The sequence below is a fragment of the Leptodactylus fuscus genome, chromosome 6 (genome assembly GCF_031893055.1).
Source record: "Leptodactylus fuscus isolate aLepFus1 chromosome 6, aLepFus1.hap2, whole genome shotgun sequence".
Lineage (NCBI taxonomy): Eukaryota > Metazoa > Chordata > Amphibia > Anura > Leptodactylidae > Leptodactylus > Leptodactylus fuscus.
In genome coordinates, this window is record NC_134270.1 from 123284451 (window position 1) to 123356539 (window position 72089).

At 40.7% G+C, this 72089-nt stretch overlaps 5 protein-coding genes across 5 annotated transcripts in view; all 5 read left to right on the forward strand.

The window, feature by feature from the left end:
• Positions 1-17051: 17051 nt before the first annotated feature.
• LOC142209363 (keratin, type I cytoskeletal 19-like) lies at positions 17052-22377 on the forward strand. The gene is made up of 8 exons (XM_075278334.1): positions 17052-17507; positions 18489-18571; positions 18749-18905; positions 18999-19160; positions 19560-19685; positions 20146-20366; positions 21383-21411; positions 22255-22377. Exons 1-8 carry the CDS (start codon positions 17082-17084, stop codon positions 22332-22334), a joined length of 1284 nt encoding a protein of 427 aa, XP_075134435.1. The 5' UTR covers positions 17052-17081; the 3' UTR covers positions 22335-22377.
• Positions 22378-27534: 5157 nt separating this feature from the next.
• On the forward strand, positions 27535-31482 carry LOC142209355 (keratin, type I cytoskeletal 19-like). Its single transcript, XM_075278323.1, has 8 exons — positions 27535-28076; positions 28270-28352; positions 28644-28800; positions 29258-29419; positions 30003-30128; positions 30421-30641; positions 31146-31171; positions 31289-31482. Exons 1-8 carry the CDS (start codon positions 27591-27593, stop codon positions 31384-31386), a joined length of 1359 nt encoding a protein of 452 aa, XP_075134424.1. The 5' UTR covers positions 27535-27590; the 3' UTR covers positions 31387-31482.
• A 1918-nt stretch (positions 31483-33400) lies between these two features.
• LOC142210043 (keratin, type I cytoskeletal 19-like) lies at positions 33401-45379 on the forward strand. The gene is made up of 8 exons (XM_075279073.1): positions 33401-33862; positions 34739-34821; positions 36753-36909; positions 38800-38961; positions 39638-39763; positions 40774-41005; positions 44424-44528; positions 45294-45379. The coding sequence occupies exons 1-8, from the start codon at positions 33401-33403 to the stop codon at positions 45377-45379; spliced, it is 1413 nt and encodes a 470-aa protein (XP_075135174.1).
• A 12279-nt stretch (positions 45380-57658) lies between these two features.
• LOC142210044 (keratin, type I cytoskeletal 19-like) lies at positions 57659-65216 on the forward strand. The gene is made up of 8 exons (XM_075279074.1): positions 57659-58150; positions 60329-60411; positions 60726-60882; positions 61075-61236; positions 62305-62430; positions 63128-63360; positions 64646-64671; positions 65155-65216. The coding sequence occupies exons 1-8, from the start codon at positions 57659-57661 to the stop codon at positions 65214-65216; spliced, it is 1341 nt and encodes a 446-aa protein (XP_075135175.1).
• Positions 65217-71681: 6465 nt separating this feature from the next.
• Positions 71682-72089, forward strand: part of LOC142209372 (keratin, type I cytoskeletal 19-like) — a 5044-nt gene continuing 4636 nt past the window's right edge. Inside the window, exon 1 of the mRNA XM_075278346.1 lies at positions 71682-72089. This exon is cut by the window's right edge and continues 69 nt beyond it. Within this exon, the coding sequence (XP_075134447.1) occupies positions 71682-72089 (408 nt within the window).

The window sequence follows — 72089 nt, forward strand, 5'->3', positions numbered from 1 at the left end:
GAAAATAAGGAGTAATCCGGGGCAGATGTCTGCCTGAAATTCCTCTTTACTTTCTGACATCTGAACAGGTTCTGTCTACTTGCATGGAATGGACTGTACGACTATAGACCTAATGCCTCAACAAAAAAACCCCCAGGTTGATTTTTGCTGTATTGCACATGAGTTGCTCAAAATTGGTCCAAGGGCCAACACAAACCTAGAGCCGTCCCTGGGGCCCATTTCCACTGAGACCTAGGGAAGGGGATGTGGAAAACTGAGGCACCTCCATTACTTTACTGTCTGTGTGTGACATCGCTGTGTGCATTCTCTTAGCACTGCGTGTTTATTGTCCCTGTACTATGACAACACCTTTTTATATGTGTACTGTAAAACCAGTATATGCATATTTCCTAACTGTCACAGCGACTACTGAGGAATGGGATGAGGTGAGTTTTAGTATTTTATTATTTGTGCATTTTTGTGCGGGTGCACCAGGTGGGAACATTATATATACTGGGGGGGAGCACATTAAGGGGAACATTTTACTGTGGAGTCCATGTCTAAGGGGACACATTAAGGAAGACATTATACACTGAGCATCCTTAGTAAGGGGGGGGAACGGACATAATACTGTGTTGTCCACAATAAGGGGAACATATTGTAGGGGCCACATTGAGGGGACATTATACTGTGGGGATACTTTACATTTTATTATGGGGGTCATATTAAGGAGGAATTATACTGTATAGTCCACAACAATGGGAACATACTGTAGGTGCCACATTGACAGGACGTTATATTCTGACTGTCAAATTAAGAGGGGATATTATACAATAGGGAGAAGAGGGCTGTATACTATGTGGCGCCCACAAGGGGGCATGAAGGGGTATTGGGGCTACTAAAGGGGCCTTTGACAATGCTGCTCCAAGTATCCAGCTTATCCCAGAAGAAACAATGGCAACCAGCTGAATGGTAAAAAAGTGGTAAGTAAAGAATGGCGTCCAGCTGCAAACATCCATCCCAGGCTTGTCTGATGGTCGCCATAGACCGATGCAATACTGGCTATATCGGATGATAAGTTTATAAGCACTGCCCATGAAATACTGTACTATGCAGTTGATGGATTGTCAGCAGTTAGTCTGACTAAAGATCATGACCAATTAATGTCCGTGTCCATTAAACATTTCTGTTCCATACAGGATATTATTTGCCCCAAATCCTATTTACTTTAGTTATTAAAGTATATAATGAATCTAATAAACTTTAACATTTGAAAAACGAAAGCAAATGCAAAAAGAAAGTCTGAGATGCTTTGTTTACTCTTGCCTCTAGAGGGCTCAGATGTATCAATACAAGGCAGTGTATGTACAGTATATAAGAGAGATTTTACAAAGGGTCATATAAAATGACCTTTAGGCTGAGACAAACCTAGGAGTGTCTACAAAAGGAATGGGAAACATACAGAAGCAACCAACTCCTGGTTTAGCTCAACATGGTTTCCACAACATGGGGCCTTAGCCTAAAGGGGTATTCCCATCTCATCGGATCCCATCTATACTGCTAGCTTACGTAAATTCAAGAGTTTACCTAAATATATTGCTGCTTTGTTTTCCTGCTTTGTGAAATGATTCCTCAGCTCATATATATAGGCCAGAATATACCAGAATAGAGTGACCAGGAATAGAGTGAAAGACTGTCCACCAAAACAAAACCCACCCCAAAAAGCTAGTGGCGCAGATTAAATATTAGACCCCCATTACCTCTAATTAAATCTACTTCTGCATTTGTGGGACAGGTCTCAGGGCAATTGACCTACAGCGGGGCAGATAAACTAATGGAAATGCTTCAGAATTCTGGTGTAGTTTGTGCCAAAAAAACAATGTCCATGCTTTACACCTCATTTTCTAAGTGGTTTAGACATTTTCTAACATGTTTGGAGCTTTGTGTGGCAAGTGGGCGGAGTGTGCCGAAAGGGAGCAGGACGAAACAGTTCAACAGTCCATCAGATTTTATCAATCAGATACTTTGACAAATGTGGTGCAGTTTATGACTGTTTAGTCAAGTTTCCATTGTCTAACTTACACAATATTAATAAATCTGTCCCAACTGTGTGTGTCCTTCTTGTAATCCAGTCCTAGGTCACTTTACCTCTGTATAGTGCCTTAATAAATTCCCTAAACTCTCTTATAATTTAGAAGCACACGCTGGAATGGTACGGGCTCAGAGCAGGGTATGGGTGCAATACAGAGCAATGTCGTGACTACAGGGATGGATCAACTTCTCTGATATTCTATCTGATCTCATTTGATGGTTGGCAATGTTTTTATCTTAAATTTATGACCCCCGTCTTCTGGTGAGCTGGGGTAAGATGATTTATGATACATAGCCTTCCACTCTCAGAAAGGAGAAAATTAACCCTTTCATTGCAAAAATGATAACTGGTTAGTAGCACCTAACCAAAAAAGAATTCTGTGGGTGAGGCTGTGGCACAAAATGTGGCATGATTACAATGTAAGGGGCATCGCCAAGTGATGGGAATGATGGGAAGTTTATGTGTGCAGGTATGTTGTGAACACGTCTTCATGCCAGTCTGGGCCCAAAGAAGAAAATGAAAGTGTATGGACGTGACGTGACTGATGTTTCTGAGATAAAGTTGGGCTGGGGGGCTTAAGCTTAGATTTTGCACCAGGGCCCATAAATCTATAGTTATACCCCTGATGGTGTGAATTTTTAAAACACAGACTCATAATATAGTACTGCACATGAGTCCTTATAGTGTGAATGGACTGTCATAAATAGATAAAACATCAAAAACTTCTTACCTCAAAACCCCAGTTTAGTTTTACTCACAAGATCTGACCTTTTATTTGAGTTTACAGGTAAGATATGGTATGTTTTCACAGAATTTCATGAGTACGTTCCCGAGAGACAAGTATAATCTTGCCGTAAAGTATGATTGCCAGGGGTCACAAAGAGGCCTCATCTGTCACTCTGATGCTTGACCCATTGGTAACACGGGAACCAGCTATACATGTTCTCCATAGGCTGGTTGGGCTGGTGTATACAGTATATACATGAATAGCTTCCTGTCATTACAGTATATAGAGTATTTACAAAAAATGCTGACCTTTGATTTGACTTTGCACATTAACAAATGGTATGTGTTTCGTAGAATGTCAACTATAAGTACCTGAGAGGCAAGTACAATCCTGCAACTCATCTATCTGAGGTTATGTGTCATACTGATGGCTGACCCATCGGTCAGACTCTGAACAAGAATTACCAGCACTATTCCTTGTAGCTAAGGATTGTGTATTCTGATAGGTTCCGGAGCAAAGAGTATTCAAATATGTACGTGCTCATTCTTAAGATCATTTATTCCTCAGATCATTCTTAACATTCTATCTATCTCTGACTATTTGTTTTCAACTCAGAGGATGCAATAAATCTATCACCATCCTCATACCATATCTGGCCGCTGTATTCTTGTTCTAACAAACACGCCCCCTCCATTGAGTCAAGTCCAGATGTAGAGGCGGTCCATATATACGTAGCAGGGCTGTTTTGCAGTGGCAAGCCCTGATAGGATGACAGCCGGACCTGTGACTCCGCCCAGGTGGCGGTCTCCTAACCAAGCGCTTGGGTACATGAAGCACTGTTGAGCCGGCCGCGAACATGGTCATTCTGATACCGAGCGGGCCATCGGAGCGGTGGCACTAGACGGTGGCCGCCTGATGTCCTGCACTTAGGTAGCAAATTGATAGCCACATTAGAACCATAATGATCCTGATATACCCCTGATGAGCCAATGTGAAGTTGGCGAAACGCGTAGGGAAAGGGTTAATGTATAGATACAAGGCTAACAATCGATATAACATTAGCTGGGGGATGTATATATAGAGAACTAGTGCCACTGAGGAATTAAGACTATTGCGCTGATAAGGATGGCAATTGAACAGGAGACAGCTGAGTAACAGCACGGTGATGGAGTGTAGTTATCAGCTTGATACAGTGACTCCACGGTCCTATTAGCCTAAGCAACAACAACAGTCTATCAAAGCTTTAACAGTGGGCACTAAACTCTCCCTTTTGTTGTTGTTTTGTAATTAAGATGTCCTAGTCCTGCCGGTTTGTACATAGGCAGCGCATGCACTATAGGTGTTGTGATTAGGGGGATAGTGAGCCATCAATCTGCATTAGCTCCCTTCTTCACCTTAAAATACCTACCTTTTATCTGTCAGTTATAGACAGGATATGCAGGGTGAATGATGACTTGGTAACGTAAAATTGTAGTCATCTAAAAACATTGTTTTCTCTGTACCGCAAAGCAAAAAATCAAACAGGACAAGCGTTTTTACATAATATTTATTGGTTTGGCACACAGGGTTATGTACCCTTAGTAAACTATTACATTTTTAACAGTTCACATTGGTTTAGTTGTTCCTTATATGAATATTTGCAATTAGGTTTTGTAAACTAGACATATCCTTTAATATTTGATACCGACTACTTTTTTTTTGTTCTTTGTACACTATAAAATGGGGTCTTAGGGTCCTTATCTGCATGTTCTGTTACATTGCTGAATATACTCATCAATACTGTTGTCTTCTGGTGGAAATCATTGAACAGATCTAGTTGGGCAGCATTATTATGTTGAGGTCCCCATACACATTAGACTGGCCATTGACCAGCCCACTGACAAATGATGTTGACCTGTTTTTTTTTTGTTCTTAGAAAAGATAAGCCGCCACCAGAGGAATGTGCCAGTGGTTTGGCCTTCTCTCTGCATTCAGTATATATGCACATTTGGCTGAATCAAGCATACATATGTATGGGGTTCAGGAGAAAAGAGCTTTTGGTTGACAGCTATTGAAGGTGTATAAGAACTGTCCACCTTCGCCAAACCTGTATAAACAATCCATAAGTCATAGCTTAAATCATATCTGATAGAGCCACCAATGCTGTTTTCCTTTAGTTTTTTATAGTACAAGGTGTTGTAAGATACTCCTTGTAAACTGCTATCTATTTTGCCTTAAGTAGCTGATCAAAATGTAACCTTACCAGTCATAATGGACAATCTATATTGTTGTGCACTGTGTGAAATATATCCCAACATGGCTGCCCATGGGAAGTAAGCTATAGACTCCGATGATACTAGCAGTCCCTTACTTTGCCTATTCCTATACAGTCTGAAAAATGAATAAAGAGCAGCTTAGCCCTTTATTACTATCACTGCTCTGTTACCATCCCTCTATTAGTTAGTAAAGCTCCACGATGGGCTGTAGACTACAGTATCATGGAGTCAAATAAGATCTTTTACAGACTCCAGTGCAAGTAGCAGAGAGTGGCGGTGCCAGGGTGTGTAAGCGCCCCAGTGATGACAGCAAAGATAACATGTTATTCATGTAAGCTTCGGTTTACATTGTGACATTGTCTGCTTTTTCTCCTTTCTATCTGTCAACAGCGGATAAATGCAGCGTTTAAAGGTTTTGCTTCACCAACATGCTATGCAAATATTTACCCAGAATACAATGGCTCCATCCCCTGTCATCTCAGCTTCTACTAATGCAGTGTTATCAGCAAAGGCGACCATGAGTCTTCTGAAGGAGCAGATACAAGAGCATTAAGGTTAATTTTAAGAATTCCTTAGAAAAAATGTGCAGTAAATCACAGAAACAGGCATTTCATCCATAAGATCACACTCATTCTCAATCCTATTCATTAGTCCTCTATACGGGACCACTCACACATGTGACCCCTTAGCAACATGATTATATTACACAGAACTCTGTGGGCTAACCAAATACTATAGGTGTCAAACATGGCAGTGCTCTTGGGATTTAGTTGTTAGAAGGGGTTCTAATGTAGGGGTGCCAAAAGTGTTTGACATGAACCAAAAGTGTTGTTATTATAGTCTGGGTGTTAAGGAATTGCCAGATGACAAGTCCCCAATAGCTGCTGGAGAACCCTGGAGGAAGGGGCACAAGAGACAGTGAGCCCTAAGCTGAAGCCCCCCACTGTCCCTTCCTCTTGCCAGACCCTATCCTTTGTAATAGGTGGCAACTTGAAGATGATCCCTTCCTATATATGTGACACACAAAACGCAGACAAGACAAACAACAACAAAGGGAGGTCAGCTAGCCAGGGTTCGGTAACAGTAGAGCAATGCAGTGCCAAATGGAAGTCCAAAAGAATAGTCAATAGGGAAAGCCAAGGTTAGGATAAGAATACGAGTAAAATAACAGCAAGAGGAAGCCACCAAACACAAGGCAATAACAGGCACCAGTGTGAATGTGAGCCAAGACTAATTAGGGGAGGATGAAAACGCCCAGACCTGACAGGAAGGCAGGCTGTCAATCACAGGGCAAGACCAAATTTAACTACTTCGTGGACAGAGGCAGACAAGGGCAGAAGACGGGTGTGGTGCAAATTCAATTACAGAACTAGAGCCATGTTCACACAGTGCAACCAAAAAAATCTAAGCAAGGAACTAAACTGCACATGTCTCCTGCACCGCAGCATGTGAGCAGAGGGTGGCGCAGTGACCTGAACAGGCACAAATGTTACACTGGGGTTTCGTCAGACCCCAGAGTGTAATAAGTGGAGTGCCAGGAGAGGTGAATAAAAATACTCAGGTTAGCTCACCTCTCCTGGGAATCCTGACGGTTTCCAGTATGACCCAGCTTCATGCCCTTGGCGCATTCCCCCTGGGTCCAATCACAGGCCTCAGAGTATGACATTAGCCAGAGGGCAGAAGAGGTCTGGGAAGAATGGATTGCTGGACGCCTAGGAGAGGTGAGGCAAACTGAGTATAACTACTGTTTGTTTTTACTCCCCTCCACTGGACCTCTGCTTATTATACAGGTTTCTGAGGAGTCCCCAAACTATAATAGTTTTTCATGAATGAAAAAGAACTGGGGTATGTGAACTTTTGAACAGGGTCATTTTGATGTTTTTGGTTGTTATTACGATTACGAGAATAAATGGCTTCAACCAACCACAGACCATGAGTGGAGAAAACGTTTTTGCATTATCATTCATATTCTGTGAAAAAAAAGGCTAAAAAAAAACAAAAAAATCTGGTGGGATATGTAAACTTTTGGTACTATTCCGTTATCGGGCCAGCAGCAGCGCAGTTCAGCAGCAGCTTTCGGGACAGCAGTTCAGCAGCGGGAATTACAATGACATCCGAGGACTGCTGGCCCGATGCTTGTGCCCAGTAACCAGTACATCGATGACCCCCCTCCCCCATCCTTCTCCTCCTGCCAGTGCTGCCCCCCAGCTCTCCTTACATCTTCCCCGTACCCTCTCCCCGCCACACGACTAGGCCTCACCTCAGCGCTAGTACCGAGACCGAAAGGAAAGACACCGGGGCTCAATCCAGGCCCTGACAAGAAACACGCCGACTATAGGAACGGTGAGCTACAGCGAGCCGGAGGGACAAACTTTCTGCAGCGTCCGGCGGCTATCTAGTAGCATTCATTGCTCAAGATTTACGGTGAGGCCTATTACAGGGAGAGGGTACGGGGCAGATGTAAGAAGAGCTGGGGGGCAGCACTGGAAGGAAGAGGAGGATGAGGGCATCGATCGATGTACTGCCTACTACACACAAGCACGGCCTCTATCATCGGGCCAGCATCGGCTTAGTCATGTGGCGGGGAGAGGGTACGGGGTAGATGTAAGGAGAGCTGGGGGGCAGCACTGGAAGGAGGAGGAGATGGAGGGGGGGTCATTGATGTACTGGCTACTGGGCACAAGCATCGGGCCAGCAGTCCTCGGATGTCATTGTAATTCCCGCTGCTGAACTGAACTGCTGTCCCGAAAGCTGGTGCTGAAATGCGCTGCTGCTGGCCCGATAACGGAATAGTACCAAACTTTTTAGCACAACTGTACATACTGTCATGTACATATACACAACATACAATTATACAAGTCTTAAGATCCTTTCACTTTTTTCAGATTTTGTTTTGATAAGGCCTTGTGCTAAATTAAAAAAAAAAGTTTTCTACATCAATCTGTACTCAGCACCCGATGAGAATCTGAAAACAGAATTTGGAAAAAAGTGTTCAGACCCTTCGCTATGACACTTGAAACTTAGCTCCGGGGGCTTCTCATTCCTCTTGATCACCTTTGGTTTCTACACCTTTATTGGAATCCACCTTTAGATGACTGGACATGATTTGGAAAGACACAACCCTGTCTATATAAGGTCTCACAGCTGACAATGCATATCAGAACCAACACAAGCCATGAGGAGGAAAGAACGACCTGCAGAGCTCATACGCAGGATTGTGGGGAGGAACAATATCTGGAGAAGGGTGCATAAACATTTTGCTGCACCTAAAGTCCCCAAGATCTTCCATAATTCTTAAATGGATGATATTTGAGTAACCAGGACACTTCCTAGATCTAGCCGCCACACCAAACTAAGTAATCAGGGAACAAAGCCCTTAGTAAGAGAGACGACCAACAACCCAGTGGTCACTCTAACACAGCTCTAAAGCTCCTTTATGGAGATAGGAGAAACCTTCGGAAGGCAAACCATCACTGCAGCACTCCACCAATCTGTGCTTTATGGCAGAGTGGCCAGAAAGAAGCCTCTTCCCAGTAAAATACACATGAATACCTGTCTAGGATTTTAAAAAAATGGACCCAAAGGACTTTCAGACTATGAAAAACAAGATTCTCTGGTCTCATAAAAATAAATTTGACTTTTTGGCCTTTTGGTAATTCTAAGTGTCATGTCTGGAGGAAAGTATCATGTCAGGCACTGCTCATCAACTGCCCAATACCACCCCTACAGAGAAGCTTGATGGTGGCAGCATCATGTTGTGGGGGTGCTTTTCAGCGATTGGGGCAGGATACTAGTCAGTTTTGAGGGTAAGCTGTATGGAGCAAAGTACTGAGATATTCTAACTGAAAACATGATCCAGAGTACTCTGGACCTCAGGCTGGGCCAAAGATTCTCCTACCAAAAAGACAATGACCTTAAGGACACTGCCAAGACAACACAGGAGTGGCTTAGGGTTGGTTCACACTAGCGCTTGTATTCCGGCCGCAAGGAGTCCGCATGGAGACCCCCACAGATGTAATACCAACGCTAATGCAAGCGCTGTGCTGTTAAGCACACGTAGCCCATAGACTATAATGGGCTCCGAATGCTTGCCGCGCACTGCCCACACAATTCATTCATGCGGGCAGTGCGTGGCAAGCACACGGAGCCCATTATAGTCTATGGGCTCTGTGTGCTTAACTGCACAGCGCTTGCATTAGCGTTGGTATTCCGTCCGGGGAGGGGGGTCTCCATGCGGACTGCTTGCGGATAGAATACAAGCGCTAGTGTGAACCAACTCTTAGAGACAAGTTTGTAAATGTCCTTGAGTGACTCAATTGAACATTTTTGGAGAGACCTGAAAATCATTGTCCACCGACAGTCCCCACCCAACCTCATGGAGCTTGAAAGGATCTGCAGAGAAGAATGGCAGAAATCCTCATATCCAGGTGTGCAAACCTTGTAACATCATACCCAAGAAGGCTGGAGGTTGTAATCGCTGCCAAAGTTGCTGCTACTAAGTACTTGAGTAAAGGGTCTGAATACGAATGTCAATATTACAGTTTGTCCTTTCTCAATAAATTAGCAAAGATTTCTAACATCCTGTTTTCACTTTGTCAGTACGGGGCATTGAGCGCTCAATAACAGGGAAACCTTGAATGAAAAGAAAACTGACCAAGTCAAAACTTAACATGTGAAAAAAGTGAAGGATCTGAAGAATTTCTGAATGTATTGTAGACACATGTATAAACACACATACAGACATATAAACATAGACACAGGAAATACAGTATATACATACATACATACAAATTCTCAAAGAGAATACAGTATATACAGTATACGCATGTGGCATACTCCCCAACATTTATGTAGGTATAATATAGGGATGTTTAAAGTGATTATGCAGGACTTAAAAAATATGGCTGATTTCTACTTCTTAAGAAGTGACATCATTGTTGTTGGTCACATGGCCATGCTGCAACTCAATCTCATTAATTTCAATAGGAGGGATATGTGGCATTGTCATGTGATCAATGGATGTGATGTCACTTCCTGAGAAAAAGATAGCAGCTATGCTTTGGAGTCCTGCCCAGCCCCTTTAACTCATGCCCACATAACATACCCCCGAAACCAGATGAGGTCCCCATCATTCAGGCAGAGTGTAGCACCTTGTACAGCTAACATGTCGCACACCCCTAAGGCCTGTGCTGGTTGATACACTGTGCCGTCCTTATTTTTGACACTGGAGAATGGAGATATTTGTTAATTAGAAATGTTGTAAAGCTTAGGAACACAAAGCTGCTTCTTCCAAAAACAACTCCACACCTGGCTATGGGTTGTGTCTGATATTGCAACTCAACTTCATTGAAGTCAATGGAGAGAGGTTTTCCATTTTCCATTTTTGTAATCCTATAAACCCCTTTAACCTTCAATAAAGAGGTAGGGTTTGCAAAAAGTTATGAGGAAAGATGGAGTTGGTAGCACTCACCTTTTCAACTAACACACATTGTGTAACCTTATTTTATGTATTTTCTATGACAATTTCTCTTATAATTTGTGTTCTAGCAATGGATTGAGCAACTTGCTAGTTTTGCTTTGAAAAGTACTTGAATAAAGTGGCCTTTTAGGCCTGAAAGCACTCATGCTCCATTAACTCTGTTGGCACATCTCTGTAAAGCAGCATGAGGTGTCAGATGGACAGAGATGAAAGTCATATGAATTTCACCGGTTCCTCTTCAAGTACCTTTGTCACCATCCAAAAATGTCTTTCATTATCGAGCAGTTATTTCTGTTCATTTATAGTCTCACATGCCATGGCATGGTCAGCAGGCCCAAATCTCAGGATGCCGAATCATGGTCAACTTTGATTGGTCATTTGTCAACTTAGGAGAGAAGAGAGAAGGCCTGGAGTCCAAGCCAGATATGCAAGTGAATGGCAACCTGCAGCTTGCTATGTAGTATATGTACATGCCAGCTGTAAATGGTTCCAACTTGTAGTAGAACCCTGTTTAGTCTAAAATAAAGGTAATGAAAAATTATCTAAATGCATTTATAGTCCTTAAAGAATACAAGTAACATCAGAATGTGATACACGTCTAGGCCTTGCTTCTTTATACTGTTTCCTTAAATAATTTCAACCATGATTATGATATAACATAAACTAATTCATGTAGTTATGGTGCAGCTGATGCATAAGATGATATTTACGCCATATTACAAAGTCTTATACCTTCGTAATACATCCTGCTTATAAGCAAGGGCATAACTTGAGGTGGTCAGAGGGTGCAGTCACATAGGGACCCAAGAGTCTTAAGGGGCCCATAAGCACTGGCATCAGTAATGAGATTGCTGCTTCCATCTGGCCCATAAACCAAGAAGACCCACAGATTACCCGAACCACACTAAGGTGGATTAAACTCCTTAGCACCCATAACCATCACTATCAAGAATTCACTGTAGGGATGAGGTAGGGGCCCTGGACAAAAGATTGCTCCGGGGCCCACAAAACTTTAGTTATGCCACTGCTTGTAAGGAGTAGTAATATAGTTTGTAGGTCCCTTCACAAAATACCATATACTATATGGTGCTATTCAAAAAGTAGAGGAAGTACTTTCTGGAAATAACAAAAAGTACAAATAAGGCTACATGCACGGTCCAATAAAAAAAGGCTGTATATAGAAGATATTGAGAGTTTCTATGTTTCCTAAATCATATAAAATTGAGGAAGCTGATTCTAGGGATCCTGGAGATGCCCTGATATTTGTAGGTATTGAGAAAGCTGACTATAGATAATGCTCAGCCAAACCAAATATACAGTATGTGTCTATAGTGGACTAAGAAGCTATAGTTGCCATTCAAATGTACATTCAGCTGACCCAATCTTATGTATATGGCCAGCCTAAGCCATGTTCCTGTATATATCTGCCATACAGAATTATTTTGTCCCGTACAATTCATGCGGTGAACACTAAAAGTGCATTGCAGATATTATATGAGGTAACAGGAGTTCATTCTGAATAACACACCTTCTAACTAGAAACTGAATATCAGAGTTTAGCCTTGAGAGCGAGGTTGAACTTTCTCCTGTGTGTTGAGCTGTTAGGACCTGTTCTTCTGCTTTTGTGGGTATTCATCTAGAACAAGGTATTGAATCAGCAGCCATCAATCACTGACAATACAGTATCTCTTATGTTTGGTGCTGGATTTGCTTCTTATTCTACTTTTGGAACCTAACTCCATAGAATGCTTACTCATCAAGCGTGATAAGATCCTCTGCCAAACCACTAAGCTTTGAACAAAGGAACTCTCTCTTCTGTAACCTGTGCTGGCCTTGCTGAAAGCTAAGTACGCTTCGAAGAGTCCAAGATATATATACTGTACAGTAGCAATGAAAAGCTTCAAATACCATTCAAGAGGAACCGACAGATGACCCTAATGCACCTTTGTACAGTTGAAGATGGTTATTTTTCCAATTGGCACCAAATTTTGAAGGGGGTCTGTAGCCTGCACTATTGCCCAAAAACAACAATCATGGTCACAGGGGAGGCAACCCAGTGGCATAGCTGAAGTCTTGTGGGCCCCGATGCAAACTTTAACCAGGGGCCCCTACCCAAACCCTACAGCTAGAGATGGACAGAATGGCAGCAATCCAGTTGTTAGAACCCCTGCAGACAGACTGCTTTACGGACAGATATAGGACCTTCCCCAAGTTTTGCCCTAGGCTCATGACCCCTATATGGATCCATGATAATACGCAGGCATTTGTATGGGACCATAGAAAATAATGGGTAAGCGTGCTAGCTGCGAAAACCTCTGACAATGCACACGATCATGTTCATGGAGCCTTCGGCTGATTAAACTTCTTTGATTTCGTTCCTGATATCATTTGATGGCTGGCAGTCTGTGCATCGTAAATTTATTACCCTGCCCTCTGGTGTACTACATTGAGACTCAGCGCAGTAAAGAAGATTTATGATACATGGCTTTTCATTGTCAGAAAGGAGAAAATTAACTTTTACATGGCTAAAACAACTGAAGTTTGTCAGAAGCATATAGTCAGTGGAAGGGATTCTAGGGGGAGGCAGTGGAACAAAAAAGGGCATGAGTGCTATGGGGGCACTGCCACTGGTAATGAGTAGGAGTGATGGGAAGATTCTGCGCACAGATATGTTGTGAAGAAATATTTATGGCAGTCACAAGCATAACTTGCTCCAATTCCAAATATGCTCCTGGGCCCCCACTTGCAATGTACTATCTATAATACTTGTTTCTTCTTATGCTGTAGAGAGACCTGTGGCTCTAGGACCCTGTAGTGATCGGTTCCTCTGCACCCCCTGTAGTCTACACCCCTGATGGCGGTCTGGGCCCATATAGGGAAGGAAAAGTAAATGAAAAATGTACAGATGAGAGTAGCTGAGTTGCGAGGAGATGGCCTGAGAGCCCTTAGTTATGCCTGTTCTCTAACAGAGAGCAGTACTGTCAATCATGTCCAACCCCTGTAATCCAACCATTGTCAGGAATAAAGGGCTCCCTAAATACCTTCTTGGACAGAGAGTGGATATGTCATTCTAATCCAACCTTCGTGAGACTGTAGGGACTTAAGCACCAATCCAAAGACCACAGACGCCAAAAAGAGACAACAACTACATTGTTGGGAGGAGAGTGGCCACAGCTATTAACACTTTTACCCTGTGACAGAATACACCTTTTAGCCCTCAAATATTTAAATATCGTCATCTTGCTTGGATTTCCTTTGCTGCCGATCGCTAGGGAGTAACGGGCAAATAGCATATCCACCATATCTCCTTTTGGACAAAGCAAAGGACAATCCTATGCAGTCCTTCTCTATAGATAATGCAGTTTGAGATACTTTGCATTACTATATTAGAATATAAGCCATGCACAGAGCAATAGAGTTTGCAGATAATCCTTTCAAAAGCAAACATTTGTTGATTCAACAAGGTGCAGAGCTAAGAGAACTGTGTCTAGTGTTTTTATTTTATACTCAGCTGACGATGCATTGTATTGAATTTGTAAATGTTGGAAGGCACATTAACCATGCAAGCACAATACTGTATTGAGTGTTTATGGTTAGTATATACAGTCATTGACAAAAATAACGTACCAAGAAGTTGTTGGTACTGAATGAAACCTTCTATGTGTGAATGTAATGATGATCTATGTAAGTGATTGCAAAATTACATTTATTGGAGAAAACTGTACAATTGAAAGGAGACTCTAGTGCACCACTGGGCCGACTCTCTAAGTTGGATACGAGAGAGATACAATTGGGCATGGGGGGCATACACATTTTGTGTGGTATCCTGTGGTGCATTTGACCACAGATGTTGTAACTGGGCCTGAAGATCCTGCACATAGGTCACCAAAACTCTCGTTTAGTTGGTCTAATTTGGTGAAAAATCTGACAACCAAGCACGGCAAGGAAGTATTGCAATGAGATTGATATATTTCTAGGAAAACTTTGCAGCGTGTGGGTGAGCATTATCCTTCTGAAAAATGCTAGTTGAGTACTCTACGATGAGTGGCAACATATGTGGGATGTCCTGCACATATCTCTGAGCTGTTAGTGTTCCTTGTATCACTATTAGAGATGTTGTCTTCCCAAATCACCACACCACCAGCTGGGATAGTGTGTCAATCCACAGCAAAGGCAGGATTGAGGCGCTTGCCATTAGGCTTCCATTTTTCAATTTGACCATTGTCAGATCCAAAGCAAAGACTGGGGTTGTCAATAAAGATGATATGGTTCTAGGTCTTGTCCAGTTTGCTTGTTGATGACTCCACTGCAAACAAAAGCAACTGTGACTGTCAATAGCAGGACATATAATGGGCACTGAGACACTGCCTCAGCCATATGGGGCCTGTTTGCTAGGTGTGCATGCTCTCATATAACTGCTGTTCCCAGCACCTACCAGCTAGATCAGATGGAGGGCACTAAGTCAAAACAACCATCTCACTTATCTTAGTTTCATGGTGTTGGCAATCTTCTTATAGCCTAGGATGCCTAGGACGTATGTATGTAGAGCAATAATTTTTTTTCAGATTCTCAGAGAGTTCCTTGCTATGAGTTGCCATTTTGAACTTCCAGTGACCAGTAAGAGAGTGTGCGAGCGATAACACTAAATTTAAGACATCTGCTCCCTATTAACATCTTAGACCATGTAACGCTGAGTCACATGACATTGGGGAGGGAAAATGGTTAATTGGGCACAATTTGTCCATTTTCACTTAGGAGTGTTCTTACTTTTGTTGCCAGCAGTTTAGACATCAATGAATGGATGCTGAGTGATTTTGATGGAAGGAACACCAAATTTACACTGTTATACAATCTGTATACAGACAACTTTACATTGTATCATAGTGTCATATCTTCAGTGTTGTAGCATGAAAATATATAATGAAATAATTACAAAAATATGAGGGGTGCACTCACTTTTGTGAGATACTGTATATATAACACTCATTGACAACAAAATAGCACACCCAGATAGAAATGTCAATTTGTGGCAAGTCTTCATCTGCAGTTATATCTCAGGCAGATGTCTAGATATATAATGATCTATCGCCTATCTATCTATCTATCTATCTATCTATCTATCTCATATCTATCTATCTATATAATATGTTTCTGTTTACTTGTGAAATTCGTGACAAGGAAAATCGGTGATAACACTGTAAAAGGCAAATAATGTGCATATGGCTCTGAACTGTTGTGGTATTTGTTACATATCTAGATGAGCTTGGGCCATGACTACTCATTAGAATAAAGGGGCTCAGATGGTTTCTTGAGCACACATACTGTACTTCAAGGTCCTAAGAAGACAGTGGTTTCTTTTCTAATGACTGATTTGAGTTCCAGCCCATCAACCCCCATCAATAACATTTTCTTGTAGGTGTCAGAAGATGAAGGTCAAATGATACAACATTAGGTCAAAGGTTATCAGCAAAGTATTTTTGTGTCCATTAGAATTATTTAGTTATTGACTGTTTTTTTCTTCCTTTTCATAGTAAACCATAATGACCACCAGGAAATAAAAATACCGTTAAAGTGTTTTAATGCATGTTGGGTAAATCCATGTGTAGCAGACTTTTTGTGTTACAAAAGGATTTTTCTGTAACTCTACGCAGTGCATTGTAGAAGAATTAAAAAATCTATATTGTACTGCCTAAATATGGATTTTGGACAAATATTTAATATAATTTCCCTATAGTTAGATTATAAAATTCACTGCCTCAAAATTGAATGTCACTTTAAATAATAATCACTGTAACCTGATAGATACTATAACATAATGTGTTCCTAGGTGTGTATATATTAAAATATTCTATACATCAGTAGCAGGGGTTGATAGCCTAGAGGGGACATCACATTAAACTCCTTCAAACACCCTGAAACTTCATTCTCCTTAGATAAAGTGACTCGATGAGATGAAAGCTAGGACACTAGTATACATACAGTATCATATGATAATAAACATTATTACATATACATTTCAGATGATAAAATGATTGTGTATCTTTCTGTCTGGTCCAAAAGGGTGACCGTTTATTGAAGATTTTTTGAGAGTATGTCCATTTTGTTTTCATTTGTGTCCAGGGTCAAAAATGTTGTACTTGATAATCATAAAATTGCCTTTTTTTGCTTCAATATCTCCCTTGTTTGAAAAGTACAAGCTTATTTACACAAGGCAGTGGGAACCTGTGTTTGCTTTTTGACAAATAATGAAACGTAACCTGATGTTGAGCTCATAGCCGTAGGCAGAGTTCTGAGTACTGTCTTTGTTCTCGGTGAAAACAAGAGAATGAAACTCTGATACGCATCTGCAATAGAGGAATCTGATAAGTAAAGATTGGAAAGGTATCAGGGTGGCATGGGTCCAAGTAGGAGTCCACATCAAACATGGACACAACTTCACCATGGCAACGACAGATGAGGACAGCATAAAGAGTGCCTGAATGAACTCTTCGAACCTATTCCAACAGGTGTCTTCAAAGTCCACACAGCACTCCATCCCTCATTGCCACCATGAGTTATAGCTATGCCCACAGCAGCAGCTCCAGGGGAGGTAGTGGCATCTCCTCCCGGCTTTCTGGAGTTTATGGAGGGTCAAATATTCATGGTGGGTATGGTGGCACGGGAATCTCTCAATCGTTTAAGGTGTCTTCTGGATTTGGTGGTGGAGCATCCTATGGTGGTGCAGGTGGATCTAGTTTTGGTGGAGCCCATGCTTCTCACAGTGGAGATGGATTGCTATCTGGGAATGAAAAGTACACCATGCAAAACCTGAATGACCGTCTGTCTAATTATCTGGATAAAGTGCGCTCATTGGAAACGGCCAATACTGACCTTGAACAAAAAATCCATGATTGGTACGAGAAACAAGGGTCAGTCACCGTACGAGAACAAAACTATTCCCCCTACTATACAACAATTGAGGAGCTGCGGGAGAAGGTAACTAAAAATGACTACAATGTTATTTCAATTTATTTGTCAATGTGGGGACATATGAAAGTGCATGTCTGTTACTACTGACCATGGTAATTTTTAGAAAATTTCAATATTATTAACTTACAGGTTTAGTGTATAGAAATAGTGATTTATTATGGGATGGATTGGGTACAATCGGTAGTTACACTTGAAAGCCAATACATTTGATTTATTATAAGTAAGTAGTATATTATGGATATGGCCATCCTTTAGTGAATCTAGACTGTTGATATGTTTGAGATTCTGCAATCCATATCTGGTGCATACACAAAGCATGAACAAGGGGTGGGCAGCAGAGGGAGTTGCCATTGAATGGTAAGTCTAAAGCTCACAGACAATAAGTAAAGAGATCTATCTGATCATTACATCCTGCACTTCTTCTGGTTTTCCCATTAATACAGAACAAATAGGTCATGTAGTGTATGGTTACTGGTACATAATACTGGTACATAATAAAATTACAAAAGTCAAAGATGATTTATTGTCACCGGTCCAGCTTCAGAAAAACTCTGGTGGTTGACCCCTATCATCAAGGAAAACTGCCACTGACCATACATTCTTCATGCAGCAGGTCCAAATGAATGGTCAGCTATGGTACATTAGACTAAGAGCTACTCTTTGAGCATTTCTCCAATCTGGCTCCTTGAGGTCAGTCCTACTCTTTGAGCATTTCTCCAATCTGGCTCCTTGAGGTCAGTCCTAACTGTGGGATTCCACTCTTTTATTGTACATATGACCTGAGAGGACATATAGAAAATTGGTGTCAACATGAAACTACCATATATAGCAGCATAAAGTAAAATGTTTTTAAGATGACCCCCTCCACTTCCCCCCCCCCCAAAAAAAAAAAAATAGGCAATATGACTTTCCATCTGATCTTCTAAAAGAGTTGGTTCTCCAAGTTTGTTCTGAACATGAATAGAAATTTACCGTTTGTCTTTACAGATCCATAATGCGACCATGGAAAATAACCAGGTTTTACTGGCAATTGACAATGCACGTCTTGCCGCTGATGATTTTAAACTCAAGTAAGTTTCCATGTCTTATAATACTGAAGTGTGATTTCCAAGCCATCAGAACTATATTACATCCTTACATTTTAGACCAACCATCAGATGCCAAAGAGTATTCATTATCTCATGGGCAAGATCTTGCCACTGTTATGATTGTCCAGGCATCCATTTTTTTTTTTTTGTCAATTTCAGGCATGAGAATGAGCAATCCCTCCGAATGGGTGTTGAATCTGATACCCATGGCTTGCGTAAAGTGTTGGATGAATTAACCCTAACCAGATCTGACCTAGAGCTGCAGATTGAAAACCTAAAGGAAGAGCTGGCTTACCTGAAAAAGAACCATGAGGAGGTAAGACTTTCATTTTGTAAATGTTACTTTAGACTTAGTCCTACTCAACTAAGACTTTTAGCAGCTTGATTTTTCTTGTGACTGTCTCTTCAGGAGATGTCTGAGAAGGGCCAACAGGTGAGAGGAACGGTAAACGTAGAGATGGATGCAGCTCCGGGGACTGACCTGACCAAAACATTGACTGAGATGAGAGATCAATATGAGTACATTGCTGAGAGGAACAGGAGGGATGCGGAGGCCTGGTTCGTGACTCAGGTATCTACTTCTATCTATTTATCTATCTATCTATGAGCCTTTCATGCAGCTGCATTTGGGATGAGAAATAATGTCAATGGGTTGGCCACACTTACTGGCGTGACTGCAGTTCCTGTGAACTGAACATAAAGCATCATGGCTACTTAAGATGTTGTAATCTTTACAACTACCTCAGCTCTACTGCCCTGCACTCAAATGATGTTGTGAGCCCAGGAAAGTAGAACCATGGAGGTTCAGAAATTTACAGAATCATAAATCAGTATGATACTGTAAATACACAAGAGTCACAGTCGGGCCACTAAATATGACTCTATTTCATGGCCCAAATACAGTTGTGTGAAGGCCCATTTCTTTGTTTTTTTCTCTACAAACTAATATGATTTAATATTCCAATTTTAGAGTGAATCCCTTCACAAGGAAATGGCTACTAGTACAGAACAAGTACAATCCAGCAAAACTGAAATTGTTGAGCTGAGACGCACTTTGCAGGGGTTAGAGATTGAGCTGCAGTCTCAGCACAGCATGGTAAGTCTATAAAGCCTTAGATTGGCCACAGGGAACAGGTGAAGCCCCTAGTGGGCTCTTTTGCCAGGACATGTGAAGCTCCCGATGAGCCCCTATGCATGAGCGCCACATGAGATGGGTATAGATAACTTTAATATTAAGGTGACCACTTAGTCCCAATGGTTTATTTAAGGTCTAATTTCTCTACTGAAGAACAAGAAAACTGGCTGCAGTGCCAACAAGAACAAAAAAACCATATGAACGTTTGCCAAATCGATTACAACTAAACTTTAACTTGAGTTAACATCCATCACATGACATGTCTCGAGGATCAGCCCTTTGGACTCCATGTTCATCTGAGGAAGGGCTGGTCCCTGACACACAGCTTTGGGTACTGAATCTGTGGTTAGTGTTGTGGTATACCTATCTAGTTCTTCACAAATCTGATTATCTTCACAAATGTTCCCTTTCCTCCTATCAGAAAGCAGGAATGGAGGCCTCCATTTCAGAGACCGAGGCTCGGTATGCCAACCTGTTGCATCAAATCCAGAATGTAATTGGTAGTGTCGAGAGTCAACTGGGTGATCTTCGGTCTGACCTTGAGCGCCAGAATATGGAGTACAAGACCCTCTTAGACATCAAGGCTCATTTGGAGGCTGAGATTACAACATATCGTAAATTGTTGGAAGAGCATGACCAAAGGTGATTGCTACAAATTTCTAAATTTCTGATGGTGCTAACATACATGAACGATACGTAAAAAACTTCTCCTTTTTAGCTATGATTATTTTATTAAACTTAGTACGCTGGCCAAATGTTTTTGAACATGTTGTCATATCTTGTCATCTTTTCAACATATCTTTGGATGAGTTTTTTACATTCATCTTCTGAAACCAAGAAATATGGATTTGCAGGTCATGCTGCCCTTTAAAATGCTCCATGAGCTTTACCAATCTTATCTGAGGACAGACGTGTGACCTACAGTGTGATGGGTCATTCATGAGAGTGGAAACTCTTCATGATTAGAAATTTTTTACACAGGTTTCCTTATAGAAGAAATTCTGGGATCGTATGTATGTGCCATAAATGGATACATCAGATTAACTCTTTAATATCATATACCCATAAAGCCATACAGGGGTAGATATGGCATTCTTGGGGTCCCAGATAAAGTTATGTTTGCCCCTACTAATACTGTACCCTTAGTGGATCCATACAGTAAGCTACCCACTTAGTACCCCCCCATACTCAGTGTAATGCACCATTAATGTTCTCATACAGTATATTGTCACATAACCTGCAACGGCCTGTTGCTGCCATGCTGGAGAAGCCCCAGGAGCTGCTGCACATTTTGTCTAGATACTGACAGTGCCAAGACAGCATGTGCAGGAGCCCAATGAGCTAAAGAGGAGAAACGAGGAGATGTGAATATTTATTAATATTGGCTGTTATCTATTGAAATAATCCAATAGGTAAAAAAAACGCTGCTCGGTATGTGTTTGGGGAGGGGGGAGGGGGGCTCTCATCTCTGGGGCCCCATACAATAGCTTGTGTTGCATGGTGGATAACACCTCATTGAAGCCATACGTGGATGTTGCTTGCTTGTAGGTAAAGATATGATGTTTGGTGAACTCGTGGAACTTACTGTATAAATATAATGCATATGCAAACAGTACATAACAATTTGCAGAACTGATATGTCTTCCTTCTACTTACAGTATTGGTGGATCTCACAAGGAAAGTGCAGGTAAGCAGGTAATTTTATACACCAAAGTAAACAAATTAAACTAAAGGCACCCAATACACATAACAGAAAATTTGCTAAAAAGGGAAGTTTGACAATGTATTGTATATGAGGGCCTTTCAACTCACCCCAACAGATAATGTTGGAGAAACAAAGTCTTTGGTACGTGGAATAATATACCCTCTGTTCCCCATGGAGCCTCTGCTAGAGGTGCCACATGAAACATGCATGTGCATGCTATAGGTGGGAAAAGCGGTTGACAAACACCTGTTGAGGTTGTATCGCACCTTTATGCAAGCAGGAGTTTTGTCTCCGTATTTTTCGGGCGGAAACCAGGCAGAAACTCAGTGGACACCATTATGGTCTATGGGGTCCACGGGTTTTAGCGGGTAACTGCTTTTTAAGCGGATTGGGTTTCCTATTTTTCAGGTCCACAAGCAGACGTGAAGAATGGAAACCCAAATGCAGATGTGAACCTAGCATGAATAAACCTAATCGCAGTACCTTGTAGAGGAGATTCTATAGTTTCCAAATGTGTATCTATAATTCACCTGTAGAGCCCCATTTTCAGAAAAATCACCTTTTTACTCATATGTAAATGAGGCTGGAAGTGCGGGAATCTAGAACTGAGACCAAAATCTCATTTGCAAATAGCTATAACAGTAACTTACATAAAAACAGGGCTCCAAAGCAGAGTAACAGAGGAATAAATGCAGACTGCAGAAACACCTCTACAAGGCAGTCTGATAAGGTTTCTAACCAATTTGCCACTGACTGACTCCCCTTAAGGTCATGCGAACAGACAAGTATGCTATGGTACTAATTTTCTCTTATCTGTATTCTCAGGGTCAACTACAAGCACTACAACCACCACTAAGGTCCAGACTGTTGTGAAATCCGAGACTTCTTCCGCTGACAAGAAGTAATGTACATGAAGACATCTCCTATATTGCAAATGAATAAATGAGTCATAAATGTTAACCAAAAATATTTGCAATAATAAAACTATACAGTCATAGATTAAACAATATGGTTTCCTTTTGGTTATAGTTACTGTCTAACTACAAATCCATTAATTTGAGGAATATCCATTGAAATGAAAGTATATATGTATGAGTATGCCTATTTTATGCATAGAGCATATGGAGAAAATTCCTCAGATCATCTGAAAGCAAATGTTTCCATTCCTGGACATCTTACAAGTAGCAATTATAGGGCCACTTATCGTAAACCATTCCTCTCATAATTGGTCCATGTAAATATGGAATCACCCAACAAACAGGAAAGATCCTTGTTTGCAGGGTGATTGTAGTGTTCATGTAGGCATCACAAGGTACACAGGGCAGTGTGCTGCCAACAAATAAAATGTGCAATGTGCTGCCACAAAGTACCAACGTTCACCTGTGCCTAGATATAAAAAAGTAGTACTGAGCAATAATTCCCAATTATCGCCTACACACCACACGAAGGCCTATTTACAATATGTGTACAATATTTTTGCAGTGGGTTGACCTGTGTATTAAAACAGGTTAGACCAGATTTTGGGTCACTGGCACTGGAAAAATACTTGTCCTAGGTAAGAGTCCATTACCGGGGATGAGACAAATATTTTTATTTTCCCTTCATCTGCTATATTCAAGGTACAAATTTCCTTATTTTGGATAGAAAGAGGTGTTCACAGTCAAAAAAGTGTCAATAGACTATTTGGGTGCTGCCACATGGGGTTCCTTATTTGGTTATATCTGCTTTCAGTGCTGGGGCTGCTGGTACTGATTAATTACAGCTATAATTAATAGCAGCATGGCAAGAGCAAAACCGCATGGTGGGTAATGAGATATAGCTCGAATTAATATGTCTCATTTACTTAGAAGTGAACACCACCGGCCCCAGCACTGAATGCAGCTATAGCCCTGTACATTCCAAGTAACGGAGTTTAGAATCCTCTTCTGGAGACCAAGGAGTAATAATTTGGCTGTATAAAGAGTCTTTATCTGTATTTATAGTTCTGCTATTATTGTATGCTTACCTCGGCCCCCAGCAGTACAAGCTGTCATTAAACTCACTGACCTCTACTGCCTTGTTCCAGTCTGAGAAGCAAAGCGAACAAGTGAGCTGTAAAAAAACAGGAATTTTCAGCTTGTTTGTGCTCTATGTCACAAAAAACACCTAAAAATAATGCTAAAAATGCGAATATTAAAAAAGTGTTTATACGGTAAGATAGCACTGCTTTACATAAAAAATCATTATGTCATGATACATTCTGTTTAAGGGTATATGCCAATCTCACATTGACATATCAGATTGAAAATACTCTGAGCATTGGTTTGAAAGCAGTTTCCCGCTCCAATAACAGACATAACCTTGGAATTGCACCTGTTTCAGAGACAAGGTCTATGTCTTGGTCTATGTCTATCTGTAATTTCCCCATTTGGTGGGACTATTCAAGGATTATCTTATGTTGCCTTTAGTTCAACCTGAAAAGTTTAGATACATAATATCCGCTCCATCTTATACCCATTGCTCTTACCTTTAAAAGTAGATGGACTTTTTCACAAGATCAGATTGGCTTGCCAGAAAAATGCCACAGAATCATCTGGTGGCCCAAATTGTGACAAAATAAAGGGCACCTAATACAATGGGACTTTAAAGTTCTAGTAGACTACACCATATGGAGTTGACTTGGAGATGATCACACTAAGGTCTCTTTCTTATGAGTTGAGTAATAAATAACCTATGATACTTTATTGATGATATGCCCTAATGAAGAAGATGTCCACATTTTCGGAAATGGAAGGAGCACCCATAAAATCATATTCCCTTGCAGGCCAGAGAAACTTCATCCTAACTTTTAATCAGAAGATACAATGGTATAACATGCTACACAGATTTAGCATTTTGGTGGCATGAACAGCATTGCATGCTACCTTGTTCTTGCCTCATCTGAGTGTAGTGCTATGTCCTAAGGAAGAGGATGACCACATGGACCACACAAGGTGCAACCATAAAATCATATTCCCTTATGGGCCTGAAATCTTCATTCCAATTCTCTCCTAGCCTCAAGTAGAAGATACAACAGTACAACGTCCTATACCAGTCCTTGCCAAATCTGGAGGTACTGCTGACAGAACCTTCAAAGGCAGCACAGTCATAGTCGTATCTGCTGTTCTTTATATCTCTTGCCATAGTTTTGATAGCTTCATGGCAAAGACCCCATCTACAGCATTGGAAGCACTTGCCTATACAGTATACATTTCAGCTTTAGTCATACTGTTCTCCTACTGTACATGAATATACAAGAAAGTCATTAAAAAACCCCTCCAAGCAATAATTACAGAAATATTTCCTTCAGTTCACGTTCCATATAATTGGGGCAGTATGGCCTTCTAACCGACCTTCAAACTTCCCTCCGGCCCTTTGGCATGCAGCAAACTATGGCATGCAGCAGAAGGTGCAAGTTCCGGATTACTGTCCCCAGGCAGCTTATAATATACTGGCAGGTGAAAAAAGATAGATAGAGTATATCAGCCTTTGGGAATGAGAGAACTTGTAGTAAAGCCGAAATAAGATATCCAATAACCGCAAGGTATAAACCTACATTCTTACTGTGCAAGGTCAAACTTGGTGTAGAACTTAACTATTTTAGTGCTGCAGTGGTCTTTACCCTTTATGCTGTAATATGTAGAGGTGTAGCCCCCTTATTAAGCTGACTGAGAAGATCTGGTGTTGTTTCCTTTACAGGAAGGAAGATGCAGTGCATGGCATTCATGTCAATCAATGGGGTCCCAGTGGATTACATTGTTGTTATTGGCCTCGAGGGCAGAATCCAGTGCAGAGAAGTGATTGGGCCCCATTCTAAGGCTATAAAAAAATCTGCAGAAACTCTTACATTACACAAAAACAGACCATAGTGACTTGTGCTAAAAATCATGGGCATGTTATATTAAACCTTTGGCCCACTGGGGCATCCTCTGGTTCTCTGGTGGGCCAGTACAATGCTGCAAGTGTTGGTACTGCTTTCTGGATATTCAAACTACTGTTAGAAGTCCATTATTATAGAGTCCGTAAAAAAACCCCAAAAACCTAAACACTGATGTTAGTGTTTCCGTTTTTTTAACTGGTCTATTTAATGGATACAGTAGTGTGAATGCCCCCTTAGAGAACATTGATGTTCCCCATATATTTACACCAGCATTTTGGTGTAAATAAATGGGGGGGGGGGCATTATCTTTTAATTAGCTGCTACTTATTGTATTATTATTGTTAGTATTATAGTAAGAGGTATTGGCCAAAAACTCACTGACTTATCCACAGTCTTGTCCAAGCCAGCCTACGCTCCCACCTCTAAGCAGTGCTGCACTTATGTCATGGCACTGAAGAGTGTTGGTTCTTCAGCATTGGCTACAGCATGCCCTGGAGGTGGCAGTGGAACCGGCCTGGACAGTGGATAGATGAGTAAGTTATTGGCCACTACCTATTACAGTGTACTACAACAGGCAGCATCCTTACATATACTGAGGGGCTCAAACAAGGAGGACAATATACTGTATGTGTGCACAGGGGTAAAATAAAAGGGGTATCATATACTGTGTATGTGTGTGTGTGTGTGGGGGGATATAAAAAGGGGGTTATATTCTGTGTGTGGACCAAAAGAAGGGGTCATATACTTAGGGAGTGGGGGTCAAAAAAGGGGGTCATATATTCTGGGGGCCATAAAAAAAGGGTACTATAGTGTGGGTGGGTGAAAGGGGGTCGTCATATACTGTGGAGGGGGGCCATAAGAAAGGGGTCATACTCTGTGGGGGAGCAGAAGAAGCAGGGTCATGTACTGTGGGAGCCAGAAAAAAGGGGTCATATACTGTGGGGGCTAATTAAAGGTAGATATGTACTGTGTCTGGGGGGGGTCAGAAAAAGGGGTCCTGTACCTTGTGGGGGGGAGGGGGTAAAAAAAAGGTGGTCATATACCATGTGAGGGCCAAAATACAGGGGTTGTTCACTGTATGGGGGCCAAATAAGGGGATTTTTAAATCTGCAAATAGGGGCATGTCCTACAATCTTAATTAGGGTGTCTCAATTATTCAAAGAAAATCGAGTTGGGTACATTTTTCTTGGGGGGGGGGGGCTCTTTCTATAGTTTGCCTCAGGCAGCAGAGAGGCTAGGTTCACAATCTTTCTTATTTTAAAAGAGAAAGAAAAATAATGTATTGCAAGGGGGTCATGGCAAAAGATTTGCCATATTTAAATTCAATATGCCTAATCTCTTACATTGATCTTCTCCATGTAAATATTAGCTTGTCGGCCAATTCTAACCGTCTATAGTTAGATAAAATGACCGATTTTTGTGTCATGAAAAGTCACAAGGAAGAGGTTTACATCTTTTTATATGTAATTTGCGAAAACAATTGCTGAGAATTGAGTTTTTATGCAAATTTCATGCAATGGTCCATGGTGGCACTGAAGTGGGAGATGCTATTTATCTTAATCATTTGTGCCAGTAAATTTCAGTAAAAGATGCTTATCATCTCCGTTAGCTATGAGCTGGTGTAGATTTCCATGTAGGTGTGTAGCCCGCCCAAAGATCTGCCTGATTTGTGAAGTGGCTTGTGCCTTGTCATAAATTAGGTGGATCCTACATCAGCAGGAGAGATGATCAGGACCATTGCCAGTCTTCATAGATTCCCCATTATGTAGGATTCTTCCTACATCAATACATGTGGTTAATGACCAACTCAAGCTACTTACACGTAGTTGCTACTTATGTAATATTAGTCTTTTATGTTTGAAACAAACGCCTGAAAATTTTCTATCAGTGACATAATGGAGCAGAAGAAAAAGATAAAAAGTTCAAGAAACCCATATATCACAGAAAATTTCAGGAGAATTCATCTCATCCCTTCTGGCCATGTTTCTGAAACAGATCAGACAAGAAAAGTAGAAATGTGTTTATCCTTAGGCAAAAATGAAAGAATGTAAATGATCATCTTTAAAACCAGTTGCTAACCAATAAGAAGTAGCTTTAAGACATGGCATTAGTCCAAGGGGTGTGACACCTGTCAAAAAATATGACCCGATGCCGGGCCTATAAATATGGTTTATACACCAAGGCTTTTTGCACTACTGACTCCAAGGAACAGTTGTGTAGCAACCTGCTTCATACTCCTCTCTAAAAACCACCTATTGCCACCATGAGCTACAGTTTTAGTCAATCCAGCTCCGCCAGAGCGAGCAGTGGTGTCTCCTCCAGGCTTTCTGATGGGATCTACAGGGCAGCCAGTGTCCATGGTGGTGGATTTGGAGGATCCAGTATCTCCATTGGCAGTGCATCTGCTGGCTCAGGCCGTGGCTACGGCTCTGGATTTGGTGGTGGAGCAGGCTTTGGTGCTGGATTTGGTGGTGGAGCAGGCTTTGGCTCTGGATCATCTTTCAGTGCCAGCTTCAGTGCTGGTGGCGGTGGAGGTGGAGATGGATTACTTTCAGGAAACGAGAAGTACACCATGCAGAACCTAAATGACCGTCTTGCCAACTACCTTGATAAAGTGCGATCCTTGGAGGAGGCAAATAATGATCTGGAGGCCAAGATCCGTGATTGGTATTCAAAGCAGGGATCTATGACAGTCCGAGAGCAGAACTTTGCTGGCTTCTACACCTCAATTGATGAGCTCCGTGATAAGGTATGGATTACATTGTCATGATAAAAGACAAATACAAATCTGACTAAATTTATTGGTCAACCATTTCAATATACTAAATAGTTTATCATCCATCTATCTAGCTATCCTTTATCTTTCCATCATCTCCATAAATGCATTTTGGAGAATTACTTATTTGAAGATACTGAATCTATTCTATGTTTTTTACATTTAGATCTTTGTGGCAACCATCAACAACTCCAAAGTGATTTTAGAGATTGATAATGCCAGACTGGCTGCTGATGACTTCAGACTTAAGTAAGTGTGGGAACATGTATGTTTCATCAACTGAATGATGCTCATTTCCTTGTATTTTGTGTGCTGGCATTCCACTACATTCTGTGCCTATGCCCTTCTTTACCTATTCTCTAGTTTTGTCCAGCTTAACCTAATAGTAGTAGTACTAGTAATGTATTATTATTCAGTGTTATCTTTTTATAATATCCTAATTATGGAATAATTCAGTGATCTGAAGTTATCTCATACATGTTACCATAAACATAAATTTGTTGGCATCAACTGCATCATATTCAACCTACTATTCTTTAGGTACGAGAATGAACTTTCCCTGCGCCAGAGTGTGGAGAATGATATCAATGGACTGAGACGTGTCTTGGATGAACTGACAATGACAAGATCAGATTTAGAGCTCCAGATTGAAGGCCTCAAGGAGGAACTGATTTACCTGAAGAAGAACCATGAGGAGGTTAGTAAGACAAGTAACAATTCACTGAAAATAGTCCTATATGTCAATATACAAGTTCTCTTTGAAGCATTTTGGCTAACATGATCAACTACAGCTAAAAATCAGGCAAGAAAGACCATTCTAGGCCACATTTCCCATACCACACCACTCCACAGTCACAATGGTTTTAGGCATTTTCAGCCTTCATTGTTATCTAATACCAACAGCAAATGTACATAACATTTCCAATGTTCTTGGTCCAATGCCAATGAAGATATATAAACCAAGAGCACCCACTTACACTCCCAGGCAAAATTTCACTTTTGGGCAATGCCAAGCCTAAATGCCATCAATGTTCTAATTCCATAGGACCACCATGATTATATAGAGCACTTTATAAACATAGACAGATACTGTATGGTTGTTTCATGTTATTTTCTGTTGATATTTAAGACTTTTATCCTTTATACATTTTTAGGAAGTTAGTGAGCGGAAAGAGCATGCTGCTGGTACCGTCAATGTAGAACTGGATGCTGCTCCTGGAGTTGACTTGCTGAAGACACTCAATGACCTTCGTGAACAGTATGAACATGTTGCAGAGAAGAACAGAAGAGAGGCTGAAGCTTGGTTCCTTGGCCAGGTACGTTAACACACCTTCATTGAATCGTGTATGCACATATCTAGGGAAATTGTCTTACAGGAAAAAGTTCTAAAATGTTGACATGTGGATCAATAGACACCTATGCCATGTTGACACATTTTTTGAACCTCCATTATATCTAGTCTTGCTTTCTAGTTACTTGGAGTTTCAAAATTTCTATTCTAAGACTAAATGGGTGCTGCTGAGGAGAAATTCAGCAGTACCTTGCAGCCATTTACACAAATAGTTGCCCATGGATTGCTTTTATTTTACAGAATACAGAACAGCTTCCTTTTTGGATACAGAGGGGGTCCCTAGTAGAGGACCTTCAACTTTGACATCCATATTATCTAATAGGCCATATCACCAAGAGATTATCTTTGCCAGTATCTACTGGATCATACAGCCATTCCCTATAAAGGCTAAACGTCTTGTGTCTTTTTTCATGCTGTAACTGTTTGTTATACATTGTCAGTGTTACGCTATAAGAACGGTCATGTGGTTATTTCCAGACTTTTGTTCTAAGGCTACCTTTATTTGGGGTCAATATGAGGGAAATTCATAATGTCTTCTTAAATTATAGGTTGAAAGTTTGCAGAATGAGGTTGTTACCAGCACACAGCAAGTACAAACCAACAAGTCTGAGAGCTCAGAATTGAGGCGCAGTTACCAAGGGCTAGAAGTTGAGCTTCAGTCTCTCCTCAGTGCTGTAAGTATCTGAAAAGCTTTTATCTACAATACTTAAATCAAATATTTCAGGTCTCCCAATTTGTCTTTTATAGTATACTTTTCATTTCCCTATAAAATATGAATTCTTAGATTTTTTGTTGTTGGACTGTTCCTTATTACACCAACTAGAAATATGTACTCCGCTTGTCAATTGTTCATATCTCTACATATAAACAACTCTGGTCTTGTCCATGGTTGTGTCTGGTATGAAGTGAATGGGGTTACCTTCAGGTAATCAAAACCCTAATCCCAAATTTTTATTCTGACAACAGAAAGCTGGCTTGGAAGCTTCAGTAGCAGAGACAGAAGGTCGCTATGCTGCACAACTTTTCCAGATACAGACTATTATCAGCAGCGTTGAAGCACAGCTTGCCGATCTCCGCTCCGATCTCGAACGCCAAAATCAAGAATACAGAGCCCTGCTGGACATCAAGAGCAGACTGGAGCAGGAAATTGCTACATACCATCAGCTCCTAGAAGGAGAAGGTGGAAAGTAAGTCTAGTTCTCCTTTATGCCCATTACATACAATGCATTGTTCTCTCTGTAATCTATAGATTCTGTTAAAGTACTAGCCCCTTTCCTAGATAATGTAGCAAAGGGAATCTGTCACCAAAACCAAGCATATGAACCCAGAAAGGTCAGGGCGTCTTGAATCAAACTGTGTTTTCTACTTGTGAATCGGTGCCTGAGATATCGCAGTTTTTGCCAATATGCAAATAAGTTCTTCATAGCAATGAGGTCATTTCTGTTTATCTCTCTGGAGCCAAGACAACCCCTTCATTGCTTCATACAGCTCATTTGCATATTGACAAAACCAGTGATATCTGGGCAACCGAGGCACCGATTTGTTTAAAGTGATCTTAACCTATGTATCTGCAGGACTTGTTGATACACTGGTTCTGGTGAAAGACTCTATCTATCTAAAATAAAGATGACTATGATTCAATTTACTTGGTAAAATCCATGTTTAATCTATACCATATTTTTCTTTTTTAGAATTGCCAGTGGAGAATTCAAATCAGGTAAGAATCACAATACAATAAAATATAACTCAAGACATCTGCGACTCATAGACATATTCAGACATATTACAAAGCTCCTATGAAAAAGTTGACTAATAATTCTACTTTCTTCTCTAGGATCCAGCTCAACCACCACCACCACCAAAGTCCAAGCAATCATAAAAGAGGAAATTGGCGGGAAGGTCATTTCTTCCACCTCACTGAAAAGATATTAAGACCATGTTATCAAGCCTACGTGTATGAATTGGACCGTGGTTCTAAAATCAAATCTATGTCTAATGTTAAGTCAATAAAAGATCATGGTTTGTGCAAACGTAAACTAAGGCCTAAGTTTTTTTTTCTTGCTTTTCAATAACCTTCCAAGACAGTGGGTATAAAGAATAATGGTATACTCAAAAAAACAAACAGTAAAACTTTTAGTCAAATACTGTGAGTGCCAGACTGATCTATATAGGAAATCATTTTGAAGGCATGTTCATTATAAAGTCAACTGTTACAATTACACTCTGTGACAATTGGGGGTAATTTAACATCAAAGGTAGCGGTTTTCCTGGATTTACAGAGGTGTTGGTGGCGCTGGGTGCCAAATAAACAGCAGATCAGGCAATGCAAACCAAAACAAGTGGCTTTATTCAGCTTATAACAGGAACAAAAACAACAAACAACCTAGCCCACACACAGGGCAATACCTCACTTCTTGAACCCTCACTAATCTATTGGGGCAAGATACTCTGTGAGGTTTTTTCTCACCAGTCTGGCTAAAAGTCCTTTCTAGAATCTAGTCCTCTTGGAACAGACCTCCAGTTTGTCTCTAACTGGTCCAAGATCCTCACTGGAGTTGGGCTGCTTATGGAATCCAGTCTTCTTGGGATAGACCTTCTCTCTGTCTCCAATTGGTCCAGTCCACCTGCTCCTGCAGGTCACCAACAGCACTGTCCTGCTGTGTGCACTCCTTCTGGAGTTGAGTCCCTTTCTCTCTCCAGTATGGGTGTGGTCGGTCAGAGTCCTTTTTAACCCTGTTTTGGGTCGCTCCACAGCGCCCTCCAGGCTCATACCCTCACAACACATACTATCAAGTTATTTCTGAAACTACCCACACAGTGTTAAAGTGCGCGGTATGGCCAGCTCGATGGCCTAATATAAATTTTTAAAATGAAGTTGTTCTCTTCTGGTTCTCATGGACTCCCTTGTGGCTGGGACTACTGTCTTGTCCATATCATACTCCACCAAATAGTCTTCTAGTCCAATGGTGTGTCAATCCAACTATGAATATTTCATGTTTTTCAGAGACCCTGGTCCTACTTCATAGGAAATTGGCTAACTTTATTTGAAAGCAAAAATATTAGTTAAATCAAAGGACATGATCATAAAATGCCCTCACTGTGCCCATTGAATAAAAAATGGACCCATGGTTTAAAAAATATTCATATTGTTACCCCATATTGGGCCCCCTACATCATAGGGAATCTACTATTCAGAGGTGCAAGTGATGCTCCCTTTTATCTAGTGCGCTGTATTCAGTTGTTAAGAAGTACCAGCTCAGAAGTACAGGGAGCAGGCGTTCCCCCATTACAGTCTGGCGACTGGTGCCCTGTGTGACGACACAGGTGGAACATAGCTAAGGTCAGCCATGATAGGCTCCAGTCTACACAAAAAAGCAACAATCACAGCACATGGCATTTTGCAGTGCAAGGTGCTTCAGTTTATGTCCCTATACACACAGACACATACTTTGTTCAGTGAATGCTATACTTATTATATGATGAATCTTACCCTAGTAAATCTTTTTTTATCACATTGTTAAACTTTTCATAGATTACAAAAATCACAATTTGCTTCTTATTATTAACCTAGTAAGATGAAATTATAGTACATGAGATATCCAGATCCTTCCACCTAAGTGACACAGTGTACGGTAATGTTTATTTGTTAAGCGATATAACTAGTATTTAGGTTTGTGTCACACAGGGTGTGCCGTGTTTGCCAGTCTGATGTTCACCTTACCGGCATTCCCATACACACAACATATTTTATATTGTTTAAAAACCTTTGATGAAGCTGGGAATAGGTCTAGACGCCTGTAAAATTCCCATAAAAACAATTAACTTTCTGCGACACCCACAATACATCCTATAAAAGAAGTATACCTTCAAGTTTGCCTTTTCCTATTTTAAAATAAGATTCTGTTCAATTTCTATCCACCTGCCTGGGCTCAACTATCCCATTACAATGAGCTGCAGTAGGAGGAAAGCCTGGTCTTCTGCTGGATCTCTCAAAGGAACTTATCACTTTGGTGGTGACCCTAAAAAAATCTCTAGGCATTTGTCTTTACCATTCCCCGGAAGCTCAAGGACATTTAGTGTCTATGGTGGAACAAAGCTTAAGAGAACGGCCCAGGACTCTTATGATTACGTCTTTGGACTTGGTTGTATACACTCCGGCCTTGGTCATAACAATTCCTTTGGAAGCCAAAATGAATGGAAGAGTGAAGGCTTATTCAGAATGAACTCTAAAGAAACTATGAAGTTTCTAAATGATAGACTGGCAAAATATTTAGAACAAGTAGCAGAATTGGAAGAAGAAAATAATCGGCTGGAAAGAAAAATACAAGAATGGTATGAGAAAAATGCTCCCAAGGAGCTACCCAACTTTAGCTACTACTTTAGGACCATTGATGAACTTCAACAGGAGGTAAGAAAACCTGAATGTATAGGCTAAAGAAGTTAGCTGGGTGTCTACCTGAAAATTTCCTTTAGATGTTCTGTATACATGTCAGTAAGTAATATTTATAGGGGTCAGTGTGAGCTAGGAACCTGACTGTAACACAAATTGAGAGGTGGTGGTCTCTTGAAATGTGCCCATTCACGTCTAGGACTGCTCTAAGATTTTGACTTAATATCTTTTTCAAGATTCTCTAGAAAATATTCATTCATGAGCTTCATCTGTTATCTAGAGGAGCTACAAATAGTCTTTCTCTGTCTGGAAAGCCTGGCATGTCCATGTGCTAAACTGAGTTCAATGATATGATAATAAGCAAAGAGTGGAACTACCAGACATGTTATAAGTGCATATCGAGAGGTTCCCCACTACAAACCATTGGTGGTGCTCAGCACGTAGAGGCAACAATTCATAAGTAGCTTTATAAATAGAAATAGAATGGCTACATTCACTAATCTGGATAAAAACTGTGATTGGATATAAAAAGTATAGGGTGGGAGGAACATATAGAATATAGCAACATAGTGACATCAGTTTTAATGAAAAATGTGTAATGTCACATTTCCCCTTTGGAGGCGCTGTAGAGGATTTGAACGCTATCTAGGGGTCCCAAGAGCAGGATATACTGTGAACAGCTTAACAATGAGGGTCCTGTATTAATGAAGAGACTGTTCAAAATAAAACTATAATGGGGATCACTTGTTAAGGATCAACCGCTAAAAATAAAAAAAGTAATCAAATCTCAGTCATTTATAAGCCACATATAATTGCTATTATATGTAATGCTATACTTGGCTTGGAGACTTTTTTTCTGACATTTTCAGCTTCAGTTTCTGCAATCCTTTCCAGATTTTGGATGCTACTATTGAGAATGCCGAGGCTATACTGCACATTGACAATGCACGTCTTGCAGGAGATGACCTCCTAAACAAGTAAGAACTAAAAATACAAGTCACTAATGTCATAAAGGAGTGATGGAGTAAACGCTTTGATTGGTTGCCCAACAGTTTTTAATACATAGGGGCAACGGAGATCAGAGGTCAGTGGAAAGTAGAAAGATCAGGCATGATGCATTATATATGTCTGATCCGTCTGATCCTATACGGTATAAAATATTCAGAAGTAGCTGTTGAGAAATAATAAAATATTCATTTCACATGTAGAATTGTAAAGTTGCATTAACATGAATGTTGTGCAAAAAGGTTGTGAAAAATATAAATTTTTTATGACCCTCTTACACCCAAGGGTGGCCCATTTTATGGATCCCTAATACATTTGAGTGTATTGAGGAATCCATGAAAATAGATAAAAATAAAACAAGACCTATATTTTGACGGCCCATTTAAAGCACCTCAGATTCTTCTGCTAATTCGGATCTGTGCACCACATGGCAGAAAGCCAAAGCAGAGGTTCATTTTCCCACTGTGGGTTCATTCTCTGATTAGCTTTCAGGGGTAGTCTCACACTGAGAGTTCACTAGCTGATCAGCCTCGGAACCAAAGGATATAATCAGGGATAGTCTAATACTATGGGTTCACTCTCTGATCAGCCTCAGAACCAATCATGATAATCAGGGGTAGTCTCACGCTGCGGGTTCACTTGCTGATCAGCCTCAGAACTAATGGAGATAATCAGGGGTAGTCTCATATTGCAGGTTCACTCACTGATCAGCCTCAGAGCCATTGGGGGTACTCAGGGGTAGTCTCATGTGGTGGGTTCACTCTCTGATCAGCCTCAGTGCCAATGGTGATAATCAGGGGTAGTCTCACACTGCGGGTTCACTCACTGATCAGCCTCAGAACCAATGGGAATAATCAGGGGTAGTCTCATGCTTCAGGTTTACTCTTTGATCAGCCTCAGAACCAATGCGGATAATCAGAGGTAGTCTCACGCTGCTGGTTCACTCACTGATCAGCCTCAGTACCGATGGTGATAATCAGAGGTAGTCTAACACTGAGAGTTCACTCAATGATCAGCCTCAGAACCAATGGAGATAATCAGTGGTAGTCTCATGCTGAGGGTTCACTTGCTGATCAGCCTCAGAACCAATGGGAATAATCAGTGGTCGTCTCACACTGAGAGTTCACTTGCTGATCAGCCTCAGAGCCATTGGGGATAATCAGGGGTAGTCTCATGCTTCAGGTTCACTCTTTGATCAGCCTCATAACCAATGGAGATAATCAGTGGTAGTCTCACGCTGCTGGTTCACTCACTGATCAGCCTCAGAACCAGTGGAGATAATCGGGGTAGTCTCACGCTGCAAGTTCAGTCACTGATCAGCCTCAAAACCAATGGAGCTAATGGGTAGCCTCATGCTGTGGGTTCTGTGGCTGAATTTGCTAGGGAATCCGCAGCAAGGTCAAGCAGAATCCTTAGTTTTTCAGCAGCCTGAAAAAAGTGCCCTTTGCTGCCTCCTATTAAAAACAATGGGAGGCAGATTTTGGCCGCAATCTGAAGTCAGAATCTGCCTCCATATTCCTCCAATATCAGCTCCAAATTCCTCCATGTGAATACAACCTTACAAAGATGCTCGCTGCGGAGTCAGAAGGAAACTCCTACTCCCTGAAATGCATTTGTCAGCAGATTACATCAGTAGTAGTATTTCAGCAGCCATACTGTGGGATATGCAGTCACTTACTGTCAGAAGGGGTCCCTGTGCTGTAGGATGCCCATCGATTCTGAGGTTGAAGGGGTTGAGGTCCAATACCATTACAGTGCCTTTACAGTAACAATCTAGCAACTGGAGAGGGCCCTGTGGTCAGACCCTCACCAATAAGTAATGAAATGAATAGTACAGTATAATGATAAAACATAGCTTCTAATGTTATCAATTGTATACTAATGTAATATATTTATTTTCCAGATATGACATGGAGCTCATTTTACATAGAAATATAGAAGAAGATATACAAGCCTTACGGAAAGGTATTGATAGATTGACCCTGGAAAAATGTGACCTTGAATTTCACATTGAATTCCTCATGCAAGATCTGACATTACTGAGGAAGAGTCATAATGAGGTAGTATAAGGAGGAATAATGGTTCTTTGAGTACCATCGTCTGTCTCTATATATAAACATGGGAGGAATATGCAAATCTGTCTCCCAAGATGTAAATAGGGAGACAGTGCCTCTGTTATGCTGCCCTCTATAGGAAGCACCCTGAACATCGTGCCTGACTTCCCAGTTGTCTTCACTGTATGATGTGTGCCTTTACATCTTGGGAGACAGATTTGCATATTCCTCCCATGTTCCCTTGCAGTGGAGCGACTATGGCTATATAAGTCTCCACACACCTAATAGGTGGTCTCTCCTTAAGGAGGAACATTATCCCCATAATCTATCTATACTATCTATCTATCTATCTATCTATCTATCTATCTATCTATCTATCTACAATGTTACAACTCACTACACTACACAAAGCTACTCTCCACTGTACACTTTACTATACTACATTATACAACACTACACTTCACTACACTATACTGTATAATTCTGTACCCCACTATAGCCAGGGGCCATCAACCTGCTTGGTCTTCTGTTCTTATAAGTCCCATAGAAGTGAGTAGGACATGCTAAGGCCCAATTCACATCTGTGTTCAGTATTCTGTTCGGGGAGTCTGCTTGGGGATCCCTTGAACAGAAACCTATACACATTAAAAAGCGGTTAGCTAAGAAACCACACAGACCCCATAGACTATAATGGGGCTCGTGTGGTTTCCACTCGGTGTCATGAGTCCACCTACTGTTCAATAGTAGGTGTCAGCGTTAATGCTTGAAAATTTTGACAGCTATCATACTGAACCATATGGGGGAAGGGCATTTTGAAGCCATTGCCTTGGGCATCAACGGAGCTGATCCCGCCCCTGAGTACACTGCACTGAATTATAGTGACCTGTACTGCACTAAATTATACTGTACTACACTATATTTCACTTTGCTGTAGTACTTTATAATATACTGTACTACTCTATACTACCGTATACATCACTAATTACAACACATTGGACTTTAATAATAAGACTAGACAATAATACACTATGCAATATTACAGCATACTGTGCTGTACTATACAACATACTTCAGTATTACAGAAATATACAACACTATAATTGCATACTATACTACGCTACATTGTATCGTACTGTACTAAGTTATACTGTACTACACTATACCTCACTTTTCTGTACTATGCTATATATCACTAATTATAATACAGTAGCATTGTATACTACACAACAATACACTATACTACACTGTACATTATACTATACTACACTACAACATACTGTACACTATTTTGTATGCTGTGCTTGACTATACTACAGTGAAACTCAACACTATATTAGCTTACCATGCTGAAATACACTGTATTATACTAACCTGCACTAAAATAAATACTGCTATACTACACTGTATTTTATATACTGTACTATACATAACTAACTACAATACATTAGTATTGTATACTAGAAAGCAATATACTATTCTACACTATACATTATTATACTATACTACACTACAACAATATTTTATATGCTGTGCTTTACGGCTATATATTATACTGGCATAATATACTGAAATCCTCTTTCATCTTTTTATTTGACCCTATTACAACAAACTACAGGTGAGTATATGAATTAATTCTAGAATCAACATACACCAAGCTATTTTTAATACATTCAGTTATTTATGCTTCCATTCACACTACTAGTAAATGTATATTGTTCTGATCTGTCAGGGGATCAGAATAACGGACATATAAATAAAAACATGAGTTACCCTGTAACATTTTTTTTCAACAGTATGCTATTCTGAATTTTTTTTAAACATTACTGTCAAACAGGATGGACACTTTAATGTCTATTGTTCTGATCCTCGTGTAAGCTGAGTTTCATTTTTCCTTAGGAAGCAAACAGTCTTAAAACACAACTGGGCGCTAGAGTCAATGTGGAAGTTGATGCTGCACCTTCAGTCGACCTGAGTAAGACCTTGTTAGGAATCCGAAATGAATATGAAAGCTTGATCGTACAGAACATGAAGGATGTGGAGAACTGGTTCATGACTCAGGTACTCCTATATATATATATATATATATATATATATATATATATATATATATATATATATATATATATATATATATATAAGCACGAGTTAAGCCTCTGGATCTTTTAGGTTCTTCTGGGTGTGGAAAACTGTCTGGATAGTTCTACGTTATTTCGTGATCATGGTCTTCTTTATCGAAGAGTATTTATCCCTAAAATAAATTCATATACAGATTTTGCATGACCAAGAACTCAAATATGGCATATATAGACTAATGTGGGCCTCGGAGCTTCTGAAGTAGTATGAAGTCATGTGCACATATGTTCTCATGGATGTTAAGAAAATATCCCAATGAGCAAAGGAGGCTCAGGCTACTAAAAGTTGAAACTCAAACCTTCTCTGCAAACCCATTCACTTTCCAAAAGTAGAAATCTGACCACTGAAAAGACCAAATTATTTCCTCCACTATGTGCCAAAGAGATAATTCCAGAAAATTGCTTCATCAAATTTCCATGTGGGCGGCCAGCTTAACAAAAGAATAGCAGTGGTGTCTGGCAAGCCAGAACGATTAGAAGATAAGCAATTAGATCTTGAGATTTACTGTGTAAGGTGGCAGAGACTTGTTAAGTACACATCTCTGAACCTGGGATAAAGAAGTAATATTTGGCGTATCCTTTATCTTTCTCTATGTACACAGAGTGAAGAGTTGAACCATCAAATAGTTTCCGGATCTGAGCAGCTGCAGACGGTGAAGACTGAAGAGATTGAGCTACGGCACAAGATACAGACGTTAGAGATTGATCTTCACACTAAACTAAGCAAGGTATGTTCCTTTATTATAAGACTCAGTAAAGCAAATATCTGGTATAGACCTGAAGAACACTGGAAAATGAATAGCACCATAATATTATTATAGATCATGCAGGAAACCCCTCTATGCACAGGAATGGGGCACCTTAATGTAAAACTGCATTAACTCTGTAGCAGCTGTCTGTCTGTCCTGCTTCCAAAGGAAACATCTAAAAGGGGTGGTCTCCAATGAGATGATCCCTTAACTCCCGCTTGCTCTATGATCTACATTATGCTATGGAAACTCTGCAGGTCCAACAAACTGCTATGGCATAGTGATGGGTGGCCATTAAATGTCACACAATGTTTGATACATTTGGTGAATCTGTAAGTCTAACACGTTTCCTGTGATATTTTTCCACTTTCTACGCTACTCCATTGCTGGAGTGAGATTGCAACATTATAGCAACTTTTTAAAAAATTCCATTTGATAAATCTGGTGTACGGTCAGTTAGATAGGCTAACCACTTTTCAAATATGAACTGATAAATTTGGCAGAAATAAGCCAACATCACAAAATGGAAATGCCCTCATGATAGATTCCCAACACCCACTTTCTTGTTACATTTCAAAATGAGTGACAAAAAAGTCTAAGGCTGGAACAAAGTGTATCTTGCTACGTAAGGCTTCAGCCTAAAACTGTTCTGTTAATTCATTGCATGCCCCTTTTTGTGAACTTTTTTGAAGTTTAAAAGCTTGCATGAACTATTGGGGCTACTTTTAGATGACCGAGGTACAAAACTGCTGTGAAAAACATCCATTTTTATTGGCCATCTTTAATCTGAGGGGTAACTGGTTTCACAGAACCCCCATGCATTTGAGTGAATGAAGAGATCTGTGAAAAAGGCCAAAAAACGGACTGCCAAAGTCACAGTCATGTGAATAGCCCCCACTCACTGACATAGAATTCAATGCTGCTGTGTGACGTCTGTTAAAATGTATAATCTGTATTTCACCATTTATATTTGTTCTGACCTATTGCAGAAATCGGCTCTTGAAGGCACTTTAGCAGAAACAGAAGACGATTATGGGAATCAGTTAGCTTACATTCAAGGTTTAGTTAACAGTGTGGAGGCTGAACTGTCTGGATTCCGATATGATTTGGAGCGTCAAAACCATGAATATAAGATTCTGATGGATATAAGGATGCGTCTAGAGATGGAGATTGCTACATATCGACGTTTGCTGCAAGAAGAAGACATGTATGTAGAAAGAAGTTACATCTGTGTTGCATGCCTAACATACCCAGTGCCCTAGTTTAACTTTTCATCACCTTGACTAACTCCAGTACGTTTTAGGGCTAGTACACACGGCGGAAACCTTTTCCACCATCGGCTTTTTCACGTACCTAGCCACGACAGGAGCTCTTGATTAGGCCCAGATGAATGGGCCTAATCAGTAGGGAGTCTCGAGTCGTAGATGCCATGGCTGACTCAGCTGTGGAATCTGCCTGAAGATGGGGCATGTAGCTTTTATTTTCTGCTAGCTGAAAAAAAATCACTAACAGAAAAAAACCGCTGGTGACTTCCATGGAAATGAATGGGAAGCGGGTTTTCAGGCAGATTCCACATCAAAATCTGCCTGCAAAAACCTCTGTGTGAACATACCCTTATCTTTCAGTAGGTGCTGCTCCCCTGATTCCTGCACAGTTGTATTTTTTCCCTAGTCCCCACTGTTTCTCAGCAGTCAGTGCAGTTAGATTTGAGGTCCAATATGCAATCTAGACTCTCTAATGACAAGTGGGAGGCCAGAAAGAGGCAGACACCATATTGCTCTGAGCCACACTCCTTTGCCTTCTCTTTCCTGACACCACCCACTTGACATTAAAAAGTCTACTTTGTATATCAGGCACTAAAAGTAGCTGCATGATTGTTAAGGAACAGTGCGGACAACGGAATAAATTCCAACATTGCAAGAATCAGTGAGTAGGAGCCTATTGAAGACTGAAAAGAGATTGAGTTGATGGAGGTGGTGAAAATCCTCTTTAAGGGTCAGTGCACACAGAGTTTTTTGGCGCTGATTTTGATGCTGAATCCACCTCAAAATCAGCCTCAAAAAGAAAAGCCTCCCAATAGAACTCTATTGGGAGGCTTTTTTTGGAGGCTGATTTTGAGGTGGATTCAGCATCAAAATCCTCACCAAAAAAACTCATTGTGAACTGACCCTAAGTTTTTCTCACCCCATGAAGTACTAATATGTCATGATGATAGCACTGGCTCAGTGAGAGGATTTCAGCTGTAACACAGGGCTGACATCCTGCTGCTAGTGCTAAAACACTGTAAACAGTTGTTTAACCCCTAGATGGCACCTTCAATAACGTTGGCATCTAACGTATCAGTATTTGTATTTGCCTCTCAAATCGGCACCACTGTGATGCTATAGTGGGGTGCTGATGTGTTATCATGGTGATGAAAGCCTATTGAAGGTCCATCATAAGTAAACCTATAAGACTAAGTTTTAATTTCAGTTTCACTTTGGTAAATTATACAGAAGTATTGCCATGTACTATGCCAGCAATAACGACACCTAATTTTCAAGTCCCAGCATGGGACTAAGTATAAATGTTAAAAAAAAATTTTTAAATAAAATTCTGTACAGTATTCAATTAAAATGACATAAAAATACAACGTAAATAGCCCTTTTTTCAATATTTTTTGTAACAGAAAAATAATAATAAATATATTTTTATATCTGGAATTGATGGGTCATTAGCAAACCATGCTATAAAAATAGAAAATTATTTATCCCACACAGCGAATGTCTTTTTAATCACATTGGCTAAAACAAAAAAAAAAAAAATGAAAACCCAGTAGCCCAATCGGCTGATCCGATCCGGCTGATCCGAACAGTACTCGCTCATCTCTATACAATATATATGTGTATATATATATATATATATATATATATATATATATATATATATATATACACTCACCGGCCACTTTATTAGGTACACCTGTCCAACTGCTCGTTAACACTTAATTTCTAATCAGCCAATCACATGGCGGCAACTCAGTGCATTTAGGCATGTAGACATGGTCAAGACAATCTCCTGCAGTTCAAACCGAGCATCAGTATGGGGAAGAAAGGTGATTTGAGTGCCTTTGAACGTGGCATGGTTGTTGGTGCCAGAAGGGCTGGTCTGAGTATTTCAGAAACTGCTGATCTACTGGGATTTTCACGCACAACCATCTCTAGGGTTTACAGAGAATGGTCCGAAAAAGAAAAAACATCCAGTGAGCGGCAGTTCTGTGGGCGGAAATGCGTTGTTGATGCCAGAGGTCAGAGGAGAATGGCCAGACTGGTTCGAGCTGATAGAAAGGCAACAGTGACTCAAATAGCCACCCGTTACAACCAAGGTAGCCAGAAGAGCATCTCTGAACGCACAGTACGTCGAACTTTGAGGCAGATGGGCTACAGCAGCAGAAGACCACACCGGGTGCCACTCCTTTCAGCTAAGAACAGGAAACTGAGGCTACAATTTCCACAAGCTCATCGAAATTGGACAATTGAAGATTGGAAAAACGTTGCCTGGTCTGATGAGTCTCGATTTCTGCTGCGACATTCGGATGGTAGGGTCAGAATTTGGCGTCAACAACATGAAAGCATGGATCCATCCTGCCTTGTATCAACGGTTCAGGCTGGTGGTGGTGGTGTCATGGTGTGGGGAATATTTTCTTGGCACTCTTTGGGCCCCTCGGTACCAATTGAGCATCGTTGCAACGCCAAAGCCTACCTGAGTATTGTTGCTGACCATGTCCATCCCTTTATGACCACAATGTACCCAACATCTGATGGCTACTTTCAGCAGGATAATGCGCCATGTCATAAAGCTGGAATCATCTCAGACTGGTTTCTTGAACATGACAATGAGTTCACTGTACTCCAATGGCCTACACAGTCACCAGATCTCAATCCAATAGAGCATCTTTGGGATGTGGTGGAACGGGAGATTCGCATCATGGATGTGCAGCCGACAAATCTGCGGCAACTGTGTGATGCCATCATGTCAATATGGACCAAAATCTCTGAGGAATGCTTCCAGCACCTTGTTGAATCTGTGCCACGAAGAATTGAGGCAGTTCTGAAGGCAAAAGGGGGTCCAACCCGTTACTAGCATGGTGTACCTAATAAAGTGGCCGGTGAGTGTATATGGTATTGCTGTAATCATAATCACCAGCAAAATAAAGGTAAAACCTGATTTATGATATCCACTGCACAAGGCGAAATTTAGAATGTATAAAGAGATGAAACTGACTTTTTAGCATCCTGCTAAAAAAGTGTTAATAAAAATTTGTTCAATAGGCTAAATGTTTCCCAAAATAGTGCAATAGAAAAATGCAACTTGTTGTGCAAAAAACAAGCGCTCATTTCTCATGTCAACATTAAAATAAAAAAGTTTTGGCTTTTTTAATGTGACAACGAAGAAAACAAAGTATCAAACTAGGCTGCATATTTACGGGGTTAAAGAGATCTGTCCCAGTTGTTCATGCAGGAGTCCAACCCACCTGGCTCATCTTCACTGACATTTGCCAATGGGGGATAGTCAGGACACCCTCTGTACTCGTAAAGTTGTTGTTTTATCTCCCTCCCTACCAAATCCTTTAAGCTCAGATTCTCATCTATTGTTCTAGCTATATTTCAGCATTCCGATGCTTCAGTCTTTGTAAATAAACCAATGACACGTCTCCTCTCTTCCTCTTACAGCATTCCACAGACGACACCTACAAAACAAAAAGGCAAGTGAACCTTTACTTCTGGTAAATAAAGGGGTATTCCCAATTCCCTGGTTATCCTCTATCCATAAGATAAGGAATAACTTGCTGATTAATGGGGGTCCAACCACATAGGCAACCACCAATCAGCACAATGGGGAGTATTGTTTGGAACAGAGTGCTGGGCAGGACGACAGTGATAAAGATAGCCAAGGCTACTTGAGAATACTGAAAGTATTGCAGAAAGTAATGGTAGACTGAATTTTCCAGAATTCTGGACTACGTTGTCACAACCAGTGGTCGAAAACATGCCATAGAGGCAGCTCACGTGACTAATATAGGGCCTAGACGTTTCCCATCAGGTAGCGTGATCCTGTGCAGGCCTAACCTCTTCAGAGAAGCTGCATTTTAGTAAAAAATGGGATAGAATATTGTATAGAATTGTTCAAAATGTGAACAGAGGAGAAATACTCAAGACCTTTTGTTCCTGAGTGGAAAACTTGGAAACATAATGAGGCCCCATTGTAAACTCCATGTTGTGGGGGCAGAGGGGTGGCAATAGGTGATGTAAAGGTGAGGGCCCTGATGTCTGAGTAGGCCCTCACCTTTACATCACCTAGGAAGGCAGCAATACAGTATAATAAAGGGCATATGGTAAGAAGGGTCTACTAAATGTGGTCACACTAGGACCCAGCTTTTCTGTTCTATGTATGTGACTGGCATTTTCCGTGAAATTTTTTTATCCCAAATGATTCATTCTCCTCCTTTTCTATTTTGGTTCACATACAGGATTGAAGGTTGTCTCAATAACAGAGGAATATGAAGATGGGAAAGTTGTGTCAAAACATGAACAGATTCATCATCTTCAGGCTTAATGGAAAATGACTGTGAACTGTACAAATGTGTTATATTGTAAAACTTTAAAAACTGGTGCACCCTACAAATTTGTCAAATATTGGAAATGGTTATGTATTCTACTTCTTGTTCATAGAAATGCACTATAATAACCACTTCTTCTATGGCAAGTAAGCAGCCCAGTCCCTGGTATGTAAGCAACGCCTGGAGCTGCACATTCTGGGAAACAACTGATCTGAGGGGGTCCCGACAGCCCAACTGATCTAAAATTGATGGCCTATGTTTGGGTGGAAAGCTCTTTTAATATTAGTGCCAACTTTCTCCTTATTAGTCAGAGGACACCTGTGCCACCAACATGCTCTTTCTTCTTACTTAGGGCAGGTGGATCCAGGTTGGGTAGGCTGACCCACCCACTTGAGGGCTCAGGAAGCCCGGGTGTGAGAGACCTTCATCCAGCAGGAGAACTTTCTCTATCAATTTCAATAGGACTGATAGACCAAAGGTTGTCTCCCTAGCAATGACAATAAAGTAGGTAAAGCAGAGATCAGCACTGTGCCTGTACAGTTCCGTGTGCACAGTTCCGTGTGCATACATACTTCCATGTGCACTAGCGTACAGTCAGCAGAGTACAAATCCCTCCTGCCTCTACTGTACTGTCATTGCAATGAAGACCAAGGGCTCTGTTATATTGGTGCTGGCTGCAGGCCCCCTACTCCTCCAGACCTAGTCGCGGTTGCACCACCTATGACTGCAATCATTATATGCCTGTGAATGAGTCATTATATGAGAATTTACTTGTTATACCCTGATATGTATAGGAAAATCAAACGTAAATAAAATATTTTTGGAGTATTTAAAGTGACCTTCATGTACCTACAGTACCTACATGTGGTGCTTACCTCCTAAGTGTTGGTTCCTTGGATTCATTCAGCTCAGCTCCATTAGGGCGGAGATGTGACACACCCCAGCAGTCTGAATGATAACACAAGGGGCGCCTCTGACTTTTTGTCAATACTGGAGATTTTGAAGCTAAGAGAAAATAGAGTAAAAAGATGAAAATGAAAGATCTGATACAATCCATACAAATAATACATTGTATCAATACTACAGAGTGTACCCCAAATGATGAACAGAATTCAATGCTGTTATGAAGTATTGCTCTTTAGGCAGCGTCCCCTACATCCTGGCAGGCCTGGGACAAGGTGTTTTGGTTTCTCTAGGCAGATAAGTAAATTGTGTCTCCTCGTTCCACCATAGAATTATTTCAGAATGGTAGTGATTGTGGTCAAGAGAAAATATATATATGTATATATTTTTTATGTAGATTGTGAGCCCCATATGTTTTTTGCAGAATGGGAGGAAATCCACACAAACATGGGGAGAACATACAAACTCCTTGCAGGTGTTGTTCCTGGCAGGATATGAACCCAGCACTACAGCATTGCAGGGCTGTAGTGTTAACCACTGAGCCACCGTGTTGCCTCAAGAAGAAATATTTCTGACTTAAGTACCTGGCTCTCCTTCATGGGCTCTTTGGTCCTCTTCCGGCCTCCTGGGTGACTTCAGCAGTCGCAGGAGACCTCTGCGCTCTGCTTGGGCCTCAGTAGTCACTTCCCCGCTCTAGTACTGTCCACAACTGGGCCACAAGTAGGCTGGCAGGAGCTGAAAATCCAAGGACAGATGTGCAGTCACTAACACAGACAGGGACAGGTGTACACTAAAAACAATAAAACACATATACAGCAGATACACAAACATACAGTAGATGGACGCCAGATTTGTTTACTATTGCCTGCTGACTAGAGGTGTCACTAGACGCTACTGGTCCCCATACACGATTTAAAGCAGACCCCCCCACTTACCATATGCTATCTGTAATATAGGTGTAATAATTTATTGTGCTGTGATTGGTTGATATGGGCAACTAATACAGTTTAAGGATGCATGGTAGTACAGCGTTCACGTGACTGTTAAAGTTGCTAGGTCCTAGAAAATCAGTTCATCATGTTCAAGACGCTGTATTCCTCCTGAAACTGGGGCTAAATGTATCAGTCCCAGTTACAAGGGAAATCAGCCTCCCTCACCAGAAAAATAGTGTTCAGATGTCCCCAAAGGTCTATTATGTCATTATGGGGATACAATGTAAAAAACAAAACAACTAATAACGAAAGAAAGAAATAGAGTAGTCAAAATAAAAATTAAAGTACGATAAAAAAAAATATGTCAATACCACACCTTCATCATAGGTTCTAGCCCCACTCCCGATGACATGATACAAAATAAAAATTACAGTAATGAAGAGGATAAACTATTTTAAAAAGATTTGTGCTATTTTGTTTATACTTTCCCAGATATTAAAAAAAAACAACAACATAAAATTAAAAAAAAACAACATTAAAATAAAGCCCTAGGTGTCCTTGAAAAAAGACACAAAAATTAGTTGAATAACCTAAATTATAAAAACGTTATAGCCCTCAAATCTATACATATGAAAAAACCTGAAAATAAAGCCCTGCATGTCCGACTTTGTGTCCAGCCAAAAAAAAAACTGTTTCCCCGCGGAGAGGTTGCAGGCGGACGCCGGCGGTTTGCTTTTAAAATCCATTCATATGAATGGGTTTTAAAATTGACGCTGGGAAGCCATCCCCTATGCAGTTTCTCCGGGGCTGGGGACAGAAACCTGGCGGAATGACACAGGGCAGATACGGACAGGGCAGATACCCATCATACAGAACTAGAGGAACGGTACTGTACATTGTCCATATACACAAATAAGAGCAGATACTGAAGATTGCACCCAGCATACAGGACAGGAGAAGGGATACTGTATGCTATCCATATATATGAATGTATGTACGTGAATGCATGTACTAATGAATGGAACTTTGCATTAAGGGGCTAGATTTACTTAATTAAATTAAATTAAGACATAATTTATTTTCCAGCCTTTCTGAAAGCAGTTATGATAAGGATATTGCGCATAAAGATTCATATTCCAATCAGTATGACAATTCAAGACAATGAAAAAGTGGTAACTGCTCTATTTTCTAGGGAGCCCTTAAGATAAGGATTTCTAGGAGGAACTTTAATTACTGTGGACACATATAGATGACTATAGTATCTACTGTGCGCTTTCACTACCCTATACCTTCAGTTGGAAATTTAAAAAATTGTGTAAAATAGTAGTTGGGGGACTTTACTTGTTGCCCAGTGCCCCATCTTCCACAAAAAAAATAATACTGGTCTCCTGTAGTAACCTTTTTCCCTACATAGACCCCAGAAGAACGCCATAAAAAGATTTAAAAGAGCCAATAATCACCTCACTACCTTTCAGGTCACTTTATGTGATTCAGTGTGATAAAGGCTATCGGCCTCCTCCATCCTGCAGATCAGTGATATCATCTTGCCACTTGTGTTGCGTTTTCTCTTTTTCTAGACTACAGGTGTAAAGTGGCCATCGGCTCCTGTACCCCTTTACAGCAGTTTACTGTATAGGTGTATCAGGCAAAAAAATAGAGGGCTATCACTGTGACTGATGGTTTACAAGTCTTGGAGATGTCATTGGATCAGATTCTGTGACCATCAGAGGATCCTCATGTGGGCCAGTCCAAACCTGCTGTGGCCCCATATTACCAAGATCCTATTTTATAAGAAGTATATAATTGTAGCACACTTAACGCAAACTTCTGCAATTGGTTAAACTGAAAACAAATAAAAGTCATGGTAAAAAATATTTTTCAATAACTTTTTGTTGGTTATTGGTGTCTTCTGTGATACAATATCCCTGAGAAGTAACAAAGACATCATCATTAGAGATGAGTGAGTAGTACTCAATCGAGTTGGTATTCGATCGAATACTACGGTATTCGAAATACTCGTACTCAATCGAGTACCACTCACTATTCGAATGTAAAAGTTCGATGCAGAACCAGCATTGATTGGCCGAATGCTATACAGTCGGCCAATCAACGCTGGTTCTTCTCCTACCTTTAGAAGTCTTCTTGTGCAGCTTCCCCGCGGCGTCTTCCGGCTCTTCATTCACTCTGCCAGGCATCGGGCCTGGGCAGAGCCGACTGCGCATGTCCGCTTGTACTGCGGGCATGCGCAGTCGGCTCTGCCCAGGCCCGATGCCTGGCAGAGTGAATTCAGAGCCGGAAGACGCCGCGGGGACGCTGCAAGGAGAAGACTGCTTGGAGGATCCAGCCCGACCCTCACTCGTGGACTTGGTAAGTATAATTTGATCGAACGTTGCCTACCCCTGAAACGAGCATTTTCCCCCCATAGACTATAATAGGGTTCGATATTCAATTTGAATAGTCGAATATTGAGGGGCTACTCGAAATGAATATTGAACCTCGAACATTTTACTGTTCGCTCATCTCTAATCATCATCAAACCAACCGACAAAGATGATGCAATAGTCATGATGAACACATCAGACTACATACATGAAGCACATAGACAATTGACTGACACACACTATTACTTCAAATTGGATTCAGACCCTACAGTGGAATACTCCAGAGAACTAAAAAAATCTGATTTCCGGCCTATCTGATGGATCCAAAAGCCTAAGTGGCCTCATACCAGCAAGTCCAAGGACGGGGACTTTCTATATGCTCCCCAAATTACACAAACCTGGGAATCCAGGGAGACCAATTATTTCATTTTTTTTTTTTTTTTTTTTTTAATGTAGATTGTGAGCCCCACATAGAGCTCACAATGTACATTTTTCCCTATCAGTATGTCTTTGGAATATGGGATGGAAATCCAAGCAAACACGGGGAGAACATACAAACTCCTTGCAGATGGGTTTTTTGCCCTTGGTGGGATTTGAACCAAGGACTCCAGCACTGCAAGGCTGCAGTGCTAACCACTGAGCCACCGTGTGGCCCCTCGGGAGACCAATTATTTCATGTGTAGGCACCCTAACTGAACAAATTTATGAATGGGTGGAGGGCATCCTCAAACCCTTAGTGAAGGATACAGCCAGCTACCTTCAGGATACAACAGACCTATTGAACAAACTATCTACTATAGGTCCTCTCCCAGAGGGAACCATCCTGGCCACCATGGATGTAGAATTCTTGTACTTCAACATCCCACACCAGGACGGTGTAAATGCCTGCCAGGTATTCATGGAAAAGCAAGGCATGAACGCTGAAGCTGTGGTGAAACCCACAAAATTCATCCTCACCCATAATTACTTTTCCTTTTGTGACTGCATCTATTTACAGCAGACCGGCACCGCAATGGGGAGCAAAATGGCGCAACAGTATGCTAATCTTTTCATGGCCAAGTTTGAGAGTGACTTCCTATCCACCTGCACCACCAGGCCTCTGGCCTACTATCACTTCATTGACGATATCCTAATCCTTTGGACTGGGTCTGAACAACAGCTGAAAACCTTCCATGAAAAATTCAACAAGTTCCATGCCACCATCAACCTGACGCTCAATCACTCCTTCTCTGAAATAAACTTCCTGGACACAGTCATCAAGATACAGAACAACCAAGTTCAGACATCGCTGTATCGGAAGCCAATTGACCCCCCAACCTACCTAAGATGGGATAGCTTTCATCCCAAACACATTAAGAACTCCATTGTCTATAGCCAGGCTATCAGATACCATCACATATGTTCAGACCCTGTAGATATGCACAAACACCTGGGGATATCAAAAACACATTCTTAACGCAGGGTTACCATCCAAGAACAGTTGAAAACCAAATAGCCAGGCCACCAGAATCCCAAGATCGGATTTATTAAAATACAATACCAAACAGGAAAACAATCAGGTGCCCCCGGTCATCACGTACAACCTACACCTGAAGGTGCTGAGAGGAATCACACGCAAATTACATCCACTACTGCAAAAAGACGACCACCTAAATCCATATTTCCAGATCTCCTTCTCCTATGCTATAGACAGCCACCAAATCTCAGGAATATGGTGAATAGCAGCTCACTGTCACCTCCAACTAACACAGGAACATTTCCGTGCGGACAGAAAAAGTGCAAGACCTGCCCGCACATACTGACCACAGATAAAATAAAGATCCCCAACTCTAATCAGGACTACAAGATCCCAGGTACGTTCACCTGCAGCACACCTAATGTGGTGTATTTAATATTATGTACCAAGTGTCCCACTGGGGGTCTGCATGTAGGGGCGACAGGCCAGACACTCAGGAGGAGGATGAACTCGCACCGTCACACAATTTCAGAGCAAAGAATGGACCTCCCTGTGCCAAAACACTTCTGCAATCAAGATCATAATATCATCAATGACGTGAAGATCCTGGTTCTAAGAGGAAATTTTAAAAGCATAAAAGATCGGCGTGTGTGTGAATATAAGCTAATGATGACCTTTGACACACTCCAAGGGGGGGTTAAACCAGTCACACGGTTTTATGCCGTTTTACAACAACTAGACACCACGCCACTGATCAAGGGAATCATAAAACTCGGAGAACCTTCCTGTGAACTGACATTTTTTTTGGACTTATGTGTTTATTTGCTTATACTGTTTTCCGTCATTTGTGCATCAAACGCTCTATCCCTGTATAAATGTGCTTACCTTCAGATATTGTGTTATACCAGCCTGATGTAGGAACCGAGTTGTTCCGAAAGCTCACAATATGTCATCATTTTTTGTTAGCCATTAAAAAGGTATCAACCACTGAGGACTCTCAATCTTTACATACAATATCATACTTAGCAATATATTTGATTGCAGAAGTTTGGGTTAACGCCGCCACATCTGTAACAGTGACCTCATCTGGTAATTTTAGCATTATTTTTATGGGACTAGTACTATACATTACTGTGTTAGTAAGGTGAAAAATATATGTCATACTCACACTATGACTAGAGTCATTCACAGCCATGCGCCATGCTGACTATTCTAGCACGTCAATGTAAAAAGACCTCTCAAAAGGAGCGTCCACAATGAGTCAGTGTCAATAATTAAACCTGGTCATATAGGAATGTCACAGAACTGTAGATTACAACCATGCAATAAATATTCATGCAGATTTATTACACTCACTAAGAATGTAAATTCTTAATAGAAGTCACACTATGGCTTGAATGGATTTATACTTGGAGCTTAGGTGTAAAAGCTAACTTTACCTCTTTTTTTCTTGTATGTGATACTTTAATGTTCTCATCTGAATATACACTACTAGTTGTGACCTATTGCAGTGAACATCAGATAAGTCTGGACTTATAATTCACACTCAACTCCTTCAAGTAGAATCCCTCATCGTAGACCGCAATCCGATATCTGAAGAAGACAAGCAGTGTTTTCCACTATGCAACCCTCTCAATTCTGTGGGGGTCCAGAGGTCAGGGGGACCCCTTCAGACCACATACTTGCCAAGAGTCACAAATTTGCCAGGGCTGCCCCAAATGTTTAAGTTCATAAGAGCAAATATTTATTCAAAGACGCAAAACACAGACCAGCAGTGGCCCAGTGGTCAGCACTGTTGCCTTGCAGCGTTGGAGTCCTGGGTTTGACTTTCGCCAAGGACAACAGCTGTGTGGAGTTTTTATGTTCTCCCTGTGGTTGCATTTTCTCTCACGCTCCAAAAACATACTTATAGAGAATTTAGCCCTACATGGGACAGTGTTTGACGGAAACATCTGCAAAAGTGCTGTGGAATATGTTATGAGATATAAGTGTAATAGTAAATAGGTAGTGGCTGATATTAATACTCACTGCTCTGTGATTCTGGCTCCTATTCAACTCAACATGATTGTCAAAATGTAATATCCTGAAGCCACTTCATGATGGTAGTGCCAGAGCCTTATATCATAGACTAATGTTCCTAAGACCTGACCAGAAGGGGCAATGAAATGCAACTACAAACAGCTTTTTCTCTCTTGGGGGCCTGCCATGTTGTCTTTTGCATAGACAGAACTAACTACTGGTTCCCATTGAGGTTAAAGCAGGACACTGTCATCATCTTACTTTAGGGTAAGCCCTCTGGACAGCAATGATATATGGTTTTTCTTGAAAAAATATAATTAAATCAGCTTTCAATAGGTTATGGTTCGCTACCTATCATTGAAAATCAAGAGCCAAGAAGTTTCGGTGCAGTGGTTAACACTATTACCTTCCACCATTGGGGTCCTGGGTTTAAATCTGAGCAAGGAGCATCTGCTATGAGTTCTTATGTTCTCCATATACTTGTATTGGTTTCTTCTAAAGAGACCACAGAGTATAATACTTTATTGCAATGCATGTCATGGTGGCCATTTTAGTTAGTCCAAGACGAATCCCCAATTGTACAAAAACTTTGGAAAAATCATGTTGAACCTGATGTGTAATGAAGTGGTTTGCCCATCTCTAGTTACTAGTAGATGAGAATGGATCTGTGAAATTTCTCTCCATAAAAGACAATGGAGACTGGAATGCTTTACTGCAAATTCAGATTTCAAAGATGTGAATGAGAACTGAGACACGATTTTCACAAATTTCTTTCAGAAATTTGTCGTTATATTATGAGCTAGGCTTACCTTATAGAATCATGAAGACTCCTTTCTGATAAAAAATGGTATCAGTTTTCCACAAATGGATGTAAAAGAATTTGGTATATAATACTACATGCAAATGAAGATATGTGAGGTCATGATGTACGTCATGCCTTCCACCATTAAATAGGAAACAGCATTGGCATTAGTGCATTGGCATTAGTCGCATGCAAGATGCCACGATGTCCAATTTCGAGAAAAAAGGGGTAATTGTCGGGGACCACAGAAATGGTCGATCCTTAAGGGACATAGCAAGCAAACTGAATTACCCAAAATCAACAGTGGCCTATGTGATTACGAAGTGGAAGGTGAACGGTGATTGTTGGAACATGCCCCAAGTTGGCAGACCCCCAAAACTGGGAGATAGAGACCGACGAGTGCTGGCCAGAGAAATCGCACCCAACCGATGGCTCACGTACACCAGGAGTTTCAACAGGCATCCAGGAGTATTGTGTCGATCAATACCATCTGTAAGGAAGCATCTGCTGGGGTCTACCAACTATTCAATATGAAGAAATGTTGTTTTCCTATTCTACCACAGGTGTCCAAATACTTATTGGTAGACAATGTAGTCTTCACTGTGATACTATCAGGTCCTTGATCCTACAGATCTCTGCAATAAACTGCCCATATACAGGTCCTTAAGTGGGTTATGCAGCCAATGTGATGACTAGTCTTTCCCAGTCAGTATTTGCCCCCATGCAAGAATATTTTTGACCTCCTAATATTATTGTATACCGGATTTCCCAAAAATTGTAGGCCATTGTATTTCAGATGATCAGAGTTGATATTATTTTTTTATTATCTTGTATTATCTTATGAGTCTCTTGTACCAATAGTAATATAATTAGTAATTGGGTACATAGAAACAAAAAAGTGACCTATATGACAATACATGTAGTTAAACTTCTGTCTATAAAGGTGAAGAGTTAACATTTTGGCTTCTCATTATGAGGTCATATCCAGTAACGTAAAGTTCAAAGGAATTTGTAGCTCGCAAGACAATAAAGTAAGTAGTCATCAGTTATGTTCTCATAGTCCTTGTACACAAGATGGTGGACATACTGTGATATGTTGTGACAAGGTATGCTGCTTGTTGAATGATCAATTGAATTCTGTAAAATGTGCTGATCTTCAATTTTCATTTACATGAAATGCTATAGGGGATGTTTGAGCTGATAACAATCTTAGAACATAAAAGCCTTTCAGAAATATCTGCAGAACTCTATGTGTATTCAGCATGGATGCATACAAATGGCCTGCTAAGCTACGTGCCTTAAAGGGAGTCTGTCGGGTCTAAAATGCTTCCTAAATTAATAATAGTGACATACAGGGCCCTTTAATAAAAGCAGAAATATACCCATGTAGCAATGCAGATAATCATCTTTTTATGCATAAGTCTATATTCACATCCATGCCAGGGTCTCTGTTGGAAACTCCCAGTGTCTAACTCAAAAACTCCTAAGGATGGGTCATCAGTGTTAATGGCCTGAAACTCTTTATTCCCCCCCACCCCTTAATTCCAGGTTAGGGCTCATTCACATCTGCGCCCGGTCTCCGTTCTGCAGGTTTCCGTTTCCTGCACAAAACAAAGGCAGGAGACGGAAACCTGCAGGACTCTTTCATACCCATTCATTTGAATGGGGTTGAAAGATGTCTGGCCGTGAGCGTTTTATGCTCTCTGCTGCGAAACCGTTTTTTTTTTTAATCGGACACAGAGTCGGACATGCAGTACTCTGTGTCCGATTTTAAAAAACCGGTTTCATGGTGGGGCGCATAAAACGCTCATCGCCGCTCACGGCCGGACCCGGTCTGACAGCTTTCCGTCTTCTGCATGCAGAAGACGGAAAGCTGAGAACGGAGATCGAACGCTGGTGTGAACCTAGCATTAAGCACATAGTTGACACTTGGTTACTTGGGTTCCAGAAAGCAGGATGTCCAGCTTATTATCAGGAGACTCTTCTAGCAGTAAAGAGTTATCAAAATGTATACCTTATAGTTAGGGGGGCTTTTCCCCATAGGAATTTGACGTTTTGTCACACAGAAAATTTCTGCTTCAGGAATTTGAAGCAGTTTTTTTTCTGTTTGTCAAAAAATGATAGGGATTTTGATGCTGAATTTGAAGCAGAATTTGGAGACGAGTGGAACTCTATTTTACCTTTATTGGCAGAGCCGAATTCCAAATGCTGTGAGTGGATTTTGACAAATTTCTTGTCTAATTCCACATCCAATTCCACACCGAAAAGGTGTATTTTCCGCATACCATTCAATTCAATGTGAGTTCTCAGGCAGAATCCGCCTGGAGAACGAGCAGGATTTTAATTTTTTCCTCTAGCTAAAAAATCAGGTACTGCCTGCCATTGAAATGAATGAGAGATACGTTACAGGTATAGTATGAGGTGGATTCCGCCTCAAATTCAGTGTCAAATTCCTTTGCTTGAACATCCCCTTGTTGATTGTTAATATTGCAAAAATTGAGAAGTGTTTGAAATTCCCAATAACTTCAGTTGATATCAGCCACGCACATATGGTTAACAGTTTATGGGGACCTTAAAGTATAGGTAATAAATCAATGTATAATAAGGGGAATGGGAGATATGGAAACAAGTACAAGTCACTCTCAAAGACTATTATACTACATAGCAAGATGGCACTGGAGGCTGGAATGGAGACTTTTCTATTTAACAATGAGTCCTGCTTCTGTATCATATGCAATGATAGCCAGAGATTTGTCCGAAGACCACGTGCACAACGCCTTGAAATGACCTTCACAAGACAATAATCTAGTCATCATTTCAGGTACACTAACAGCTCGGCATTACATTGATTGGACATGGAGCCAGTGGTACAACCATATATCCAAAGCAACTCAGGAGCGGTTTTTCAATGGGACAGTGCCAGGACACATGTTGCTCAATTTACTGTAACCAGCCTGCATTTGCATATCATTAGCTTGCCTAATGAGTCTGAGATTTTGTTAATTTCAAGACTTTATCTTTTTGGTGTTTCAATGTTTTTAATGTGTCAATAAGTCATCAGCATCTGAATTGTTGGGGCCTGAGAGCTGGCACCCATGCTGAACAGCTGATTAAAGTGGTCATGGCGTTCTAAACCCCTTGTATGGTTTAGCCCAGCAAAGCACTATTCAATTGTTAGTGGTCAGTGCAGCAAACAATGAAGGAGACATAGCATTTACGCTAGACCTGGGCCCCTTCATTAAGATGATCAACTGGGGCACTAAGAGTCAGACCTCCTCTGATTGTATATTGATGACCCATTCCAATATTGTAGACGTAGAAAATCCTTTTAAATTTGGAAGTTGTGGGTGTGGAATGTTATATTAGCTGTTTATACTGAAACATGTAGATATGTGATGTGTCAATGTTAATATTCACTTAGTTATTTTATAACGGTTTAGTTATTGTACTGTGTTTGTCACTATTGTAAAGATTCTTCACCTAAATGGTATGTCGATTTCAAGATAATTGTATTATATTAAATTGTGACAACAACGGTTTGTCACTCAGTCATACATTTGGGGTGTGTCAAAGTATACCATCCTAATGAATAACCGCCCTTCCATCAATGACTCTTCGTCTATATTGCACCCTTTACAGTTTCATAACAATAACATTCAGTTTACAACATCTTTGAAGCTTTATAAAAGCTTCTCCAACAACAAAGATCAAGTAAACGACTTAGCTCAAGCTATAGCATAACTTGTGGCTCCATCCATAGTAGATCTCATTCTATCTCCAACATGACCCAAAGCACCAAGCAGGTTAAATCTGGATCAATCCAAGGAAGCTGCCAAACAACAACTCAAAATGCACCTGTCCATCAAACAACGTCCGCTAATTCCCACCAGGGGACAAGCCATCAGATACGCCACAGAAGACATTTCAGAGCTCCCAGTGTCCATGGAGGATCAGGTGGAAAAGGTATTAGCATCTCCAATCACTTCTCTCAAGGCTGGAACACTGGAATTGCACATAATAGCCATGGAAATCATTTTGCTAGTCATGGAGTTCACAATATATTAAGGTATGATGGTCTCTTATGTTGTAATGAGAAAGAAATCATGCAGCAGCTAAACAACCGGTTGGCTTCATATATGGAAAAGGTATGTTCCTTGGAGCAAGAGAATAGTCAACTGGAGAGGAACATTCGGGAATGGTATGAGAAGAACCAGCCTGATGGTCTGCCTGACTGCAGCAATTACTTGAGGACCATTCAGGAGCTCCAAAACCAGGTAATTTTACAAATTACACCCTCATGGCCTTTATTTTTAGTTGCTAATATAACGTCAACATATTCCACAGCACTGTAATGCTGTGACGAGGTGGGGTCTAAGATCGGACCTCAATGGAGACTGCTGTGGTCCGATCTTAGACTCTGTCTCCTCACAGACAAGCCTCCGGCAGAACCAGCGTTTATTGGCCGAATGCTGTACACTGTATAGCATTTGGCCAATCAACGCTGCTCAATGCATTCCTATGAGAAAAAGTCAGCTCTCGCATAATTGCAAGCTGCCAGCTCTGCCGACTAGCAAGGACGAGCCTGCTGCAGAACCTGCTGCAGGACGAGTAAGGGTCGGTTCACATTAGCGCTTGCCTCCCATCCGGAAGGATTCCGCATGAAGACCCCTCCGAACGGAATATCAGCACAACTGCAAGCACTGTGCAGTTAAAGCGCACAAACCCCATAGACTATAATGGGGTCCGTGTGCTTGCTGCGCACTGCCTGCATGAATCATATTATAGTCTATGGGGTCCGTGCGCTTTAACTACAAGCGCTCCTCCTAAACACTCTCCTCCTACTACTCATGGACTTGGTGACCCTCCTTAGTCGAATAGTGGTTTCCCCAGAAACAAGCATTTTTTCCCATAGACTATAATGGGATTTGCTATTCGATTGAGTAATCGAATATTGAGGCTCTACTCGAAATGAATATCGAATCTCGAATATTTCACTACTCGCTCATCTCTAGTTACGGTACATTGGTAAATATCTGATTTTGATCCATAGTTTTTAGGATTTCTGTTTACCAAAATGTATTATAGTACCATGCCTACTGATCAGATTGCTGAAACAGGTAGAGACTAGAGATGAGCGAACAGTAAAATGTTCGAGGTTCGTAATTCATTTCGAGTAGCCCCTCAATATTCGACTACTCGAATTGAATATTGAACCCTATTATAGTCTATGGGGGGGAAAATGCTCGTTTCAGGGGTAGGCAACGTTCGATCAAATTATACTTACCAAGTCCACGAGTGAGGGTCGGGCTGGATCCTCCGAGAAGTCTTCTCCTTGCAGCGTCCCCACAGCATCGTCCGGCTCTGATTTCACTCTGCCAGGCATCGGGCCTGGGCAGAGCCGACTGCGCATGCCCGCACTACAAGCGGACATGTGCAGTCGGCTCTGCCCATGCCCGATGCCTGGTAGAGTGAATTCAGAGGCGGAAGACGCCGCGGGGAAGCTGCACGGAGAAGACCTCTAAAGGTAGGAGAAGATCCAGCATTGATTGGCCAACTGTATAGCATTCGGCCAATCAGTGCTGGTTCTGCATCGAACTTTTACATTCGAATAGCGAGTGGTACTCGATCGAGTACGAGTATTTCGAATAACGTAGTATTCGATCGAATACCTACTCAATCGAGTACTACTCGCTCATCTCTAGTAGAGACATTATTTGGATATATAGGTTCAATACAATGAAGTCAGCCATGTGGTTCTTCTGCAGGTTTATTGAGGGCTGGCCATATAAAGTTTCATATAATATTTATCCACAGTCAGAAATGTTTTAAAGGGAACCTGTGACATAGAAAATACTATTTAGTCTGTAGAAAACATGTTATACACCAGAAATAGCCAACTGATACATACGTTTTTGGGAAAAGCCTCAGTATAATCTGTCATTTGTCCATTGACATCTCTGCTCTTTCTGTGTTGAGAAATAATGAAGGTGGTCCTATAAGTGATTGACTGCCTCCCCCTATAACTGTGTATACAGAGAAAGGACCGCCTCCTTTATAGGACTGCCTCATTGATAGGACCGCCTCCTTAACTTCTCAACAAAGAAAGAGCAGAGATTTCAATAGATATATGGCAGGTTATACCAAATATTTTTACACAATGCTATATATCAGTCTGCTCTGCTCCTTCTGTTCTATAACATGCCACCTGGAGATAAGATTGCATTTTCTATGTGGCAGGTTCCCTTTACATAACAAACAGGGGGTCCTTACCTTCTGAATCTAGTGTACGGCTGACGTCAGTAATGGCAATAGGTAATGACCCCTTGGTTTTTTATTGTAACACATTGCCTATGACTGATTTCTTCCTAAAACTGGACAACTCCTTCATTCCCTTATAGCAATACACCATGTAAAATATAGATTCATATAACTCTAACTGTATTGTTTCATAGATTCCTGCTGCCTATGTGGAAAATACCAAAGTGTTTTTGGACTTGGATAATGCCAAAATGGCTGCTGATGACTTTAAGAACAAGTAAGTTAAAGATGAGACGTCATGAAACCTGACATGTTGAACATAGTGTCTTTACTGTGGGTAACATTTTATAGAGCACATTATACAGAATATTTACTGAACATATTAATATCTAATTCATTTAGGAAATTCAGTATATTTTGCCTTTTGTTCATTTATTCTATAGCCTATATAGTGACTGCTATCTATGTGTGCACGCTTGTATAAGAAAGTAAAAGAGACTGAGCCCAGGATACACGTACAACATGGCAGGTTCTGTTCAATAATTTGTGACATTGATCATAATTGAATGACGTCTTTCTCTATCATTTCAGGCTCCAGCTGGAAATGAGTCTGAGGACAAACATCGAGTCTGATATTAATGGTCTCCAAAGAGTATTAGAAAGACTTAACATGGAGATATGTTCCTTACAGACAACTGTTCAGGACCTTCAGGATGAGCTTCAAGAATTGAAGAAAGGACATCAGGAGGTATCGTGTGGAGTAGTAGGAACTATGGGCGTCAGTTTGAGGATTTTGGAATCTGATGTCTATGGTGGCTGGTCATCTCTTCTTAGAGGAAGATAAGATTAATAGGGTGGCAGCTTCTGAGTACATTTCTAGGTTATTTTCAGTAAGTTTTATAGCTCCAGACTGATATTCTTATTATTATTATTGTTACAGGAGGTGAACTGTCTACGTACACAGCTCGGTGCCAGGGTCAGTGTTGAAGTGGATGCTGCCCCATGTGTGGATCTAAATAGCGTGTTGTCAAAGATCCGACAACAGTATGAAAATCTGATGGAAAGAAATCTACGAGAGGTTGAAGAAATCTTCCTTGCAAGGGTAAAAAGTCAAGTTGATATGTTTTATGTCCATCTGGTTTACTAGCTTTTCGTATATAACCATTCAGTACAAACTGTAAGGGGGCATTACACGGAGTTTTGTGGCACTGATTTTGCCACAATAATTCGAGTAAAGAATCAGTGCCGAAAAAAAGACTCCCATTGACTTCAATGGGTTCCATTCTACGCGCGTAAAATGGAACCCATTGAAGTCAATGGGAGTCTTTTTTTCACCGCTGATTCTTTACTCGAGTTATTGTGGCAAAATTAGCGCCACAAAACTCTGTGTGAATGCCCCCTAACGGAAATGACTTCTAGATAAAAAGCTGCTGGGCTTGTGCTTTGCATGATTTCTGGGGCAGAATATGAGTAAGGATCCATTTACACTGGTCGATCCTAGTCAGGATCAGCATCGATCAATGAGACAGATGTCAATTGGCAATTCTTCGCATAAGCTTATTTACACAGGACAATGCAAAATGAATGGGGTCACTGATGAGAAAAGGCAATGTGCATCCCATAATTATAAACCAGAAGCACATTGCCCTGGGCAAACAAGGATGTGCTGCCAATAAACTGTGAGGCCAAATGAGGAAGGAGTGCTTGCAATAGCCATAGTTCTCCCACTGTTCATTTTGTAATAACCTTTATAAATCGGCCAATGCAAACATGGTGATTGTTATGTTTCTCAATGATCGATGTTCATCCTGACCGGGACTGACCGGTGTAAATGATCTTACCATGCAGCAATGTTGAAGTCATTGATCACAGTTGTGCCATAATGGAGCAGGGTTAAAAAGCAGTCCAAACAACAAGTCTTAACTATATCGATTTTAGATCTTGAATTTTTTTTAGTGACTATCTATTGTTAATTTTAGTCTTTGGTGCAGGGTCCTGAAGCCTTATGACAATGATTGGGAAAAGCTGATTTCTCCGACAACTGTCTCCTTTGTTATAGTGGATGAAGGACCTTGCGGCAGATTTTGCTTTGAGGTTCAGAAATGTATTGGCTTTGACTCTTCATTATTTGATACAGCATCTTCCATCTTATCTTTCTATGTTATTGCAGAGTGAAGAACTGAATCGAGAGGTTATTTCTGGGTCCGAGTTGCTGCAGTCAGTTGCTGGTAACCTCACTGAGTTAAAGCGCACCGTGCAGACTTTAGAAATAGAACTTCAAAGTCAACGAAGCATGGTATGATGTGAAGAAATGTATGTGTGTTCTCCCTGTCATGCTCAGAGCACAGCACACACATGCCGCAAATGTTGGACATGTCCCATACAAACACTACTCACACTGGACATATTTTACATGTGTCAGTCATATGCTGGACATATGCCACACATGCACTGATGAAACATAGAATATTTTCCAAGCATCCCACTTGCACATGCGATTCCACACACATACAACTTGTACATAAAACATGTCCTTCACATGATCCACACACGCTGGACACAAACTACACAAGTGCATAAGGGCTGACTTTTGCTACAATTATGCAGGATACAGAGATATTGCTGATGTCTTCTTAATTTTTATTTCCACCACAGTGGGGTGATAAATCCCACCAGATCCCGCTATCCCTTATGTGGCACCGACGGCCCTCTGTACTCCTCTTTGTAGGATGTATCTACTCCTTCACCATTTATGACTGGTAACCTGGCCATTTGCTGATTCCCTGAAAGTCAGACCCTTGATCTCTATATTTGCCATCACGTGCACCATTACTCCTGTGGTTGACTTACTAATACCATAAATGTTCAGTATGTTGACTGCCAGGATTTTCCATTTAGCTTATGTAAGACACCGACCTTGAAAGGATTTAAAGATATTAGTATTATTTGTATACTACTAGTATTATTAGTCTAAATGCTTGACATTTTTTCAGAACTCTGCCCTTGAGGAGTCACTCCTTGAGACTGAATCCAATTATGGCTCCCAAATTGGCCAGTTACAACGCCTGATCAATAACGTGGAGTCTGAATTGGGCCAGGTACGCTTTGATCTGGAGCAGCAAAATATTGAATACAAACTGCTTATGGACCAGAAGAACTACCTGGAAATGGAGATCGCCACATATAAACGTCTTATAGAGGGGCCTGACATGCAGCACATGAAAAGGTAATGGTTAGAAAAGACTTATGAAGTACATTGTACGTATGAAGCCATCTCTGCAATTTACTGACCACCACTGACCAAGGCTTTCCCTAGGCTTCGATTATCATGAAGCCCATTGTATACAGTATGTTATATTTCCAAACTTGAGGGGTGATCCATTTTGGACAATCATTTTCTTTTTCACAAGGATGACTTGATAATAAGCTTACCCTAAGTTTGCTAGAACTTAAGCAGGCCATTCATGTTAGATGTGCATTGTCCAAATCTGCTAAAGTCAATGGGATTGATTGACAATGTAATGCAAAGGTTCCCAAACTTTCTGAAGGTGGGACCTACTTTTGACAAGAATTTTGCTGGGGACCTTTTTCTACCATACTTAGTCAAATTTGGAAAATAAATGTGCCTATCTGTATTCTGCCTCTTATTCTGCTGTAATCTTAATTTTGTTGTGCTTTTTTTGCAGTTTATTCGGTCTTTGATTCTGTACTGCCATCAGGAATTTTGAGCCCCCACTTTTACACAATGTATCTTACAGTTTCCTGTCCTGTGACCCCCACACAGTATATATAATGTTCCCCAGTGATCCCTACACAATCTAAAATGCTCCACAGCTTCTCCACACAGTATAATGCTCCAAAGCAGCCTCACACAGTATAAAGCTCTACAGAGGCTCCAGAGGGTTTAAAGCTCCACAGTGGTACTACACATTATATAGCTCCACAGTGCTTCCACACTGTAAAATGCTTCACAATGGCCCCCATAGTATAATGATCCACAATGTCTCCATACAGCATAATGCTCAACAGTGTTTTCACACTGTATAAAGCTCCACACTGATTCCACACCATATAATATTCCACAATGTCTCCCACAGTATAATGCTCCTCAGTGGCTACCATACCATATAATTCTCCACAATGACTGTCACAGTATAATGCTCTACAGTGTTCCCATACCATATAATGTTCCACATTGTCTCCCACAGTATAATGCTCCATAGTGGCTGCCACAGTATAATGCTCCACAGTAGCCTTATACAGTAGACTGCAGCACACAGTATAATGCTCTACAGTAGCCCCCCACATTGTAATGCTCCACAGTGGCCCACGTAGTATAATGCCTCGGATTGCTTAATTAGTAGAGAGATCCCCCCCCCCCCAAGGTTTGGAGAATTATTGCACTCTGGGGTCTCAATTTATTACTAGCTTGATCCTAGACAGGCCATATTTTTGTATCTGATTTTAAATAATGTTTGTCTTTCTTTCTTTCTTTCTTTCTCTGTCTGCAGTGCTTCTATTCACCAATCTGAGAATGGTAAGATGACTGAAAATCACAAGTATATTAGTTAGTATGGAATAAATACTGGGCTGTATGGGATGACTACCATATTAGCACAGTTCAGACTGGTCTTTTATTTTGACTCCTGGAATAAAAAGTATTCCTCCCGAAAATCCGGTTTCATCTCATCTGAACTTCCATGGGTTTTAGATTAGGAGGCACTTTCTACATTTTTTATGTTAATCAAAATATGATGAAACTTTTTCCATGTGTGGCATCAGTTTCTTGTAAGTTGCCATAAATCTTGAGATTAATTCAGAGACATGTGGAATCCTGGAAATCACCTGAATACCAGTTTCTTCTAAATATCACATCAAGACTGACTTTTTATAGTACCATGCTTGTACGTATGTGCACATGATACATAACAAATGAAAGATACTTAGGTTATTGTCAATGTAATAGCCACAGCAAATGGAGGTGTCCTTAAAGTCTTGACTCTCCAATTTTTTGTTTCAGAGCAACATCAAAATTTCAAAGTTCATCAAACAACCACAAAGGTTTACCAGAATAAGTGTTAAACCCGACCATGGAGGCCACCACAACAACTCAAGTTTCTCCACTGTCCCAGCGTACAAGGAGGCCACATTAATAAAACTCACCAATAGGCCTTGCCTACTAGATGATTCCATTCATATTGCAAAATTGTGAGGGATTGTAACTAGAAATCATGGCGAATATCAATGTATGTCTATACTAGCTTGTCAATGAAACCCTTTTGTACATACAGTATAGTCAGATTCTCTTATTTCTCTGATATTATCTACTTTCTGCTGAACTTTTATTCTTCATTAAAATGATTTATTTATAAAGCAAAAATGTGTTGTTTGTTTCTAATAACCCTAATATAATAGTAGTCAACCGCTCCACTATAGTGTATGCATATTAGGCAACTAGTTATATTGACACTACTATCAGAATGAAATGAATTTCATCTGTGTCTCCTAATAGAAGAGATGCTTAATAAATATTTATTGGGGACCCCACATCTTTTTTTTTTATGTAGATTGTGAGCCCCACATAGAGCTCACAATGTACATTTTTTTCCCTATCAGTATGTCTTTTTTGGAATATGGGATGGAAATCCATGCAAACACGGAGAGAACATACAAACTCCTTGCAGATGTTTTTTTTGCCCTTGGTGGGATTTGAACACCAGGACTCTAGCGCTGTAAGACTGCAGTGCTAACCACTGAGCCACCGTGTGGCCCTGGGGACCCCACATCTTTTTTCCCACTTACAATACATTGTTTATTAGCTTTTGCCCTTGCTCACTATACTGTCATGTTATTGGTCAATAGACTTGATCAAATACACTTTGTCCCTTTGAGCTAACCATACATTCCCATGTATATGGGTCAACCACTTCTTTGGCTCCCAAAGTTTAGGTCTTTGCCAGGCATCTGTGGCTCCGGCTCATGTATAAAAGACAAATCAGTTATCTTGCTTTGTGTGTAACAATGAAATAATATGGTGGCATCCAATGGTATCTGTTAATGTCCTCTTTAGTCAAGGCAGGATGCTACAGACGTGGCAACATTTCACATACTAAGAGCTTCATCTGGGCCATTTTGCTTTGCAAGTACTTAGGAGAGAGTTGATCCATTACTCCTTGTGTTAAGATGAAGTACAGTGTGAAGTCTAAACTGGAGTCCCTGGTTAGGTTGGGCCAAGCCAGCTACAAGTCAGCCATTGTGGTATTCTACTGTCAGGAGATGGAAAAGATCCCTCCTTGCTTTTGTGGAAGTTGCCAGCAAGAAGAGTACCATCTTAAAATCTCAGCTCTAGCCTCAGTGGATGTCTCTAAGTAAAGTACCTCCATCCTATGGATGAAGAGGACTGTTTATCACAGTTTCTTCTTGTCATAAACCATGCTTTTTACTGTTTGTATCACTGTCTCCTGAGTCTCAATCCTGTGCTCACCCCCAAGGGCACTCCAACCACCAGCGAGCTTGGGGAGGCTTATCTGATATGCATTGTAGGCTCCCTCTGTACTGCACCAACCTTGAGGGACTCCAAAGGATATGGTAGAGATTGTTGCCACTGTTGCCATCTACTACTAGTTCTACCCTCCTGGCCTTTTTCACAATGGACTACTGCACTCAATGAAATTTCCCCATTGAAAGGAAGATGGACTCATTATAGTTATCTCTAAGTAGTATTTTTTTTAGACAGAAAATTATGATTATAACTAAATTGAAATTCCAGGAAAATGTCCTAACTTGTACAATAGCCCTCCTTGTGTCTTTTAAAAATCAGGGCATTTATTTTTTTGACTCTAGTTTCTTAAGTTGCTAAGGTGTTCTCCTTAACACAATGAGCAAAAACAAAAAAGTTGCAAAATTTGTCAAAACATTTCCCCTTTCTGACATCATTTCCTGTGTATTAGTCAGAATAATTCAATTATTATGATCATCTTTGAGAGCTACTTGTAAATTTATAGCTATAAAGTATACAAATGAAGGCAAATATATGACTGGCCTCAGCATCCAACATGATGGCAAACTCAGAGGTTCTTCAAGGATTGAACTCGCAGCAATCCTTCAGCTGGCCGCAGTAAAAACACATAAGAACTCTTGCTGCACCATGATATCTTGTCACAGAAGACAACAAAATCTATTGAAAACTTGTGTTAACACTGTGTCACGGTATAACTTGCAGTATTTTGAATACTGTAGTATTCAATCGAATACCTACTCAATCGAATACTACTCGCTCATCTCTACTCATGACCAATAAACAACACTAGAAGCGTCTTACCTGGGCCAAGGAGAGAAAGAGCTGGACTGTTGTTCAGTGGTCAAAGGTGTTTTCAGATGAATAAATTTAGCATTTCTTTTGGAAATCAAGGTCCCAGAGTCTGGAGGAAGAATGGAGAGGCCGCTGTACACAATCCAAGCTGCTTAAGGTCTAGTGTAAAGTTTCCACAATCACTGATGGTTTGGGAGCCATGTCATCTGCTGGTGTAGGTCCATTGTGTTTTATCAAGACCAAAGTCAGCACAGCCGTCTACCAGGAAATTTTAAAGCACTTCATACTTCCCAATGCCGACAAGCTTTTTGGAGATGGAATTTTCATTTTCCAACAGGACTTGGCCCCTGTCCACACTGCCAAAAGTAACAAGACCTGGTTTAATAACCCCAGTATCGCTGTGCTTGATTGGCCAGCAAACTCACCTGACCTGAACCCCATAGAGAATCTATAGGGTATTGTGAAGAGGAAGATGAGAGACCCCAGACCCAACAATGCAGACGAGCTGAAGGCTGCTATCATACAACGTAGGCTCCCATGACACCTCTGCAGTGTCACAGGCTGATCCCTCCATGCTACATTGCTGCATTGATGCCATCATTCATGCAAAAGGAGCCCCCACCAAGTATTGAGTGAATTTACTGGACAGACTTTTCATTTGGCCAACATTTCGGTGTTAAATAATTTTTTTTACAGTTGGTCTTATAGAATATTGTAATTTTCTGAGATAATGACTTTTGGGTTTTCCTTGGCTTTAAGCCATAATCATCAACATGAACAGAAGTAAACACTTGGAAAAGTTCACCCTGTAATGACCCAATATAATATACATGGTTCATTTTTCAATTGAATTATTAAACAAAAAATAACTTTTTGATGATATTCTAATTTATTGAGATGCACTTGTAGATTTCTTGGACTAAAGCCTCATGGTACCTTGGAGCCTGGTGACACCTGACTGTGTCAAAGCTATAAACTGTCAGGAAGAGGATTCTAAGGAAGAGGATGGTGGAATATGCCAATAGTCATTCCCTCATTCCTGTAATGTGACCAAAGTCTTACCTAGACAACACATTACTAAATCAAATTATGGGCAAGAAGTCTTAAAGAGAGACTTGAAGAAATGCAGTTGTGAAGGCAAGGGGCAAATGGCACACCAAATATTGATTTGATATAGATTTATCTTTTGTTCATTCACTTTGCATTTTAATAAACTATTAAGACTTCTATATTTGGAAGCATTCTTAATTTGCAACATTTTTTCCACAGCTACCTAAAATTTTTGCACAGTCCTGTGGATGGTGGGGAAGATAATGATAAAATACATATGGGGTTTGCTCTAAGCCAAATATAACATTATCAACAGAAAATCTTCTACTATGGCAGTATACACACAATCATAAGCCAGCTAGGTAGACTGTATTTCCCGGGCAAAACACAAATGTGTCAATTGGACACAACTTGACTGGCTGCATTATAGGGGGTTATGATGTAGCAAGTTCCTAAATGGCCATATTGCCAGTAGTAGTCCTGAATTTACAGTATATGTCACAAATCCATGTGCAGATTTTGTTGTGGATTCTGATGCCCAAAAAACAGCGAACAATGCAGCCTTACCCTTGGTTCACATCTGCGTTTGGTAATCCGTTCGGGGAGTCCGCATGGGAAGCCCCTGAACGGACTACAGAACATATTTTCAAGTGGTGTGCAGTGAAAGCACTCGGACCCCATAGACTATTATGGGGTCCGTGTGCTTGTCGCGTGCTGCCTGCACGAGTCATGTGGACAGGAAAGTAGATTGTGAAGTGCTTTCCTGTCCGCATGTAACCTGCGGAGATCTCACAGCAAGCACATGGACCCCATTATAGTCTATGGGGATCTGTGTGCTTTCACTGCACACCGCTTGCAAATGCGTTTGGTAGTCCGTTCGGGGGAGGGGGTTACCAATGCGCCCCCATGAACGGATTACTGACGCAGATGTGAACAAGGCCTTAGAGTTCAAGCAAGGCCTGGATAGCTTTATATGTTTAATACTATTACAAGTTATACAGGTTATGGTCTATTCATATGATGTTTTTTATATCAATTTGGCAGATCTATGTGGCAGATACAAAAAACAGATGCAACTGGAAGGCCCCCATTTACATAGAGATCAATGTAAAAGAAACGGATCCATTTCTGTCCATTTTTTGGAGTATGGTATACTACGTTGTTTTTACATCCTTCAAAAAAAATTGGAGAGAATCGATGCGAATGGCTGTATCTGATCTGTATCTGATCTGTTTGCATCCATTAAATGGAACTATTAAATGGACGTAAAAAAACATGGCGTGAATGGACCGTTATTCTGTCAGATTTAGATTATGAAGATATTTTTCTTCTTAGGCCTTATTCTTAGGAATCTTCTGTTTTTAACAAACCTGAAAAGTGAATGTATCATTCAGTCATTTGCTTTTTGACATGACAGTGAAATTCAACCATGTGGGGTTCAGCTTTTAAATGCCCATCACACAGCCATTTTAAAGTTCCTGAAGATCTATGAGTGTATTCCGTTTTTGTCAAAATGGACAAAGATAGAATATGCAAGTTTTTTGATAGATTGTTTTTTCTGTCCGTGAAAAATGGGACATGTGAATACTCTCATTGTTCTTAATTCGGCAGTGTGAAATCTTAAGATTAAAAATTGGTCTCCGATCCCTTGTTTCTTGTTTTCTTCTGGATCAACAATATGAGAAAATAAGCTACGGTATATTGAATGGATGCATGTCTTTTTAAGCCTTACAAACTATATTACTGTGTTACATCAAAAAAATATACACGAGGTTTTAGCTGAGCAGATTTTCCTGTGATGTCGAAACCTTGTTTTTGCATCTTGAAAAACATGACTGGTCACTATGACTGATGTGTGATTCAGCCTCTTCTCTTTATATAAGTTGATTTTTTCATGCTAATGGTGTGAATTGGTCTCATATACCAAGGTTTATTGAGTATTCGTATGTGATCAATCATACATCATCTATTTCTTTATCCTGGCTTACATTCCAGAGACAATTGCAAGGAGCAATCTAGTGAGCAGAGCAGGAGATGTGGAGCAGATTGATATATGGCTTTGTGGGAAAAGATTCAAGAACTTGTCATTTATTTATTTATATCTCAGCTACTTCTATGGTTAGAAGTCAAAGGAGTGTCTGACCACCTTCATTGTATAACTGTGGATACAAAGGCAGCTGCCAGTCAATGAGTAGGACCATCTCTGGACTTAATTAAATTAATTAAATTGCTTAAATTAATAAAATACAGGACATGATTAATATATTCCCCAAAAAACTATATACGTATATACAGGGACGTAACGATCTTGGTCGTAGGGAAGTCAACCACGACTAGGCATTGAAAGGTACAGGGGCCGCAGCCAGCTGGAGATGGCTGGGGCCCAGTACCACTGTAATACATTGTAAATGAAAAGGTGCCCCAGCATGTCACTGGCCCCTTTTCAATAGATATTAGCCTTGGGAGGTGAATTAAAATAATAAATACATATACTCACCTCTCTGGCATCTTCCATCATGTGCCTGAGGCCTGTGATCAGGCCCCAGTGGTCACATGGGGCGTAGCGGCGTATTGACACCAGTCCATCCCTACATGACCGCTGAGGACCAATCGCAGACCTCAGCAGAGACGTTGGGAGTTTCCACTCATGGTATACATTTCACAGGTCTACTTAAAATCTCTGGATGATAAAGTCCTACAATTCCAACTTTTTCTCAGCCTATTCCAGTTTAAAGGGCGGACATCCTATGGACACCGATAAACCACATTATAGTCAATGGGTACCCTTGTGCCTATTTTGTGTCCATCTGAAAACCGATCCATTTTTCTGTTCTTCTGGTCCTCTGATGGACCAGAAAAATGGAAAGACAGATGCAGGCGTCAACCTAGCGTAACAGAAAATATTTGGGATGTTCATGTGATGTGTAAAGTCATTAATATATATAGAGTAAAAAAACAAGTAATAATCTGAGTTTCAAGCTCTTTTTTTGTTTAGTAATCTCATAAATGACTTCACAATGACACTCATGACTTTAGGAGATCTTTATATGCTCAGTTCACATAAATATGATCTCATATCCATTTATGCTTCATATAAAAGAGAAGCTGAGGAGAGGAACAGCATCACTTAAAATATAGGTTCTAGTGTTTGGTGTCCTCCCATCTGCTACAGTAGTGGGAACATCATGAGCTACAGAATTTTCCAGCCTTTCTTTCGGACCAAGACTAGTGAGGAGTATGTGGGTTATCCTATATACAGAACTCATCTTTCTTTAGATAGAGACCGCAATGTCAACAAACCTCAAGAGATGAATGTTCTTCAAAATGGAGCTTACTATAGAGTACACAATGTAAATGGATCATTCAAAGACTCATCTTATGGACGGTCAACTGGAAGTAGTTATGCTGTATACAGGTCTCACATGAGTAATTTCGACGGCTGCAATCCCTCCAAGAATAACGATTTATTAAACTTCAATGAGAAGAAGACTATGCAGTCACTCAATGATCGCCTAGCATCTTATCTGGAAAACGTCAAGTCACTGGAGAAGGAGAATGAGTTATTAGAAGAGAAAATCTGCGACTGGTATACA

Coding starts and splice junctions, on each gene's coding strand:
- LOC142209363 (XM_075278334.1), top strand. CDS start 17,082: ATGAGTTATAGCTATGCCCACAGCAGCAGCTCCAGGGGAGGTAGTGGC. Junction 18,906..18,998: donor TGAAAAAGAACCATGAGGAG/GTAAGACTTTCA, acceptor CTGTCTCTTCAG/GAGATGTCTGAGAAGGGCCA. Junction 20,367..21,382: donor TTGGAAGAGCATGACCAAAG/GTGATTGCTACA, acceptor TTCTACTTACAG/TATTGGTGGATCTCACAAGG.
- LOC142209355 (XM_075278323.1), top strand. CDS start 27,591: ATGAGCTACAGTTTTAGTCAATCCAGCTCCGCCAGAGCGAGCAGTGGT. Junction 28,077..28,269: donor TTGATGAGCTCCGTGATAAG/GTATGGATTACA, acceptor TTTTACATTTAG/ATCTTTGTGGCAACCATCAA. Junction 30,642..31,145: donor CTAGAAGGAGAAGGTGGAAA/GTAAGTCTAGTT, acceptor TTTCTTTTTTAG/AATTGCCAGTGGAGAATTCA.
- LOC142210043 (XM_075279073.1), top strand. CDS start 33,401: ATGAGCTGCAGTAGGAGGAAAGCCTGGTCTTCTGCTGGATCTCTCAAA. Junction 38,962..39,637: donor AGAACTGGTTCATGACTCAG/GTACTCCTATAT, acceptor CTATGTACACAG/AGTGAAGAGTTGAACCATCA. Junction 41,006..44,423: donor AGACATGTATGTAGAAAGAA/GTTACATCTGTG, acceptor CTATTGTTCTAG/CTATATTTCAGCATTCCGAT.
- LOC142210044 (XM_075279074.1), top strand. CDS start 57,659: ATGACCCAAAGCACCAAGCAGGTTAAATCTGGATCAATCCAAGGAAGC. Junction 58,151..60,328: donor TTCAGGAGCTCCAAAACCAG/GTAATTTTACAA, acceptor ATTGTTTCATAG/ATTCCTGCTGCCTATGTGGA. Junction 62,431..63,127: donor TTCAAAGTCAACGAAGCATG/GTATGATGTGAA, acceptor ACATTTTTTCAG/AACTCTGCCCTTGAGGAGTC.